This window comes from Dipteris shenzhenensis, chromosome 29 (genome assembly GCF_047967505.1).
Source record: "Dipteris shenzhenensis isolate YYH24624 ecotype China chromosome 29, Dip_SZ_1.0, whole genome shotgun sequence".
Taxonomy (NCBI): domain Eukaryota; kingdom Viridiplantae; phylum Streptophyta; class Polypodiopsida; order Gleicheniales; family Dipteridaceae; genus Dipteris; species Dipteris shenzhenensis.
The window spans coordinates 17111298-17183386 of NC_141624.1; the positions used below are offsets into that span (position 1 = coordinate 17111298).

General features: G+C 40.5%; 1 protein-coding gene and 1 non-coding gene across 2 annotated transcripts; both read right to left on the minus strand.

The window, feature by feature from the left end:
* Window positions 1–40161: 40161 nt before the first annotated feature.
* Window positions 40162–40233, minus strand: TRNAG-UCC (transfer RNA glycine (anticodon UCC)). The gene has a single exon. It is a non-coding gene; the product is annotated as a tRNA-Gly (tRNA).
* Window positions 40234–42961: 2728 nt separating this feature from the next.
* On the minus strand, window positions 42962–54371 carry LOC147882507 (chaperonin-like RBCX protein 1, chloroplastic). The gene is made up of 6 exons (XM_087400857.1): window positions 53943–54371; window positions 53720–53814; window positions 53378–53495; window positions 43809–43825; window positions 43548–43610; window positions 42962–43361 (listed from the first exon to the last, which is right to left on the minus strand). The coding sequence occupies exons 1-6, from the start codon at window positions 54151–54153 to the stop codon at window positions 43296–43298; spliced, it is 570 nt and encodes a 189-aa protein (XP_087256983.1). The 5' UTR covers window positions 54154–54371; the 3' UTR covers window positions 42962–43295.
* Window positions 54372–72089: the final 17718 nt, after the last annotated feature.

Sequence of the window (72089 nt, forward strand, 5' to 3'; positions counted from 1 at the left end):
CTTACATGATCAATCACCTCAATGCCAAGGAAATACCTCAACTCTCTAACGTCTTTCATATCAAACTCACTTCTTGAAATCACGACTCCTAATGATAATCAAATCATCCACATAAATGATCAAAATCACCTATTTGCCATCCTCGGGCTTCACATAAAGTGAGCTATCAACTTTTGATGGTTGCCAATTCATATTTAGCAGTGTCTTACTTATTCTTTCACACCAAGCTCTAGGTGCTTGTTAGCCCATGTAATGCCTTCTTCAGTTTACACACAAGCATTGAGTACTTGGGTGTACAAATCCCTATTGGCTGATGCATATAAACCTCCTCATGCAAGGTACCATTCAAAAATGAATTCTTAATGTCCATTTGCCAAATTTTCCATCCATGCTTGCTTTCCAATGCAATTACTATTCTTATAGTTGTCATCTTCAGACAACTAAGGCTGAATGTCTCATCATAATCAAGACCATATTTTTAGTCATATACTAGAGCCAATAGTCTTGCCTTGTACCTCTCCATGGTACCATGTAATTTGTATTTCACTTATATACCCATTTACAGCCTATGCCATTCTTACCCTTAGATAGCTTTATAAGCTCCAAGTGTCATCCTTGACTAATGCATCCATGTCTTTCATGGCTTTTTTGCCCTCGAGTCAAGCCAACATGGGAAGAGTTAAGGCTAAGTGTGGTTATCTAGTGTAGACTCACTCAAAAGTGGTGGATGAACATTTTGGACCAAGCACCATTTATAGTTGGAGATGCAAGTGATTGTGGTAGGTCAACCAGTAGCAAAAAGTGGTGTGGTGCATCGAGCGTGATGTATTGTGGAAGGTGGTTTGCATAGTTAGAGAAAATTTGTAAAAGGGAGGAGGAGAGAGAACAAGCTAGAGCAATGTGCGGTGTTCTCCCTAAGCTTGCTAGGTTAAGAAGCTTACACTAAGTGTCCATTGCAAAGCTGAGGCAGCTTAGCGTAAGAAGAAGATGAATATAATTTGATTTCCCTTATCTAAACATTATCTACTCATTTATGTTGTGCAGAAGTGACGTTTCCCTAAGTAATGTGAACTCGGTTCTCCTGTCACCATATGGTTCATCCTACAACTGACTCCAAAGTGTGAGTGTTTAATGTTGTCGTCTATTCCATTATTGGAGCATGTTGTACTAAGGATTGCAAGAGAGAGCATCTTCACCGACCACTGCACAAGGTCAAGATAGCACTAAGCACCTTAAGTTAGTCATCGGTGAGGGAATCGAAGCATCAACACTTTGGCGATCCTGCTGGGGAAGGTCAATTGAATTTTGAGTTGACAAGTTGTTAGTCCAGGAGATGTAGAGAACCAAGATAGTAATCTTAGAATTGAGAGGTCAGTGAGGTTCATGTTGACCAATGATGAAGTGAAACAGTTGCTGGGAAGTGTGGGCTATTATAAGAAATTTCTCCAAGTAACTCCAGATGAGTGGCGCAATCTGGTAGTGTGCTTGATCTTGATCAGTGTTGGGTACACAAATTATTTAGATAACTACTCATATAATTTCTACCTTAGTCAATGGCTAACACATGCCCAAAAAGAAGAAGAAGATACATGGCCAAGCACAAAGACTTCCTGAGCCAAAGGAATTGGTTATATCCTACCATGAGAAAACTAGAGTGGTCTTAAAACTAAAGTTCAATGCCTGAAGGAGACTGGAAGAAGCATCAACTATCCAATTGGAGTGGAGAGTGCAAGGAGAGAGACTCGGCCACACTACCCCAAGGGTGGAAGTTGATAACCATGCACAGTCAGAAGGGCAGAATGCTGGTCTTGTGTTGAGGCATCCAAGTAGATTGGTAGACGAAGGTCTATCATGGTAGGTGGAGTATGAGCATTCATCTACAGAAATCTTCAATTTGGAGGTGATTGGCCATTTCCTATGTGGAATAATAAAATCAATGTGACCACCCTAGGGAACAAAGAGAATGAATTTAACAATACTCGACTGGTATCCTAGAGGAATTACATCAAGAAAGATACAAAGGAAGAAGACAATCCACAATAGATGGCCAAAGAATCAATTGATAAGAAGGGCAACATACTTCTAATGGAGAGAGACACCACCAAAGAATTGAAGTGAACATGGAGTAGCTTAGGCAATGTGCATGAGTTCCTCTCACCATGGACATAAGTTCTACTCAAGCTGTGGACATACACCAACTTTCACTCCTAAGGCCTCCAGATAGTATAATGAACTAATTATAGGATAGTCGAGAACAAATTCATATGCATGAGGGCAGGTATGATAGGTGGAAAACCAATGACTCAGAGGTCCTTTCGAGTGGAAGACCTATCTAGCTAAGCTATGGAGCAAGGACGGTCGAAACTGCCTCTAGAATCAAGAGGCAAGCTTGTAGTTTTGACATCCTCACACCATCATACAATAGTGTTGATGCCAAATCTTGCATCATGGTCTCATGCTCAGACATCTCCCATGATGCCTCCGAAAAAAGAAACCATCATGTTTGCCATACCCTCGTCCTCCTCTAGAGAATCATCCTCAAGATCATCTTTGATCGAACTATGGTGGTGGTGCATGTGCTCCCTCATTGCTCCCTTCATCTTGTATAATATAATGATGCAAGGTTAATGTCTGCAACAAGGACAAACAATATAAATATCCATGAATCATTCATATATCATTGGTTTACTGATGATGCACTAGCATGTCAACCAATATCCTCTTTTGGTGGTGCCTTTCCATACATCTACAAGTGGCACATGACAATACGACAATGATGACAAACCCCTCATAACACTTATTTCATTAATTTTGGACTTGTCAATGTACAAATTCATTTTTACATATACTTTTGGACTAGTTTTTGAATAAAATCTAAGAAAAAACCCACTTTTCAAAGCACAAAGGAAAACATAAAAACAATCAATTTTTTAGATATTTTTAAAGGAGATGAATCCAAAATTATAGAATTTAACGTAACACAGATAACTTACACCAAAAGATAATATTCAACAATTGATCCATGAAGCTTTAAGCTACGAGAATATGGACCACTGGAGCAAGAGATAGTGAGGGAGTAACGTGAGATGGAAGGAGAGTTTAAGAGTAATGCTATGAGATGAGTGCAAGTATGATAATGGGAGTAGACTCAAGTTCCAAAGTAAGGCTATGGGCAAGATGGAAGGAGTAAGCTTGAGGAGATGTGGAAGGTAATGAGAGAAAAGTGGAAGAAGTGTTTGGCTATAAGGCTGTGAGCAAGATGGAAGGAGTAATCTTGAGAAGAGGAGGAAGGTAATGAGAGCAATGTGGAAGAAGTGTTTGGCTATAAGGCTGCAGGAAAGTGGAAGGAGTAAGCTTGAGGAGAGGAGGAAGGTAATGAGAGCAAAGTGGAAGAAGTATTTGGCTATAAGGCTGCGGGCGAGAGATGTAGAAGATGAATGACTAGAGAGGGATTTATAGAACTGCAGACTCATAATGTGAGATGAAAGATTTAGAATAAGAATTGGGAGAGGCTGAGATGTCACTAAGATGATGGTTGGAGAATGCTAGACAACTAGATTGTGTGAAGTAATAGACGCAAGACTGTAATGCGAGAAATGCGAGGTGATAGATTTTGACTACATTAAAATCTATAACATAAAGTGATGGAACACAAGAATGATATAATTATTAGATTCTCATCATGAGATATTTATTGTATATAATAAGTTAGACTTGTAGATGCAAGACCGTAATGCGAGACATGTGATTTTGAGTACATTGAAATCTATAAAATAAAGTGATGGAACACAAGAATGATATAATTATTAGATTCTCATCATGAGATATTTACCTAGGGTGCCAACTCCCTTTAGTAAGAAAATCTATCAAAATCTTGAGTATGAGATGAATTTAACAATATGTCATGAGTAGAAATTAGTCAAATTAGCATGGTTGTGTTCTACACTGAAAGAGCTTCAAATATATCTTTATAACACTAGATTAGAGAATTTGGGAATCTCCCAAGTCCCACTTTCAAGTAATCAATTAACTTTTGACCATATGGCTAAATCTTAACCTTTTATTTGAAAGTGGGGACATGGGAGGACTCCCTAATACAATGTTTAGGATAGATTCCATTTTCAAGTAAGGGCTTAAAATTTGACCGTATGGCTAAATCTTAACCATATTGGGAATTCCCAAAATACATGAAAATTCCCTAATATGATGTTTTATGCCTAGAAATTTAGGTAACACATGAAAAAGTTACATTAGCTTGAAAGGACATGGGTTTTCATATTTTAGTGTATTTTTTGTTTTATCCCCCCCTTGGGCCTTACATATTATGAAAAATATGTACAAATCTTAAAATATTGCATATTCTTCAAGGTATATGCCTTATATTTTGTGGGAGGGGGGACATGATATCTTCATATTTCTCCCTTGCATATTTGAATTTTTTAAAGAAAATCCATGGATATTCTATATGGACCTTGTCCCCCCATACCCGAGATTTTAGACGCGGGTAGTAACAGAATATATATTGAGTTTGCACCCCAGGGATATTTATTATATACAATAAGTTAGAATTTGAATAAAGTGAAACCGATTAAATAAATTTAGAGAGGTGAGTTGCCGATTGAGTGAAGTAAACGATGCAAGACCGTAATGTGAGAGACATACAAGAAGATAGATTTTAATACATTTAAAGCTATGAAATAAAGTGATTAAAGACAAGAATAATATAATTATCACATTCCTATCATGAGATATTTATTATATCATCAAAGATGCTTTTTTAAAATCATCAAACATTTAATATGTATCCATGAGAAATGTCCCTTATGCATACATGAGTAAATGCCCCTTATGTACTCACATATTTAAGAAAATCAAACAAAATAACGATGCAAGCCAAGGAAAACAAGTCATACATTTAATATGTGTCCATGATAAATGCCCATTATGTATTCACACATTTAATAAAATCAATCAAAATAACATTATGAGCAACAAAATCACAAATACAAAGTTTTGTGACTTTTCACTTTTACATGCATCACTTGCCATGGACTCTGTTTGTGATGCTTTGGAAGTGGACTCTAACTCTCGAGGCTTTTATGCTTTAGGCATATACGAACTCTTCCTTCGAGCATAGAATTTGTGTACTTCCAAGCATGGACTTGGTTGTGATGGTTTAGGTATAGAATCCAGTGGAGGTTGTCATTCTCTGGGCATATATCGAATCTCTACTTTTGAGTGTGGGGTAGATGGTGATTCCTTGGGCATAGACTCCTTGGGAGGCTGTGATGCCCACGGCATAGAATGAGTCTCTACTTTCACTCGTGGACTTTGCTGGGATACTTTGGGTATATACTCCCCAAAATGGTGTGATGATTTGGTAGTAGATTGAGTCTCTACTTCCGCAAGTGGACTCCCTTCTGATGCTTTGGGTTTATACTCCTCGGGGGTATGTTGAATCTCTACTTTTGTGGCAGTTGGACTCGATTGTGATGCTTCGGGAGTAGAATCCTTTAAAGTCTGTGATGGATTGGGAGTATGTTGAGTCTCTACTTCCTCAAGAGTCTTTGATGCAGACTTGGGTGTCTTAATTATTTTAATTGGAGATTGAGCAATTATGTATCGAATGGTATGAGCCACAAATGTATATAGTTCTACATCGGAATATGTAGACATTGAGGATTGTGAGCCCTTCACATCAAATATTTCATCGAGGAGCAACTTGCAGTTGTAGCACACTCTCCACCCATAGCTGTATGGATCATTTTGCTCTACAACCTCGCATCGTTGCAAGTCCATTGCTTCTTGCAAGTCACCATCATAGTTTGTGACTTGCTCAATTGCACTTATTAACCTTGATGTAGACCTATCCATCATAACATACAAGGGAATGAATAAGTGCATCGCAAAAGATACATACCACAAAAGTTACAATGCATTAAGAGTAAGTGTACCATGAAAGTTACAATGCATTAAGAGTATACTTACGCTAACACATTGCCATGATATCTTGCCATTGAATTGGCAAAATACATTTCTTGGCTTGTAGGTCCAAAGCTACCAAACTCCAATGTTTCCTACATGGTCAATTAAGAATCTTTATTATTTGACTTCATCTTACATCTCGCAAAAGTAAATATGAGGTTGTGGTGTCACTTATGTCTCATAATATGGAAAAACAATAACTTGTACGTTGTCCATATTGAGAGTTTGCAACCAGGTGTAGATATCTTCTATTGACTTTTTATTATTATTGAGCCATGTAGAAAGCAGGGAATCTACGACATATACACACTTTCCAAAATCTGGAGGAAACTAAGATATCACTATACTGCATCAAAAAATCACCAAACATTAGCTCATTAGATTTAATAAATATATAAATACTAAGCCAAGATAAAGTTTGTATCAAATCTAAGGGCGACTATTATAACTTTATCATCATTAGCCTCTTTCCCTTGATATCTTAGGATTTGAAACTCTTCTACACCAAATGATAGATATTGAGGTTGATGTCCAATCACAAAACCTGAACATCAAAGTTGCTTCCTATTTCTTGTAGCTTAGATAAATCTTCAAAATTCTTTAGCGTGAGCTGCACCATATGCTTTGAGTTCCCATATAAGCCATGTAGCTGACTCTCTATGTTAGGAAAGTCTTTTGGTGATCCTTTTATTGTCTTAAATATTTCACTTTCGGCTTTTCCAACAATCACCATATCGATTAAACTTGAAGGAAATATTGTCATCTTCCTAACTTCAAATCCACATGAATTCATTTCTTCTTCCTTCCTCTCTACCGTCTATAAAAAATACAAAAGCTTGTGAGATTGATAGGTTATAGTTAAATGCAATCTTTGTAAAAGAAAAGTATAGGATCATACCAGCATATATGTCCGTGATTTCTTTGCGTAATCTTGTGAGCCAAAAGTTCATCCATGTCATCGTCTGCAATCATCTGTGCATCACCTTCGTCTTTATCTTGGGAGCCATCAAGATCTTCCATGTCATCATCTCCAATCCTCTTATGTTCCACCTCTTTCTTGTAGTTGACAATTAGATCCGCTTGTAAGTGGAAGTGTGGCATGCAAGCCTTTCTTTCAATAATATTATTGGAATATCCTTTTTTAAGAAGATCTTTGAAAATATACCCCATCTGTAATAAGGTGACCTCCCAATTAGGCGGTTGCAAGTATTCCAGCATAGTAATCAAAAGACTTCTACTTTTTGGAGGACATTCAAAGATTTTGGAGTGCACTTAATGATGAGAGGACCTGTGGATTTCTTTCTCCTCTAGCGTGAGATGCAAACTCTTGGAAGTCCCCCTTATGCTATGTTGTAGGGACTGCTGGTTAGGATATGGACTCCGCATGCATAAGAGGAATGATTTGAGGCATTGGATTTGTAATCCACATTCTCACTGTTTGTCTTGGATGCATACACACCATTGTAGATCTTGAAATCACAGGCTGCTAAACTTTCTCTAAAGTGTTATGTATCTCTTCCTTGTTTTCTTTATTGACAAAAATGATGATATTGCGAATTCCATCTCTACTAATGGTGGTATATAGTATTCTATCGATGAATTGGTGAGTATCATTGGAAGAAAGCTCATCAATAAAGAATACTTGGGGCTTATCCCAACTTGGTTCATCAAGTAAAAAGTCCTCATCTGAAATGAAGCTGTACGTTACAAGCTTTCCAAATTTTAAAGTGATGTTCACATTGAATTAAAAATCATGGTTGACTGCACTTGTTATTCTCAGTTTAAGCTCATTCACAAGCTTCTCAACATATGCAATCACCTGTGGTGGGATTTGGGCTCTCATGAATGAGGTGACTACTTTGGCCCCATCTTCTTGATTCTTCTTCCACTTATGTGCCCATGCCTTTTCCTTAGTTGTGGATAAAGCGGCTATATACTTCACAATATTAGGGTCAAATTTACAATGCAGAAAGAAATTTCTCTTTGCCTCTTTCAAAAATTTCTTGGAATTTGCCTCTTCACCCTGTTCATGAATTTGTCGAAGCCTTTGCTGAAAGTCTCCTCAAAATGGATAGGTCCTTCAAACATAATTCCATTGTCACGGCTACCTATATTTGGGCAGAACATGATTGGATGTAAGACTACATTAGAGACCAAGGGTTTCTTGCCATCCACCAAAGCCTTGAATATTTGCATCACATAAGATATATCAAGATTCCTATTATTGGTAAAAATAGTTGCTGACTTCACATCTTGAGCATTCACATGGGGCTTTTGTCCCCATATATATATCTGACATTTGATTTGACTCTTCTTCCTCTATATTTTCTCTATCCTCCTCTTTCTCTTGTACTTGAAGTTTTTGAGCGAAGGAACATTGCCTTTTTTTCAAAGTAGCCTTTGGAATTGTGTCCTCTTTATCTTTTACCTCTAGTTTCTAAACAAAGGAATGTTTTTTTCTGAAAATTGCCTTTGGAATTGTGGCCCTTGTAGTATTAATCTTTTCTATTTTGTGTCTTTCTTTTCCTTTGATAGGTTGCACCAATGTGGTCGTGGCTCTCGTCCTTCCTATTTCTATATTTCTTTAGGCTGCAATGGTTGTGTTGCTTCTTCATTTTTCTATTCTTACGCAACATTTTCTTCTGTTTCTATCTCAAAGAGTTTGCGTGCAAACCCTTGATGCGGGGCTCCTTGTCTAGGCTACTTCTGAGCCAAACTAGGAGCTCTCTCATCCTGCTTGTGTCCTCTTTGTTTCTGAACCAAACTAGCACCCATCTGATCCTGCTTGTGCCCTCTTTGCTCTTGACTAAATTCATGGTCTATCTTGAGCGATGATTTCTTAAAGTACCCAACCATAACCTTTTGATGCAACCTACTTGCCTCTACATTCAGAAATGTACTCCATTCATCCATCAGAGCCTATAATGGAGTTTGTAATTTTGTAAAGTTTGATGGTGGAGGAGGTGGCATTGTGAACCTGTTTAGACCTCTTGATAAGATAAAATGATAGCCCCCAATATTAGGTTGTGAACACTTCACAAAAATATCCAAGTATGGGCTCTTTGGTTCCATCGTAATTCCCACAACCATGCTAGAAGTTATATCTTTCTTAGAGAAGCTTGCATTCCATGGCTCCTCATTTTGCTCCATATCTTTCCTCAACATCTTAAGATGCAACTCAATTTTTCTTTGAATGAGAAACCAAACTTTTCTTCCCATGTGCATGTCAGTCCACTTTCCTTCAAAGTTATCAGGGGCATACTCTTTCCCATTGAAATGTAAGGTGGTGCTAGAGACAAGAGCTCTAATCTCTTGAGAGTGCTCCATAATAATTGAAAACCCTACATGAAAAATAATTCACAAGACTTTAGATACAATGCTTCAATAAAATAGCCAATAAGGCATTAAAGTACAAACTGAAAGACAATATATTTTGCCCATCATATTGTAATGTGTCCAAGCTGAAAGACAATGCATTTTGCCCATCATACTATAATGTGCCCAAGCTAAAAGACAATGCATTTTGTCCATCATACTGTAATGTGCCCAAGCTGTAATGTGTACACTGATACAATCATGTGTGTGTCCATTTAACAAAATCTTTGAATGGATGATCAAAAATATCCTCAAAGGCTTTACAAGGCACAATATATATACATAAATTAAAAAATAATAGCCAATAAGGCTTTACAATGAGATGAGAAAAAATAAAGCTAGGATGTGTCCATCATTAACAATTACATTGTGCCCACTGAAACTCTGACTCTGATGTGTCATCTACCATCTATCATCTAAACCTTTGCTCATAGGGTTGTGTTATGAGTGTGAAACGGCATGTGAACATAGGACTGACGCCGATTAGAAATTAGTCGAGAATTTTTTAGCATGGCTTTGATTGGTTGTTTTGGAGTTCACTCCTCTATGGATAAAGTAATCTATGCTAATCTAAGCTATACCAACCGTCGAATCACAAAAAAGGCAAGAAATAATTTCTTTTTCATATTCATTTTAATAGGTTACCTGCAAGACAAGAGTTATAAACAAATTTTGATTCTTTTCATATATAATAAAAGTATATTTAATTTAGCAAAACATTTTAAACTAAATTAAATATACATTCAATCTAAAATGAATTAAAAATTAAAAATATAAATACATTATTTAAGACATTTAAACTTAAATTCAAAAATACAAAACAATTATATATTAAATTCGTTAATTTTGATTTAAATTAAAAAATATATACAAACTAATGAAATAAAGATTATATAAACACATAAATTATAAACTAAGGTAAAATAATTAAAAATAAAATGGTGAAATGGTAGACATCTAAAAAAATCCTTCTTTTCTTTCTCTTTTATATATATACATACATTTTAATAAGTTACCTTCAATACAAGAGTTATAAACAAATTTAATTCATTTCACATATATTTAAAGTATATTTAATTTAGAAAAATATTTTAAAATAAATTAAATATATTCAACTAATTTAAATATACTTTAAATATACATTTATATTAAAATGATTTAAAAATTAAAAATATAAATACATTATTTAAAAATATATAAATTAAATTTAATAATACATACAACCTAATAAAAAATAAAATTATAAACTTAAAAAATTAGTTTCAAATTAACTGACTAAATAATCGACTAATTAATTAACTAACTAATTAATTGACCCCTCCTTGTAAATCCCTTCTCCTTATTCCCTCATCCTGCTCCCTCCTTCCATCGTCTCTGCACCTCCTGCTTACGTTGTCTCTATGCCCCTCCTTCTGTCGTCTATGCACCCCTCCTTACATCATCTCTACACCTCCTCCTTCTATTGGCTAGGTGACAGAGATTCGGCTAACAAAAATTCGGGAGGTCGACATACATTCGTGCGGTGATGTGGAGCTAAAGGCAGTGCTGGCCGATTAAGGGAGGGGAGTAAGGGGAGGAGAGAGGAAAATCTTATTGACCCTTTTCCCCCTAGTGTTGTGCACAACTGTTAAAAAATGTGCTCCCAGGTGTGTTATGCGAACAAGCACTTATGGGATGGGTGTGCCACTTTGCATTCAGGTCAGTACCATGTGAATAGAGGTTTGTGCAAAGTATTATGCCCATCGGATATGATTTACATGGTCGACCAAGCATTAAACTCCGTTATTGCCTTAGTGTCATGCACAAGCATAAAAAAACATTGTCCTAGGTGTGTTATTCCAACAAGTACTTATCAGATTGGTGTGCCACATTGCATGCAACTCAATACCACCTATTTTGAGGTGCATGCAAAGTATTGTGCCCATCATATATGCTTTGCATGGTCGATCACACATTATGCATCCTTTTCCCCCTAGTGTTATGCACAACCGTAAAAAAATGTGCTCCCAGGTGTGTTATTATGCGAACAAATACTTATGGGGTGGGTGTGCCACTTTGCATTCAGTTCAATACCATGTGCATAGAGGCCTATGCAAACTATTGTGCACATCGGATATGATTTACATGGTCAACCAAGAATTAAACTCTGTTATTGCCTTAGTGTCACCCACAAGCATCAAAAAACATTGTCCTAGGTATGCGATTCCAACAAGTTCTTATCGGATTGGTGTGACACATTGCATGTAAGTCAATACCACCTAGGTTGAGGTGCATGCAAAGTATTGTGTCCATCGGATATGCTTTGCATGGTCGATCACGTATTATGCATTGTTTTCCCCCTAGTGTTATGCACAACCATTAAAAAATATGCTCTCATGTGTATGCAAAGTGTTGTGCACATCCGATATGCTTTGCATGGTCGATTCTCGCATTAAACACTATTTTTGCCTAAGTGTGATGCACATCCAAAAAAAAGCATGCTCCTAGGTATGTTATCCAAACAAGTACTTAACGGATGGGCGTGTCACTTTTCATACAAGTCAATACCATCTAGGTTGAGATGCGTGCAAAGTATTGTGTCCATCGGATATGATTTCCATGCTCGATCACACATTATACACCATTTTCCTCCTACTATTATGCACCATCGTCAAAAAACGCGCTCCCAGGTGTGTTATCTAAAGAAGTACTTATGGGATGGGTGTGCCACTTTTCATACACATCAATACTACCTAGATAGAGGCATGTGCAAATTATTTAACACATCGGATATGATTTGCATGGTCAACCAAGCATTAAACTCCATTTTTGCCTTAGTGTCATGCACAAGCATAAAAAAACACGGTCCTAGGTTTATTATTCCAACAAGTACTTATCAGATTGGCATGCCACATTGCATGCAAATTAATACCACTTATATTGAGGTGTGTGCAAAGTATTTTTCCCATTGGATATGCTTTGCATGGTCGATCACACATTATGCACCATTTTTCCCCTAGTGTTATGCACAACCGTAAAAAAATGCACTCCCAGGAATGTTTTGTGAACAAGTACTTATGGGATTGGCATGCCACTTTGCTTTCAAGTAAATACCACCTAGGGTCAGGTGCATGCAAAGTATTGTGCCCATGGGATAGGATTTACATTGTCGATCAAGCATTAAACATCATTTTTGCCTCAGTGTGGTGCACATCTGTAAAAAAACACGCTCCTAAGTGTGTTATCCAAACAAGTACTTATCGGATGGGTGTGGCACATTGCATGCAACTCAATACCACATAGGTTGAGGTGTGTGTAGAGTATTGTGCCCATCGGATATGCTATGCATGGTTGATCATGCATTATACACCGTTTTTTCCCTAGTGTTCTGCACAACCGTCAAAACTCCCAGGTGTGTTATCTGGACAAGTACTTATGGAATGGGTGTGCCACTTTGCATGCAAGTAAATACTACCTAGGTTGAGAAATGTTCAAAGTATTTTTCCCATCCAATATGCTTTGCATGGTCGATTTTCGCATTAAACATCGTTTTTGCCTCAGTGTGATGTACATCTGTCAAAAATACACTCCTAGGTGTGTTATCCAAACAAGTACTTATCGGATGGGCACACCACATTGCATGCAACTCAATACTTAATTCTTTATACTATCTTTTATAATTCTAAACCATATAATCACAAATTTAAACTAGAGATTCTATTAGGTAAACGCTAAACATTTATCCATCATTAAAAACCCATATCCTTGTATCACCATCAAAATTTAATAAAATAAAGTAAAGTAAAATAAAAGAGATTAATTTAATAAAAAGTTACAACTAATAGGAATAATATTCAAAAGAGACTAATATTTTTTATAATTGTTCCACAGGAAGATGGCAACAAATTTCATTCTTGGGATGGAGGTGATATTATGTTGCCAAAGAGAAGTAGTTGCATTTTCTACAATCCATGATAGTGATCCAAATTCTCTTTGTCACTTTCAAATACTTGGCAAAGATAAGGTTGCAATTATTGTATCAAAGATTCTTAGTGCACACGTTGAGCTAAAGCATAGTGTGGAGATATGGAAGTACTTGGAGAAGTTATGCTTTATAATATTTTCAATAAATCATTTATTGCATGGGATAGAGATGAGACTTATCCAACACATAGCATCGGGAATACAAAGTGCAATTCTTTAAATTTTAGTGTGGGAGATATTTTGCAAATAAGAACATAGCAGAAGGTCAAGTTTCGGGGTTTGAACATAGGGATCAGTGGTCATTTGTGAACATGAGGATTGTGAAAGTTACTAATGATGGTATGGATGATAACACAATGTCATTGGATGGTCCCTATTATGAGGAAGGAAAAGATTTGAGATGGAGCATGCAATTTTTGAAGATTAAAAAGGGACATGTGGTTTTCAATGACAAAGATAGAGTATACTATAATTTCAAAGGACTTAAAGAATATGTCTACAAGCCAAGCTTTGTCCCTTCAGATGTGGATAATTTCAATGGACTCAAGTATAGAAGTGACATCTTATCAGGAGTGGATGAGTTCATTAATACCGAGAAAGATAAAGAATTCAGAAGCAATGCCTACGTTGGAGTAGATGAATTCTTGCATATTGAGAAAGGCAAAGGTATCAAAAGTGGTGTCTCTTTAGAATTAGATGATTTCAATGCAATCCTCTATAGAAGGGACATCTTATCATTAGGAGTGGATGAGTTCAGTGGTACTATGAAGGAAAAAGATTTCAGAAGTGATGTCTTATCTGGAGTTGATGAATTCATGCACGTCGAGAAAGATAAAGATATCATTGGTAAGTTCAATGGTACTGTGAAGGCAAAAGACTTCAAAAGCGATGTCTTATCTGGAGTCGATGAATTCACACACATCGAGAAATATGAAGATATCATTTGTGTTGTCTCCTCAAACTTGAATGATTTCAATGCACTTAACTATAGAAGTGATATCTTGGTGGGAGTGGATGAGTTCATTAGTACTAATAAAGCAAAAGGTTTCACAAGTGATGTCTCATATGGAGTGGATGAATTCATACACATTGTCAAGGAGCACAAAGAGTTCGAAAGTGTTGGCTTATCAAACATGGATGACATGGATATTGACTCAAATAGTCCAAATATTACTTCAAAGACAAGAATGAAATCAACAAAGGACTATTCGGTATCTGACTTTGACAGTGATAAGATAAACGATGCAACATCCCATGAAAACACAGTGACAACAAATAAATTCGACAAGGAGAAGTATACAATTTCCAAAAGGATGTAAAGAAGAAACCAACAAAGGAATATTTGGTATTTGACTTTGATTGTAATAAGATGAAGGATGCACACTATTGTTGTGATTAAGAAGACCTATCAATTGATAAAGGACCTTCAGAAAATGCGAGCAGATGATGTTAAGGCAAGATGGCCTTTATTTTGGCCAAATGTTGGTAACAACTTGCGTCCATCATTTGATGTCTTTGAAAATTATTTTGATTCGCTACTCCCACGTCCATATTGTGGACCGAGGAAGAGAGAGTTTATGCCAGAAGTAGATATAGGCATCCACTATTTTGTTGCAATTCGATCATCAGACAATTTTACAAGAATTATTGCTCTCCATGAGTCTTTGTACAAAGGAGTCTTACATGCAGCCTTTTCAATAACTCAATTTTGCCTTTACAAATGTGTTAAGTACAAATGAGCAACTAGTTTGTTTAAATGTTTGATTCATCATCAATTGTTGCTTGGATGCCATCCTCATTCAATCTTGTCTCAAGACCGTCCTTTGGAGTCTTTATTGATGCTTGAATGGCATTGTCATGGGTATTCTTCATTTGCACTATCTCATTTTACATCCTCCTTAGCGAGAATCTTCAAAAACTCTATAATGTGTGAAATAATGGGTAGTGGTATTCTTATTTTTGCTTCTACATCATATCCCATGTGCTTCCTTGTTTTCTTTGTCCTTGATTTCCAAGATACTATGACTGTCTCTGTGGAAAGATCTAAAACTTCTTCATGGTTTGGAACCCATTCCTTTTTCAAACAACCAATATACAATGTATTGTTATCCTGGTTCTCCTTCCTACCCCTTGGCTCATACCATAGTGCTGTAAATGTTGCAACTTTTCCCTTGTTATCCATGCTCATGTCCACCGCTTTTGCAACCCAAAACTTAACATTCAAAGAAAATAAACAAACTTGAAATAGAAGGGGAAGAGAGGAATTCTAACCTTGAGATGGAGAGGGAGCTGCAGCAAGTCTTGTAGCTATACAGGGAAAATGTAAGAGAGGATGGAGAGGTGGGAGGGGGAGGTAGAAGGCTAGAGGGAGGAGGCAAGGGTTGCAGGCGATTGCGAGTTGAAAGAAAAAGCAAGGGAGGAGAATGCACAAACAAACAAATGGCATCGCAGGACAAACAGCACGGGTTTTTAGTTCCCAAAAATCATTGATACGAGCATCGGTATGATTGTGGGTATATAAAAGTAGAGCATCAATATGGACATTGGTATGGTTGTCACAATATATACTGATGCCCATACCGACAAAACAAGGGTTTTTTTTGGGTTTAGGGTTTAGGATTTTGGGGCGGGCTTGGGAGATTTTGGGGGGTGAGTGGGTGTTTGAAGGGATTTAGTCCTTGAGGTGTTTGGTGAAAGAGAGGGGATTAGGGGGTTTGAGGAAATTTGGAGGGTTTGGGGGATTTTGGTGTTTGGGTGTTTGACTTGGGGGAATGGTTGTGGATGTGTGCACATGGAGAGGATGAGTAGTGACAGCTCATCGGCGAACAGGGGGCCACCTCCTGGGAGTTTGGAGTGGCTTCGTGAGAGATTTCCTTGTCCTTGCACGCATTGTAGGTGGAACACTTATTTCATTAATTTTGGACTCATATGTCCTCTTGGACTAATCCCAAAAATCCTTCCCAAATGAAAAGTTTACTTTATGAAAATCTCATTTGAGAATCAAAAGTTCACTTTTTGGCACTATCATTTCCACATAATAAATTTCACAATTTGTCTCTATAATGGTGCACTACTATTGCAAAAACTTCGATTAAATCCTACTTCTATACTTCTTGTTTTTAACAATCCTATTCACGTTTTTTAAAAAATCACGAGTTATTAATTTAAATCCATTAAAAATCACCTTCAAAATAAATACTTATTAAAAAAATTAAATACAAAAGAATGCACTTAAAATTTGATGTAGAAAACAATAACACTCTTGAAGTCCCAAAAAATTTTAAGGTTAAAATAGACAAGAGGCATTGCAGACTCTTTAAATGTGCTCCAAAAATAGTAATAGCTATGCTTGCAATTTTACATTGTCATACTCTCTCTTAACTTCAATCCTAAGCAAAGAAATGCATCCAACATGGGCTCCTATAAAAGAATTCAATGAGAAATCCAAAGGTGAAATAGAAGGCTTAAAAGCTTTTATTACATACAAAGAGGAAATGCTCCAGAGATTTCCTGATTGGAAGCCCTCTTGGAAGGAACACACTACTGTTGTAATTAGCAAGACCTACCAATTGATAAAGGACCTTGCAAAAATGCGAGAAGATGATATTAAGGCAGAACGTTCTTTATTTTGGCCAAATGTTGGTAACGACTTCCCAGCATGTGGTCTCTTTGAAAATGAGTTTGAATCGTTGCTCCCACATCCATATTCTAGACCCAAGAAGAGAGAGTTTATGCTACAAATAGACATAGACGTCCATTGTTTTGTTGCAATTCGACCATCGGATGATGAACATGAGAACGTGAAATTTTGGGTTGCAAAAGTAGTTGACGTGAGCATGGATGACCAGGGGAGAGCTACAACATTTACAACGGTATGGTATGAGCCAAGGGGTAGGAAGGAGAACCAAGATAACAATACATTGTATAGTAGTTGTCTGAAAAAGGAATGGGTCCCAAACCATGATGCAATTTCAAGACTTTCCACAGAGATAATCATAGTATCTTGGAAATCAAGGTCAAAGAAAACAAATAATCACATGGGGTATGACGTAGAAGACAAAATAAATTACCGCAACCAATTATTTTGCATACTACAGAGTTCATAAAGATGCTCATCCAGGAGGAAGTAGAAGGAGATAGCGCAAATGAAGAATACCCATGATAACACCATTCAAATATCGAGAAAGAGTGAAGTGGTGGTGGTAGTCAGATGAGAGTGAATGAAGATGGCACCCAAGCCACAAATGACAATAGAAAGAACATTCTGAATAAGTGTTTGGATCGCTCATTTCTATGACGATAGAAAAGGACATTTAAACAAGAAAATGTTTGGATCGCCCATTTGTACTAAACTCACTGTAAAGGAAAAAATAAATTATTGAAAAGGCCATAGAAGATCCTTTGTACAAAGACTCATCCACAGCAATATTTCTTGTAAAACTTATGATAATGTAAAATTGCAAGCATAGCTATTGCTATTTTTTGGAGTACAAAAGAGGATTCCATCATGTCTCATGTCTATATAAACCTTTTAATTTCTTGAATATTCAAGAGATATATCAACACCCATATCCCAAGTCTAAGATACTTCCTTGGTCTCTTCCCAATTTTATAATACATTCAAACATCTAGGAGGACAAGTGGAGGGTTGGCACAAGGAATCTTGCCACCTCGTCCTACTTTCCCATTATTTAACTTGCATTCTTAGACTTTCTATACCCCCCCCACATGGGCCTATCCTACATGGAGGGAATAATCCAACATAATATCCATCTCCACCTATTTTATATTGCTTCTCCCATGGTCCTTGGGCCATATCTCACTAAACGCAGGTGTGGGACCGCCTAGGTGGAGGGGTGGTACATGGAGGACCCATGCCACCTTATCATTTTATATTATTACTACCATGGATTATGTACAACACACCTTATGGGTCCTCTCACGTGGAAGGGTGGCACATGGTCATGCCTTGCCACATCAACGTTGGGCCTTATGCACACCATATTTTATTATACTATTGCCACAGATACAAGCACACACACATATTTATGCCTTTTACTTTGGTCAAATTTATCCATAACAACACATGAGAAGATAAGAGTTCTCTCAAGGACATGGTTTACATATACATCTTATTGCAGGTTAATATATAATCACCTTGAAAACATTTAAGAAATTTCAATACTTTCCACATCCACTTGCATAGAGTGGTCATTAGACACATGGGAAGATAATAGTTCTCTTGAAGAACTGTTGTACATATACAATGTCTCGCACGTTCATATTCACCATTACAATATTAAACTAACTATTTAACATAGACACCATCAATTTTGTGCTAATGTTTACCATTAAAATTTCAAAACAAACAATTCAAATTATCTTTAAGCCTTATTTTTGTATTTATTTCCTTATTGTTTTTACTTTAATTTGTCCTTTTTTCTCCCTTTTAATTTACCTTATTTTTTCCCTTGTTATTAAGGCTCTTTTTCCTTAAACTCTTCCTTCTTCCTTATGTTTTAGTTCTTCTCTAGTGGCCAATGCACTTTTGAAAATTGGGGCCTTCTACTGCCCCTTTACCCTAGTTTATAGACATCCCCACCGGCTAGTAATCCTTGGACTTTGTTAAGTGCTTTAGACAAGGATTAAGTTTTTTCTTAAACCAAACCTGGATAGATATGATAAGCCACTGCAATATATAATTTTGATGGAAATTATTATGATATCCATGACTTCCCAAGGTGTGATAGGGGGAATATGACATATTGAAAGTTTCATCCATTACAGAGTGCAATACGAGGAAAAGTGATTTCCTTAGAAACTTACCTCTAAGTATAGAAACCCATGAGACCTAGCCTAAACCATCACTTTCCAAATATTGGGATTCGGGAGCAAGATGGGCTTGCAACTGCATATGAGGCTCATGCTAATAGACAATTTCTTCCCCTCTTGGGACAAGCACACTGACAAGGTTACCAGGTACTTCATGAGAGTGCTCTCAACAGAAGCAAGAACGGAAGAGGGAGAGAGAAAGACAGAGAGCCACAAGATTTGGTGGGTGCAGAACCACCCTAATCTTCTTTTTTATTCATTTATATATGTGTTTGAGTATTGTACATAACCGGGGTAAAGGCACAGTGACCTTTAACCCCCACAACCTCCCACTTAAAGGACAATGTGCCTTTAAGGGAGAACAACTAGTGAGCATACTATCCAATGCCCATCAATACATGACAATACTCAAACCGCTGACTAGGTAGACTCTTCGTCAACATATCTATAGGGTTATCATCTGTATGAACCTTGACAAGCTCTATGCGCTTGTCCTCAAGTACCTCCCTGATGAAATGGTACCTGACCTCAATGTGTTTGGTCTTTGCATGAAAGATCGGATTCCGTGCTAGCTGAATAGCACTCATGGAATCACTATGCAATGTTGGTACACCTGTATGAATCCCCAAATCTCCCACTAGCTGATCAAGCCATATAGCCTCCTTGCAACCCTCTATGGCTGCAACATACTCAGCCTCTGTGGTAGACAAAGCCACACACTTCTGTGCATGAGACATCCACGACACTGCACCACCTGCAAAGGTGAACACATAACCAAAAGTGGATCTCCTACTATCCACATGCCCTGCATAGTCTGAATCTATGTACCCAAGTACACGCATGTCTTCTTTACCAAAGCAGATGCACATCTCCTTGGTACCCTTCATGTACCTCATGATGCACTTAACTGCCTCCCAATGCCTCTTTCCTGGATTAGCCATATACCGGCTAACAACTCCCACTGCAAATGCAATGTTTGGTCTAGTAGCTATCATAGCATACATAAGACTCCCAACTACTGATGCATAAGGAACCTTGGCCATCATGGCCCTCTCCTCATCTGATTTGGGACTATCTGTATGACTCAGTTTCACATATGGAGGCAATGGAGTACTCACTGCCTTCCCCCCCTCCATATTGAAACACTGCAATACTTTTGTAACATACTCTTTTTGTGAAAGCCAAAGGAGCTTCCTACTCTGATCATGCGTGATGCGCATACCAAGAATATGACCTGCAAATCTCAAATCCTTCATATCAAAGGCCTCATGCAAGTTGGCCTTTAATGCATCTAGCTCATAAGTATTCTTGCTAGCCAATAGCATATCATCCACATATAGTGCCAAGATTATCAGGCTATTATCCTTAGCCCTTTTAGTGTAGAGGCAGTGATCAATTTCACTCCTTCTAAAACCCTGGGACCAAATGAAAGCATCAAACTTCTCTTCAAAGCCTTCCGGCTGCACCATGTAAATTTCCTCATGCAAATCCCCATGCAAGAAAGCTGTCTTGACATCCATCTGCATAAGCTCCATATCCTCTGATGCCACTAGTCCAAGCATGCATCTAAGTGTGGTCATCTTCACAACCGGAGAGAATATCTCATCAAAGTCCACACCCTTCTCTTGCTTGAACCCTTTAGTGACCAGATGGGCCTTGTACCTAGGCACATCATCACCTGTGACCTTCATTTTGTAGACCCATTTACATGGCAATGCTTTCTTTCCATGTGGCAAAGAAACCAAGTCCCAAGTCTTATTCTTCATAAGTGAACTCATCTCTGATTGCATAGCATACTCCCACTTGCGTTGATCCTCGCGCATCATAGCCTCTTTGTAGCAAGAAGGCTCCTCGCAATCAGTAAGCATCACATAGTCTACCCCTGGAATAAACTTATCAGGTGGTCTAGACACTCTAGAAGATCTTCTTAAGGGCATTTCAGCTTGCTGTCCCACCTGCATATCAGCCACATTTGGCTCATCATTTTCACCAATAGATGATCCATCATCTACCCTTGATTGCATACTTGTGGGAGTACTTGGTGGTACCATTCCTTGCACATTTGGTTCATGGATAGCTTGCTATCTATCAACATATGCAGGTGGATTCACATCCTGGAAAGTGATTCTCCTCATTTCCACATCCCTCATGGGTGTCTTATGCATCTTTTTCTTATTGAAGACTACATCATGGCTGCGTATGATCTTCTTTGCTTTTGGATCCCAGAGATGATAGCCCATCTCTCCACTTTCACCATAACCCAGAAAGATGCATTTCCTAGACTTAGGATCTAACTTCTTTCGAAGCTCTTTTGGCACATGTGCATATATGCCTCACACCCAAATATACGCAAATGAGAGTAAGAGGGCTTCTTGCCACTCCATGCCTCTTCAGGAATACCACCATCCAAACTCTTACTAGGTGATCTGTTGATCACATGCACTGCAGTCTTCATTGCCTCAGCCCAAAAACCACCAAAAAGACTTGCATTAGAAAGCATGCATTGCAACCTTTCTTGAATGGTACGGTTCATCTTTTATGCAACTGGATTTTGCTCTGGAGTACGAGGGGATGTGAGCTCCCTCTTAATCCCACGTGTATCACAGAAATGCTGAAAGTCATGAGAGAGATACTCTCCACCATTGTCAGTCCGTAGGCATTTAAGCATTCTACCTGACTCATTCTCAACCAAGGCCAGCCATTTTTGAAATACCTGGAACACATCACTCTTTTGAGCTATAGCATAAGCCCACACTTTCCTAGTTGCATCATCAATGAATGTCACATAGTATTCAGCCCCGCCTAATGATCGTGTAGGCATGGGACCACATACATCTGAATGCACCAAATCAAGCATTTCAAACTCTTTATTTCCCCTTCTTTTATGGGCTGATTTAGTCTGCTTCCCATAGAGACAATGCTCACAAAATTCAAAATCAGAGAAACTCAAATGCGGTACATAACCCAAATGGCATAAGAGTTTCATTCCATTCTGGCTCATGTGCCCCAACCTGCAATGCCACAAAGAAGTGCTTGGCTGCTCGGTTATTGCAACAACATGATCAAATACCCCTGATACATGTAAGGGGTACAAAGTCCCACACTTGGCACCCCTGGCCAAAAGCATAGAGCCCTTCTAAAATTTCCAACTCTGAAAGCCAAAAGTGGTGTGAAAACCAACATCATCTAGCTGACCCACTAAAATAAGACTCTTGGTCAGCTTAGGCACATGTCTCACATGTTTCAAAACAAATGCAGACCCATTTGCAAAAGAAAACTTTATGTCACCTGCTCCCACTATGTCACATGCATAGTCATTTCCAAGATGCACACAACCTGTCTTTCCACTGTCATAAGTGGAGAACCATTCCCTATGGGGAGTAACATGGAATGAAGCACCATAATCCAAAATCCAATCCTAGGAATATGCATCATCTAAAGTGGTAAGCAACTCTGCAGATAAACTAGACATGAAGAGAACGTCATTGTCACTATCATGTGTGACTGCATTGATCTCCTCGATCTTCACTTTTCCTTTGTCCTCACTTGGACTCTCTTTTTTTGATTTCCACCCCGATTTGCATTCTTTTTCTTATCCTTTTGCTCTCTTTTTAGCTTGTAGCAATCCTTTTTCATATGGCCCTTCTTGCCACAGTGGTAACACTCAATGTTCCGTGCCCTAGATTTGCTACGTGACTTCCCTCTTTCTTGGGACTTCCCCTGAACTGTGATCTACCCCTTTGCACATTTAAGGCTGCATCCTGCTTGTTGCCATCCATAGACTTCCATCTGATCTCCTCAACCAACAAGCTACCCACAACATCATCAAATTTCAGTACTCCACTAGGTGCAGAGTTACTGATAGATGTACGAAAGGTATCCCATGAGGATGGCAATGAACATAAGAGAAATATTGCCTTAGTCTCCACATCAAAATTCATCTTCTGAGCCTGAAGCTGGCTGAAAATAATATTGAATTCATTCAAGTGAGAAGCAATGGAGACCCCTTCCTTCATCTACAGCTCAAACAACCTCTTCATGAGGTAAACTTTATTAGAGGCAGTTTCCTTCTCATAAGTGGCACACAATTTCTTCCACAAATCTTCTGTAGTCTGCTCATTTAGTCTGCTCATTTACTACTGTGAAATAAACTGACTCTGCAAGATGAAGTCTAATAGTAGACTTTGCTAATGCATCCAACTCATTCCAATCATCCTCAGACATATTTGCAGGCTTAGATTCAATCCCTACCAAGGGTTTAATCTACTTCTTTTGAATAAGCACATCCCTTATTTGTTCTTTCCACAAAGAAAAGTTTGTCCCATCAAACTTTTTAATGCTGAAAAACTCCTTTTCAGCCATGGAAGAGGATGCCATGATGCAAATGAAACAAAATCCCAAATGCTAGTGCCTGCAAGAGAGAATCACACCAAATACCAGGTGCACCCAAATGTGTATGCCACAATAGAGTGAAATATCACCAAAACTCAAAGCTCAAAGCATCAAAAGATGCATCTAACTCATGTGCATATACTGTGCATCCATATGAGCAAATCTAGCCCAAAAGAAAATGCCAATAAGTGCCAAATGACTCAAGCATAAACATCATCCACTAGCATATGCATCAATAATATCTCATCCAAGAGAGTATAGCACTATCAGTGCATCACTTGCAATGTGTCAAAGCTGTCCCTCAGCATAAAATAGCATCCATGTGCAAAGCGTCCATAAAAAATAGCATCCCACAAGGTAATTTGGGCCTATTAGCGCATCTATTAAGGACCGTAATGCATCCAAATGGCCTATAAATCATCCACTGCAACCCAATGCATACCACGAATGAGCGCACACTACTCAAACTACAACGAGAGTGATCTGCCTAAGGTATGCTCAAGAAATCATAGTCCCACGGTAATGACCGCTACTGAAAATAGAACCTGAGATACCTCAAAACATGGGTGACATTGCATAATCGGAATAAACAAGAAAATCTGCAAATATCTCTCTTCTGCTAGAACTCCAAAATCCCAACCGATGAGTGAGAAATGGGAGTCAACACTTATCCACTGCCATGTGGCATAAATCTAAGGTTTCAAAACCTTAGAATGAAAAATGCATAATAGAGAGACGAAATCGAATACACAGAGATCTATAACTCTGAAAATCCTCCACCGAATTACACAAGAACTGATAGGTAGGGGTTTTTGGGTGTCCAGAACGCAATGGGACAGACAGTTTTAGAAACTGTGGTCTCAATCACTGGGTCCAACACACGGACTGAAAAACGTTTTTGGAAACAGAGCTATTTGTTAACTCCACCGGAGTGCGAATGATGAGAAACATAGAAGTTCTAGGACCTCCTAAGTCCACCAGAACTGACAGATGTGCAAATGGTTGCTCCAAACTTGAGTTCCAACACCCGGGCAAAAAACGTAGAAACTGACACAGTGAGTCAGAATTCCAATGAAATGATCCCTGATTCAAGAATGAAGGTGTTTCCAAGCTCCTGAAGTGAAGTGGACACTAAAAGCAAGCAATAGTTGCCTTTATAAGTTAATACAGAGTCTCTGTCATCGAACGGAACAAGGAAAAGCTCCAAAAACGACTTTTTCTTTGAAAACTATTAACAGGCTCTCAAAACCACTTTGCAAAACCAAAGTGACTTTTCCAAAGGTTCCTCCAAGGTCTCTGCACACTTGGATGCAAGTAAAGTCACCCACAAAGCTTCCCACAGAGCTTCTCCTTCCTCCCACAGAGCTGCTGAGCTTCAAGCACTCACGCACGCTCAGCTAGATCACCCGGGCTCTGATACCAGTTGACAGTGCTCTCAACGGAAGCAAGAACAGAAGAGGGAGAGAGAGAGACAGAGAGCCACAAGTTTTAGTGGGTGCAGAACCACCTTAATCTTCTTTTTTATTCATTTATATATGTGTTCGAGTATTGTACATAACCGAGGTAAAGGCACAATGACCTTTAACCTCCACACTTCATTGTGCTCAACAATCAAAAAAATATTTCTTGTTTTGATGTTTGGATTGAGGGAATGTGTTAGTTCCTACTAGTGCAAGTATGCAACAGGATTCTTTTACACCTTAGCATAAGTATGCAACCGGATTCTTTTCCACTTTAACATTTAATAAATTTAAACCGTTGTGTAGGTGCTCAAAACAGTGATGTTGTTTGTGCAAAGGGACCACAAGGGCTAACCTCCTGGCAAGGCGCTATCTTGAAGGTTAGTACCACCGTTTTCTTTCTTCACTTTCTTGCACTATGCATTGAGAGCCCATCTAAATTGACTTGGGGCATGTTTCAATATTCATGTTATGTGATAAAGTTAAGATAGTTTAGGTGTGCATTTCAATATGTGCATATACATACATACATACATATAGATAGATAGATAGATAGGGAGGGTGGGTGGGAGTGAGGGGGACAGAGAGAGAGAGAGAGAGAGAGATCACACACACACACACACACACACACACACAACCACTCTAGCTATGTCTCCTAGTCGTCCCTTAGCTCTCTCAATATCCCATAGCTCGTCCCCACATCTCGTACTCCATAGCTCCCTCCACAACTTGTCTGCCACAATTTTTGCCACTATGATCAATCTCTCGACTCACAGCTCATCCTCAATGTTGCAAGTATCAATTGTCCTCCAAAGTCCAATGTAGGTTATTGTCACTTTGTTTAGTTCACTTTCCTTTAACTTAGTCTAAGTTTAGTCTCTAAGTTCATTTCAATCCCCATCACTTTAGCTCACACATAGTTGGGGTTAGGTCACTATAGGTTTGGGATGAATCCTTGGCCCAACTTGGAGGTTAGGTCAAGCAAAGGGGCATTAAAGTCTATGCAGGCCACTATGGATTTTCCCAGTGAAGTCATTTGCTTTTTTGACACCCGTATGCAAGCCCTCGTACTCATCCACAATAGCCCTATCGATACCCACATCCTATACAAAGGCACACAGAACAAATATCACCTCTAAAGCATATGAGAAAATCTATTATTTGCATGAAGAAATTAGAGAGCTAAAACTTCAACTTGCAGCCCTCGATAGGAAAGCGCAGGATATGGAGAGTAGTGGAAAGTAGGAAATTATCGCAGAGGTCATACACAAATGTAATACATACCTCTCGGAACTAACACTCATCTCCACTGTTAAGGATATGATCACCATTTGATTGAGCTCAATCAAGCAAGAAATGGCGGCTGATGCTAGCAACAAAGTCAGTAGAGCGGATCTCTACACGAAAGTAAAGGAGCAAGAATCCATAGCACAAAATAAGACAATCCTATGCATTGTGGGTTTGAAACATGGGTGCCTCCATCATGATGAGGAGATTCAAGACATTGATGATATAATCATGTCTTAAGAAATACCGCAAGTTGAATGGGATGAGAATGATATTTGCAATATCTGTCAAACTGGCACATGAGCACGGGTCTACTTCCAAGGAAAGGAAACAAGAGTTAAGATTCTCAAACAAACATATAAGCTTAAGAGTATAAAGATTTGGATATATGAGGAGCTCACTTGGACCCACCAAATCAAACAAACAAACACTGAACTTGCCAAAGTAAAGGAAGCGCACAAGGCAGCATGCAAATGGGTTGTTTATTGAGAGGGGCAAGCACTAAGTAGGGATATCCCAAAGACTCTCACTCTTAAACTAATGTTATAAATGCCACTTTATGATAGTATTAGAATGTAGACATGTCCTATAATAACTTAGGAGGAGCTAGTCTTGCGCGCTCACCTAGTTCTCTAGCTATCTAGATGCAGTAACTCACTCTTTGGTAATGCACTTTGTCTCATACACTCGTGAGGTCTTCCAAAGACATTAATAGATCTCTCTCTCTCTCTCTCTCTCTCTCTCTCTCTCTCTCTCTCTCTCTAGCTCACAGGCAAGCTATGCAAGGAGGGGCACCTATTTCCCCCCCCTCTTAGCATAGGTCATTTAAATCCATCTATTCGAGAAGTTGTATCTATTGAAAAAACTATATCTATTGGAAAAGCTATATCTACTAAAAAAGAGAATTCTCATTTGAAAGAGGATAATTCTCATTCGAAAAAAGTAAATTCTCATACAAATATATATTGCACAAGCTATCCCATAGATATATATACTATCACAAAAGCTACATTGTAAATCTATTTATTATTAAGAAAGCTATTTTGCAAATCTTGATACTATTCAAAAATTTATCTTGCAAATCTTTGTACGATCAAAAGGGCTATTATTTGGATAAGTGAGAAAGCTATTCCACAAATCTATATATTGACAAAAAAATCTACTTTGCAAATCTATTTATGATCAAAATAGCTATTTTGCAAATCTATATGCGATCCATATCTTGTTGATTTTGATGTTAACACTCTTTGACTAGTTTGCTTCCAGTGAGCCTCCTTCTGAACTTGGATATGGAAACTTTTAAAACTACTACTAGCAATTGGCTCCATCAATGACCTATGCTAGCTCCTCCTAGCTGCTCTATGTCACACCACTTGGCTCATCAGCTCCTCATCAGTGGTAGAACTTGGGTTACTAGTGCCTGGTTTACGAGGACTTGAATTAGGTTGGCCAAGTAGCTAGAGGAAAACATGTTTCCTTGGGTTTATTTTAACTTTGTCCTCATCATTCGCTCTATTCTAGCTCAAAGTAACCACCACTGCTTGAATTTGGGTGGCTAGGTAGTGGGTTTGTGGCAACGGGGCAGCTGAGAAAGGGTCTTGCATTGCTTTGGGGATGGTTGCATGGACAATGGAGGTGGATGAGTCCATGGAGTTGTGGAGCTTTACAGAACCTTTATCAAGCTTGATAGGACCAATCGTCAAAGAAAATTATCAAAGGCTACAAGGCCTCTCAGACTTTGGCATAGTCATAGGAGTTATGATGTTTGTAGTAGGTGTGCCATCATGTGTATCTTGTGCTTGTCAGTTTGCCAAACAAGCATGTAAACCATTTTTGTAGGAGGGAAAGAGAGCTTGCAGGGTATTAGAGCTCGTGCACACATATGTAAGGATAGTCTTGGAGCCCAGCATGATTGGGCTAAAGTATTATGTCTTTTATTGATGACTACTCATACAAAACTTGCTTAATAGGTGTGGTAAGTGGTGTTCATCCTAGCACCCAAGATTCCTAGATTCATCGACATCATTATTTGGATCTTCTGCTGGCATCTCCATATCCACATTCCTACTTCAAAATATGTTTCCTTTGAGAAGCAACTTGGACCACATACCACCATCTTGGATCCAAACTATTTGGATGAAAAGACCACCTACATTGAAGATCCAAATTAGGTGCTAGTAATTATATTCATTTGTGCTCAAGTATATATATATATATATATGAAAATCTACCAACATTTTTTTAAAAACTAAGATATTAGCTTTTAATTAATTGACCTTCCTTGAATCGATGCATTCCACATGAAAATGCAATCGATGTGACCACAATGCATTGTACTTTTTGTACTACAAAAGATGATTAAAACAATGAGGATGAATTTTGTAGCGATTGTGATCATAAATACCCAAATTAAGTAGAAAGGTTAAAACTTACATGTGGCATACATCTGACTGCAAGCTCTCGCTCTCGATCAGTTACATCCTCTCCATCATGTTTGGCTTCACGAAGAGCTTCTTGTAGCCAATCATGAGACATGTGCCTAGGGAGAAGAGCAAGGTCCGGTGGATATTGCACCCTCTGCCTATGCATGACTCTAAATCTCGCCATCTCATTTATTCTTTTTGCTTTGGCCTCTTCATATCTCTCCACCCATCTTTGCATCTCTGGACTATCGAGGACACAAAAATTATTGAATTTATATCTTTGCTCATCTAGGAGGAGGCTCCTCCATATTAGCTCTCCAATCTTGAATCTAGTCACTTGCCTCCCTACGGGCCAGTGGTGGAACAAGTTGACCTTCACATGAAAGATGATCAAGGGGAAGATATTGAGCATGAACTTCGTAAACCATCTTCCTCATATGTTTGGAGTGTTAGGCATTCAAACTAGGGTCACAAATAGGACAAGCATGGTACCCTTGTGTTTTAAGTCCTACATATATGCACGGACACATAGGCCATTAGACATGCATAGATCACACCACAATAGAATCATAAAGGTATCAATAGGCATGCAAAAGCAAGTACCTATGCACTCCCCAAATATTGGATAGTCATGCATAGTCCACGTCAAAATCCCCCTGATGCACATGTTTGTGGTCGTCTCGGGACTCTAGAAATATTAAAGACACATACTACCCCGGCACAGATAGGGCAAGCATGAGGTCATCCCGACTTACACTTCCATGGTTACACAGATGCTAATTGGGCAGAAAGTATAAATGACAGAAGATCCACCAGTGGATACTGCTTTAGTCTTGGCTCTCCAGCTTTGTCATGGCAAAGCAAGAAGCAACCAATAGTGGCTTTATCTTCCACTGAAGTAGAGTATAGAGGGTCATCAATGCTTTTAGAAGGCTTCTTTTAGAGATTGAGATACTTTTTGGAGACCCTACTTTGTTCTATTCAGGTAATATGAGCAGCATTCAGCTGGCAAAGAACCGAGTGTTCGTGCCAGAACAAAACACATTGAAGTGCATTATCACTTAGTTCATGAGAAAGTTCTTAGTGAAGAGATCGACTAGATAGATTGTTCGACACAAGAACAAATTGGAAATATTTTGTACATACTTTTTTGATGTGCTCTTTTTGAACTCTTATGCATCTTTTCTGATCTTTATTTCTGTTGCCATCGTTATGCAACATTCAAAAAATTTCAAATTTTGTTTTTTGTAAAGCACCCTCTTCTTATGCAGTGCAATTTAAGAGGGGGTGTTGAGAATGGTGTGTGTAAATTACACCATAAGGGTTATGGGACAAGCCCTAACCCTAAGGGGTCCTGTTTGATAGCAATCACGTATGCAACCATGGCCCAACGTCACTCATCATGAAACCCCATAGCTCTATGGGAGATTGGTCCTCCATCCTTGGGACTATCACATACATGCCAAGGGGATTCTCACTTCACTCATATGTAGAGTCATCCACAGACAAGGTGTTGGTGCTATTGAACTACAAGTACAACTTCCAAAAATGTCTGAGATGCTTTAAAAATATGAGTTTCCTTGGTGGAGATTTGAAATCAATAGCCAGACAACTTTCCTATGCCATCCACCCATCCAACAAACCTGTTGTTATTGTTGCAAAGCAGTTTATGTTCTACATTCACAAGCTTTGTAGTGCTCCAAATAAACACATTTGCATATGTACTTGCTACTATAGCCAAGAATTGCTATGCATCTTTTCATAGATAGTGCTTTACCAAACCGTCACTGATACACTCTATAGCATCTAAGCCAAAATCAAGGGGATGGTTGGCCCTTTTAGAGTTAAATGTGTTCATTAATACATTGTTAAGGTCAAGGGTTGGTTTTCCCTACCAGTCTTATGAACATAGGTGGCACCCTGTCAATCTTTATGACTTTTGTTACAATGTTTGGCATCTTGACTTTTTTTGGGTGTCGTGGTCCTATATAAGTGAACTATATTAGCAAATAAGCATGCTTAATAGTGTACTTTATCACAATAAGAACTATACTTTCATTACAAAAAGAGAGGGCACAAGTAGATGCACAAAGATAAAAGTTTGTCATTCCAAAGTGGAGATTATAGAATTGGAACTTCGCCTCATGCAAGCGCATTGGAGGATCTTCTACATTTCTAGAGTTTTTTACATGCTCTAAGAAAGTGTTATATGTGGTGTGATGCTTTTCACATCCTCCCTTCAAATCATGGAAGGTGAATTCAAGGATCTTTCTACTCCAAAGTTTTTGTAGGCTCTAGGCTCGGTAGACGGTATGGGAGTGCAGTACTTTTAGGAAGGAAGCGGCAACCATTTTCTCCCTTCTCTGCATGTCTAAAACTCCTTTTATTTTCCATAGGGTCGTGTCCTTGCTCCATTGCGTCTACTTTTTCTCTCTTTTGTTGCCCACCTACATTTAGAAAAAGATCATTAAGCCTTGTCTTACACATATATGTCCACAAAGTTTCAAGACAAGACAATGTTTTAAGATAGGACAAGACAACACTTACACATATATGTCCACAAAGCCTAAATACAAGACAACATGACATACCAGATTCACTGTCATTTTATTTTTCCCTTCCTCCTCTCCTTTGAAAGTTTGTCTGCCAATTGCTAAAGGTTTTCCACCTCTACCTCAGGGCTATAACTAGCATCACTAAGTATTCTCAAAGCAGCATCCACACCGACTTCTGCTATGTCACTCAAATGGGTAGTCTCCTCCTTAGCAGCCTTCTGCTCAACCTTCTTGGAAGAACTCTTTGATGCATTATCTTTTCCCTTGTGTATGCCCTAGCATGCAAACAGCAGCGTCTGACCTTTTACCGGAGGCTAACATAGTGTCTTCTGAATGTAGATTCATGGATTGTTGGAGGGGACTTCAACAACTTGGAGTTTGGGGAGGACAAGGAAGGCGGTGCCTCCTTCTTTGAGATGCCAACAGTAGAGCGGAGCACTTGGGAGCAATTCATTTGCATGATCAGTGGGCAGAGACCCGTGGTGAGAGCCAAAGTTCAGTAGGATACCTAGCATCCTCCTCTTCTCTTTTGGATAGAGGAGACATGATGGATTGCTTGAGAGGCTAGACCGCTTCTATGTTGGGGACTGCGCATTGCACCGAGGCAGCTCTATTGAGTTTTTGGTAGAAACCACGATGTCAAACCACTGTCCAGTAGTACACTTAGAGCAGCCCCACCAAGGTCTTCCCCAAAAGGGGGTCCGCATCCCAAAGGACCTTCTGCAGGATGAGGAGATTCAACAAATCATGGCAGAGATTTTGCAGCAGTTAGAGATGGAACCTTGCGAGGCTGGGCTTGATGGGTGGCCAATGCGATCCAAAGGAGTAGTGAGGAATTGTAGGCTCATGCCCTTAGGCAGAGAAGGGCTCTTCAGGAGCACGAGCAGGCACTGCAGAGAGAACTTGCCTCCATAGAGAGGCTCAAGGAGCAAGACCTAGGATCCCAATGGCTTAGTAGTAGGTTTGAGAGTGGACGCCTTGAGCTCTAGGACACGAAGAGTCGACATGCTAAGTTCTATCTCTCCTCTCAGGCCTAGTTGGTACAGCAGGGCAATAGGAGTAGTTCTTTCAGACCACTGGGCCCCGATCACGCAATTACAATGTCTTTGTGATCCGCAAGGCATCATGCACACTGATCTGCAAGAGATTTTAAACATGACCATAGGATTTTACAGCCAACTCTTCCAGATAGAGAGGATGATTCCATCTTGTCTCGTGGCCCACGAGATAGTTTGGGATCACGTTCTAACAGTATTCTTCCAAGATTTGAGCACCAGTCTGGGGAGCCCTTTATGGATGAGGAGATTTGAGCAGCCCTCAAGGATCTCATGACCCAGAAGTGTCCCAACAAGGATGGCTTGACTCCGGCCTTCTTACTCGAGGAGGTCTATTCCAAGTTTTGGACGTGGTTATGGTCCAATTTGTAGCCAAGGAAGATCTCCTACTTCTTTTAGCTGGCCACCCATGGAGGCTTTCCCACTGGCCCATAGTTGGAGCAGATGCGAGTGGAGGGGAGGGACGGTGTCATTGCTGCTCTGCTAGTTTTTTGGAGATGATCCTCACTGCCTTTGGATCTATCACAACATTGCGAGGATTTGGATGGGAGCCCTCAGGATTATGACCCATACATAGAGCCTTCAGAGGGATTACACATGGGGGATGGTGACCTGGTTGACTGAGGGAGGACACGTGTTCCAAATTGATGAGATCTCCCCAGCTTACCGAATGCAAGGTCATAGCATTCAAAGAATAGAGCTCCATGAGGCAGTCCCTCCTAATAGCCTCATTCCTCCTCCTCTAGAGGACAACATATGGGAGTTAGTAGCCAGTATTACTATGTGGAACATTTCGATTGCTCTCACTACAATCTGGTGATGGGTGAGCATCCGGTTCCACCCTCAGCTATCTTGGTCGCCATCTGGTAGGATATCATCTACACCCTCTGCTCCACTTGGGAATGTGGGACCCCAGGCTCTGAGGGAGCTATCGTCGCAAGGCATGCTGGATTCTGCAAGGCTTAGCCTGCATGAGTTTTTTACACTTTCACTCCACGAGGGATTCGTTGGTTCTATAGTCCCCCCACCTAGCTCTGGTAGCCCTAGTACCTGAGATCCCCTAGGCAGTGAGTTGGGTTTCTCTAGAACATGCCAGTTTTTCTTTCAGCCTTTTTTGGTTTTTTTTCATATTCAGCATCTTCGGGGCTGCTGTTTTGTATGAAGTCTTTCAAGCATTAATAGAAGGTTCTTTTCTTTGGAGAAGTTGTTGTGAGTTGACCTATCATGTTAGCTCTAAGATATTTTGATACAAATATTTCTACTTTGGGAAAAGATGATATGATATGGCGGGATTTAGAGCAATCTTTACTTGGCATGATAGGATGACACCCTCTAGTGCAACTAGATAGAAAACATTACATTCTTATTTGAGAAATCATTGGCAAGGGGTGTATACTCTGTACATAGTGCATGCTTGCTATTAGGTCCTGAATGGTTGAAAGTGCAAATTTTGTCAATATTGAATGTAATGGAAAACTTTCATGACATAGTGTGTGCATATTATGTGGACCTCCACGATATCAATAGGTGCATGTAGGACTTTCATACGTATCTCATTAAATAAGGGTCATTTTAGTATGTGAGGATGATGGCAAAGGAACATGCTACATATAAGTGGTGGTATATAAATGGGCCATCCAATTGTAAGAAGTGCAACCTCTTGCAATAAAAATTCGTGCTCAAACACATATGAGTTCAACTAGTGAGCATAAGTGGAACATGTATAGATATATTCATAGCACCACTCATGCCAACTTTGTGTCAACATGGACTCAAGTAACACAGGAAATATGTGTGTGGAGTAGTGGCAAAGCTCCACTTGTACTTGCATAAGGCTAGGAATAATCTCCTCGAGGAATCCTACATGTAAGTCCTACATGCAACTTCTCCTACATGCAACTTCTACATGCAAGTTCTACATCCAATTCCTACATGCAACTTCTACATGCAATTTCTACATGCAAATCTTACATGCAACTCCTACATGAAACTCCTACATGCAACTTCTACATGCGTGTCCTAGATGCAATTTCTACATGTAGAGAGAGAAAGTCTTACAATTACTACATCTAGAGAGAGAATCTCTCCACCTTGTTTAAATACCTCATGATGGAATGAAGCCCACACTCTTTGGGGCATTGTGTTGAGTTCTTTGGGACATGATGGAATGAATCCCACACTCTTTGGAGCATTGTATTGAGTTCTTTGGGGCATGATGGAATGAATCCCACACTCTTTGGGGCATTGTGTTGAGTTCTATTTTGGTATTCTAAGCAATTGTCTCCAAGTGTCCATGCTCCCTTAAACTCCACATCCAAAAGCATGTCCTAACCTTGTCTCCTACTCCCCTCTACTCCAACCTTGCAACTCCTCCTCGCCCTCTCTTCCTCCCTTCTCCTATCTAACTCCCACCCCCATGCTCTTACACCTTCTTTCTTTCCCACTCCTATGCTTCCCCTAAACCCTTACCCATTGAGAGTAGTTTCTCAACCCTTAACCTCCAAGACCTATGAGGGAGATGAGTTCTCCACCATGTACTCTACTCTGAACCCTAGATCCCCCTTCTAACCTTAAACCTCCTTCTAAACCCTGAAACCCCTTTTGAGCCCTGGAATCTCCTTCTAAACCCTGGAACTTCCTTCTAACCTTGAACTCCTTCTGAACCCTCAAACTTCTTCTCAACCTGAAACCTCGTTTTGAGCCCTAAAACTCTTTATAAACCTTAAAGCCTCCAATTGAGGCAAAAGCCTTCATTACCCCAACCGTGTTAATGAATGTTCTGCGCAATGTTTACTTTCCACACTAGAGCCTATGTCTCTCACTAGAATACGACCCGAGGTCCTAAGCTGCACTTATACTCTACAACAACAAAAACACCATCATATCTATAGGTGGCAAAAATTCTCGAAACCCTGCACATCTTGCTCATCCTATAGAAGCTATGGGATAGAGACAACAACTCATAATTGACTTTTGTCATCATTTATAAATACATGAATGGGTTGTCCAATTGTAAGAAGTTGCAACCTCTTGCAATTAGAATTCTTGCTCAAACTGATACGAGTCTAAATAGTGAGCATAAGTGTAGCATGTATAAATATATTCATAGTACCACTCATAATTGACTTTTGGCAGATAAAGTAGAGAAATTGGTGTATTTTCATACAAACAACAAGTTATTGAACAATCTTGAGGATGAGGATTTTGAGGAGTCAGTGCAAGAATGGAACAAGCCAAAAGAGAATCGAGACACATGAGCCACAATTTTGGGGTGAAATTTTATATGGTGGTCCTTATCCCATGCCTACAAGCTAATAAGAGGTTGTCAATGATGAGGACTAAGTGCTAGCCTACTTGCCACCCCCGTGATCTTGACTAAAATGATTTTGAGGAGAAACTTGACAGTATTGTAGATATGTTATAATTTGATAGCTCTTGTATCTTGAGATCTCGAATTACCTATGTATAATTTATAAGTATTATTCTAATTAAATATGATTTATAGGGAAATTATTTCATATTTTTTCTTGCAAGTGCAGTCAGGCTAGTGAAGATTCTTGTCAACTACAAGCATGAGCTAAAACAAGTGAGAAAGGGAGACCCCTTAAGTATACTAGGGCCATTTCACACTAACAAAGATGAAATATGCATTAATGGAAATGAAACATGTATTAATAGAATTGAAACATGCCTTAATAGAAATAAAACATAATTCTTAGAAATAAAACTAAGTTTAAAGACTTGATACATACAAATTACTTTTATGTACAAATTCATACTTAAAATATTGAAGAAATAAATGCTCATACAACAAGTAGATATGTTACTCGAAGCTGCATATTATTGCAAAATTTCTTATGCTACATCAATATATACAATTTGAAAGAGATAGTAGCATGTTTAAAGGGGGATCATTATCTAGAAAAGAATCCCCTCCAAGAGTGTCACTAGCTCCAAGCATTCCATCAATATTTACATCAAGAGTTATATTCCCTAGGCTTGAAGTGCCAAGTCACAGAGCTTTGGTTCTTTCTTTTTTCAAAAATTATAATTTTGGCTTATAATGTCCAAATGGATTGTAACCAAATGGGTTATACTCCTAATTTCATTAAAAAACTTCACCGCCACATCCCCCCTCTTTTCTAACATAGCAAACATAACTCAAACCACAAAGCCAATAAAAAAATCCCCGACTCTCTCTCTCTCTCTCTCTCTCTCTCTCTCTCTCTCTCGCTCTCTCTTCCCCACTCACCTCTCTCTCCTCCCCTCCCCCTCACACCTCGCCCCCTCCCCCCACCCCCCCCCCCCCCTCTCTCTCTCTCTCTCTCTCTCTCTCTCTCTCTCTCTCAACCTGACCTGATTTAGGCTAGCCTAACCTAGTAGCTTAATTTAACATAGCCTAACCTAGCCTAGCCTAGCCTATCCAATCATAAGCTAATCAATCACACTACGGCTTGTTACCCACACAACAACCATAAGCTTAAGTGAAAAATACGGCAACCAATGCTCACATGTACACACACATGTCACACAAACATGGAGTGATATGAGGTGCCAATGGGAAGCTGAGCAAGAAGGGGGCCATAGGGTTTTTGCTTCACCTCCCTCCAAAATTGGAATTTTTTATTATTTTGATCAATGGGGAGGCATAATAGTCCAATCAATAAAGATTTGTATGTGATTTTAATAATTGATTTAAGCATTACTTAATTTTAAGAGCTGTGAGATGGATTCAGAAATGGATGGTTGTTCTTGTAGCTGGCAACCAGCTCTTTTCTTTGTTTTCATCGACAGCTCCTATTGGAAGCTAGTTGTATCATTTTTTCAAGCATTAGTAGAATTTACTTCTTCTTGAAAAAAAAAAGCCATTCGAAAGTAACCAAAATTTTTAGGCAAGGTCTTTCTTGGCTTTATCAAGTTGGATCTCCTCTAAATATCTACTAATTTAAAAACTTAGACCATGCATCATGCTCGGGGGGGGGGGGGGGCACATAGAAAAAACATGACCATCACGTGTGTTCACAAGAATGATATTTTGGAATGTGTTTTTAACAAAAATGTTTACAAAGAAGTATCATAAAAAACATTTGGACAAAAGTTATAGATTTATATAGGAAAAGAGTGTCTTTTAACCATACAAAGGGATTTTAAATTAGTCCGCGAATGCATATGATTTTGGATTTATATATAGTGACTCCATGTTGGCATCTTGGTGGTGAGGAGTGGCTCATATAGCAAAGCATGCTCATAAAAAAGACTCGCACAAGGGCTCAATCAAGCATTAGTTAAGAAGGAAGCCCAAATCACCTACTATCAATGGAATGAGGAGCTTCTAAAAAGAGCTGTGTAAGGACTCAATCAAGCATTGGTTGAGAAGGAAGCCCAAATCATCTACTATCAGTGGAATGAGGACTTTGTAACAAGGGAAGATTTGTACTAGACGAGAGGGGTCCTTAATCTAAGAGAATATCTGGCATGCTTAAGAAGATCTAAGAAGAGCTTGAAAGGGCTCTACAAACAATGCTAGCTTTCAAGGAGAGTCATGGGCTACATATGAGATCAAATACATGTAGCAAAAAGGCAATCAAATGCTTTGACAATGTCCAAATGAGGGACTTCAATACACGCGGCTTAGCTTGGTAGCCATTTATGACTCATAAGCTCTAGAAAGACAAATCTAACTAGTGAAGGGTATAAGGAGCCAATAAGAACTCTTGGAGCTCTTCACAAAAGCATGCTTCCAAATTGTAGTGAGGACTCAAAAAGGAAACTTGAATTCAAAGCTCGTATAGCGCTCACAGTGAGAGCCTATGAAAGCTATGCCAGCAAGTAGGCAAGGCCATTTCAAGCCCGTCAATGAGAGTCCAAAGGAAACACAATCCATAAACACAATAAAATTGCCATTCCAAGCACTAAAAATCTCAAAGAAGAAAATGAAGGGCTTGGCAATCTTGTAGCACTTGCATAGACTTTCAAAGAGACACACCATTTGAAAGGCCACAATTGCTACGGTATATTAAGTTGCAAGCAAGCAATCTAAGTATGTTGCCATTATACAAGAGGTTCATAGGAGGCCTCGAGCCTTCAACAAGCTTCAATACCTCAATCAATAGGTCCTAAGCTCGCAATCTACAATCATGGAAAACGCACACACTTGGTGATACAAATGGATCAAAGCAAGGGGGTAAAGGAGGAACAAAAGCACATGATTTCTAGGATTAGGGTGAACTTTTATGAAATGTAACTCATGTGCATTGGTTCATCAAGAGGGAAATCATTAAGGGAAATTATCTAGGAACGAATGTGTCCGAGATAAAGAGAAATGGAAAGAAAAGAAAACCATGAGGGGAATATCTTGAGAAATTGTGCTAGATGGAGAAATGGAAAAACAAGGGGAAAATGTTTGATAAATTGTAAGGAGTAGGTGGTGAAAGAAAAAATGCAAATGATCGTGAAGATGAATTAATGATTACTTTGTAGCACTTGCGATGGGAGCTTGTGTGTAGAACCATTGGAAAGTTTGAGAGTGCTATAATGCAACCGCTTGCAAATGCAAAGTGATGTGCAAACTCTATGTGTGTGTGTGTGTGTGTGTGTGTGACTGTCTTTATTATTTTGAATTTTTAAGCTTGTATGGAGCATTGGAGTATCTCGATAGAGGAGGATAATGTTGATGAGTTGATTGGAGAGAGAGAGAGAGAGAGAGAGAGAGAGAGAGAGAGAGAGAGAAGTGGAGACAGCGAGAAGAGAGAGAGAGACTAGAATAGAAAGTAGTTAACCAAGGCATGAGTTCTCCAAAAACTATTGGGAGGATACTTGCAAAGCTCTCAATAGAGCACTGCCCTTGCAAGGTAGTGAGAAATGGCATAAAGCCTTTCCACGATTGTAGAAAACCAAGAATACACTTGATGAAAGGGGTAATAGGGTTTATAAATTCATGGCAATTCAAGCATATTTGTAAATTTGCAAAAACAAGAGTGGCATGGAGTAAATTCACAACGAGGGGGGGCAATGAAGAAAAAGGGTGAAACGTGAACGGTTATGTAAAATGAAAAATGCCCTTGCAAGGTAGTGCTAAAAATACTAGAAATGGCATAAAGCCTTTCCATGATTGTAGAAAACCAAGAATACACTTGATGAAAGGGGTAATAGGGTTTATAAATTCATGGCAATTCAAGCATATTTGTAAATTTGGAAAAACAAGAGTGGCATGGAGTAAATTCACAACGAGGGGGGCAATGAAGAAAAAGGGTGATACGTGAACGGTTATGTAAAATGAAGAATGCCCTTGCAAGGTAGTGCTAAAAATACTAGAAATGGCATAAAGCCTTTCCAAAAAATACTAGAAATGGCATAAAGCCTTTCCATGATTGTAGAAAACCAAGAATACACTTGATGAAAGGGGTAATAGGGTTTATAAATTCATGGCAATTCAAGCATATTTGTAAATTTGGAAAAACAAGAGTGGCATGGAGTAAATTCACAACGAGGGGGGGCAATAAAGAAAAAGGGTGAAACGTGAACGGTTATGTAAAATGAAGAATGCCCTTGCAAGGTAGTGCTAAAAATACTAGAAATGGCATAAAGCCTTTCCATGATTGTAGAAAACCAAGAATACACTTGATGAAAGGGGTAATAGGGTTTATAAATTCATGGCAATTCAAGCATATTTGTAAATTTGGAAAAACAAGAGTGACATGGAGTAAATTCATAAAGAGGGGGGCAATGAAGAAAAAAGGTGAAACGTGAACGTTTATGTAAAATGAAATATTCACAAAGAGGGAGCAATGAAGAAAAAAGGTGAAACGTGAACGTTTGTGTAAAATGAAGTACATGCGTCTGCCGGGAGTCGAACCCGGGTCTATTGCTTGGAAGGCAATTATCCTAACCGTTGGACTACAAACGCTTTGATGATGTTAAATGGATAAATGTATAATTCTCAATTGATTATGGAAAACTCTGAGACACCGTAGCGACAGTTTTCAGAAATGGAGATCGTGTGCACTTCTCCTTTCGTGCCAAATCGTTGCGACGTCCTTTACAGTCCTCTATATGCGTTAATGGAACGGGGCACGTGAACTCCAAGCGTATAGACCATATGGGTACTTTCAATGCTTTCATTCGGGCTTGCGGATGGAAAACTGTATAAATCAGTCATGTAGTTGGTTATGCCAAATGCATATGTGCATTAATCTTCGCAAATGACCTCGGGTGGTCTTGGACTTCAAAGAAAAATTGGATTGGGTCAAACATATTTTCGTTCTTCATTTCTTCTACATCGTCATTCATGGACCACGTAATGAATGTTTGTTTTGCATATACTTAGCATGCACATCACGGAAATGGGATTCTCTCATTTTGTACGTTTTTACCACACAAAAAGGTCATACATTAACGAATCGTCTTGTAGAAATAACGTAGGTTTTTTTCCCTCAAAGCTATCCACATGACGATTCCGTTAAAGATGTGGATTCTTATCCCAACCTTTGTATTCATTCCATGTTGTTTGTTGCAATAAAATTGACCATTTGCAAGTGCAAATGAAACATGTTGGCAAAAAATTACTCCCCTGAGGCAAGATTATTATACAATTCCATTTTGCCATAAGCAATGTAAAGAGGTAGAGATCCTAGCGTCCAACACCAATAATAATCGAGACCTCATAAACTTTGTTGTCTTCTCCTTGAGACGAAGCTTTGCTTGTCCACATTTTTCTTTGGTCCTCCCACTATCCTCTACGCTACACTAGACTCACTAGGCAACTTTGTGAAACCCTTGCTTGGTGTTTCATCTACCCTTTTAGATAATTCAGTTAAGTAACCAAAGATAAAGTCAATCCTAATATCTTGTGGGGTCCCTATTGATAACCTGAAATTCCCCTTGAATGCCAAAGCCTATTTTCTACCTCATTTCCCTTCTTGTGCTGGAGGTGACCCTAGTTTTGAAGACCTTCTTGTTGAATTTAAGGGTAATGGGGAGAACCTCATCCTCCAAACGATCTTGGGGAAGTAAGATAGAAAATCAATGGAATAATGAGTGGTTCAATTCCCATTTTGTGTCCAAGATAGATTATATGTGAGTTCTTCTTGAGCTATTCTCGAAGCTTTCCACAAGGGGCTCCCTTTGTTGGAGAAAGGGCTTGGGAAGGCAAAGTGCTAGTAGGTAGGAATCTCTCTTTCAATTGTGGACGATGTGTTGATTTAATCTTATACATATAAAAATTATTAGCTGTCCTCGATCAACTTGAGTGCTTCTACAATCCACTTGGTTGCCAATCTATGTGCTAGCTATTTTTGCATATTATAGATGCTAAGGGCCCAAGTTCCTAGTTCTAATACAAAAGTCCCCTTGGACAAATAGTTCTTTATGGTATTGATGTCAATGCCGCACAAAAAGCATATGCACAATGAGATACTCCCTAAAAATTTGTTCTATATATATTGAATTACATCCAAAATGCTAGGCTTTATTAAATAAATATGCTACAACTCGTTTTAGCCTCCAATTCTTTTTCCACATGAAAGCTCAAACGAGTATGAATTACCTACATATTACAAATAGTTGTACGTGAGAACTAACGTTTTATCAATATTGGTCATCAACCACCACATTACTTAAATACACAACAGTCCATTGGCAATTCGAGATGTATGAAGTACAATCTCATCAATGAGTACAAGCTACTAGAAGTCTCCAACAAGCAAGGTTATCATTTGAATGGACCATCTATCCTAGCAATTGTCAGCAGCTCAACCTACAAATTTACACATACTTTGGCACAGTCTACAACTTATTGTTCCATTTTATGATAGCGAATCTTGGCATGTATCTTGAAGACCAGCTGGAACGGCAATATGTTTATAAAAAATGACAAGCTAAATGTGCCATATATGGTTCTTGGAGATTGCAACTTACCGAAGTTCATTGACAACGAGATCTTTTGGTGTGATCAAGAGTCTTGAATCCACAAAGACAATTCTACTGGCAATTATCCGACATGATGTAGCTTTGTCAAGATGTGTGAATAAATAGAATAAATAATATTAAAAACATTCGGATTATTGTATATTACCTTCTCTTTCGCTCGAGACCAAGGAAGTCCATCTGAATGGAATTTCTCTCCTAGGCACCTACCACAGACTTTCAACTTAATAAAACTCAGTGCAAACAAGAACACTACAAACCTTGCAGAACGTAAAGAAAGGACTTCCCTAATGAATGTACATAAACTCAAAGGTAATTGCCAAAAGGGTAGTGGCAGACACAGCCTTGTTTGTATTCTTCAAGGGAAACTTAGAAGAGGTTCTCTTATATTACAAGCTGGACATTCAGGCAAGATTGAGCATTCTAGATCACTGTATCATGAAAGAGATCATGCTACAAAGTTTCTTTAGGGGGAAGGATATGCTAAAAGAATCTTGTTCCCAGTATTGGACAACATGGATATAGGCAAATACAGGTTCAAATTGGAATCTTGTACTGTTTTTAGGTGGACTTCCTTGTTGAAGGTCTCCTCTCTTCTTAGCCAAAAAAACCGCTAAGAAACGGCCATATAAATCATTTTTTAGAATAATTCCAGTATACAAAGGGGGAACAAAAGTATGCGGAGAGAATTGCATGATTACATCTGGATATAAAACAATGCTATGGTTTCCATGGCATTACTTAGACAATGTTTCAATTTTAAAAACTGTACTTGACCTTGTGTAGCAAAACATACAAGCTGCTCTTCTTAAGGAAAAAGCCCTAGGATACATTTCTGCATACCAATATATGGATTCCACAGCCCCTTTGATCATTGTTTGAAAGCCACCTATGAATCACCAGTATGCCTCACATGCCTATCTATGGCTATTGGGTATGACTACCAGTTACCGTGTAACCTGACATCTCATTGCTTCCACAGAAAATTCTGGATGATATACTTAGTACTGCTGTAATCACATCCGTTTCTACTACGAGTTCCCTCTACTCCATATTGCTCGTCTCGACGAGGAACTGACGCATGAGAGCAGTATTCGACTTCTCTGTATGCTGCCAAATAACCAAGTGGAGACATAAGATAGATCTCTTTTGTGCTAGAAGTATGAATGCTCTGGTCTCCACAATTCTCTCTTAATGTTACTATCAAACTGAACTTGATTTTTCTTCTTTCCCTCTCCAGGACTTCAATACAGCAACACACTGAATGAAATGGAAACATAGTGCACACGCCCATACCTTGATGGCTAGCTTTCTCATGTTTTCCCATTCAAAATCTTGGGAGGCATATGCAGACCGAACCTGAGACAAGAAAATGCCAGCCAAAACTTTAATAACTGAGTAGCAAAACTTGCAGCTTTCAAGTATTCTGCAAAAAACTTAAATAATTGGAAATCGCTCATAACACAAAACTAAATACTCATAATGTTTTTGTGAAAATGTAAAAAGAAGCCTCGTAATACTACCAATTTACATGGTTTATGAGAATAGAAAGCTTACTTCTAAAATACGTAGGGCTGCAGATTTTGATGGATGAGCATAGAACAATGACAAGAAAACAAGCCAAGTTAGCAGCTGTATGACGGTTTAATGCTATAATCCAACATTAGCAAACGAAATAATTATGAACACTTATTAATATCATGGTTGCCCCCCTTCCATATGGGACTTGTCTAGGTGTCATCTTAATGGCATGCCTTCGCGAGAGTGTACATGGAAAGCTATTGGCAAGGATCTCAGTGCTCCAAGTGAGCACTTGAGTTTGAGCATGATATGTGAGTATGTGTTCATGGGTGGATTACAAGTCTATCTACAAATGTCAGGTCGAGAGAGAAATGAGGGAAAGAGGGAGACTAAAATACCACACATTAGTAGAACGGGAAGAAATTGCTAAGAAAAATAGATCAGGCATTAGAAAACAAGTTCCATTGCATTTGGGGATCGAAGGAAAAGAATACTGCACTTACTCTCTGCCAATGAGCAGGATTAGCTCGAAATACTCACATAAAGATTTCTGCACCTTTTTTACTTGTGAAATTTTCATACTTGCACATGTATTTCCACACTGTGTTGTGACCTATGTTCAATAATGTTTTCTTCGTCTATCCCTTTACTGGATTTCTTGCGAGACAAGTAATCATTGCCACAGTGAGATGAGCTGGATTTGTGCATGATTTTGAAGTTGAACTCTTACAATAGTAGCATCCATCTGATCAATCATGTTTCATGATGGATTTGTTGATCAGGTAGAGCAACCAACGTTTACTAGTCCACAAGGAAAATGAATGGAGTGCATTAAAGATAGTACCAAAATTTTTTAATACTGAAAACCATTCCAATGGCTTCCCTTTTGGTGGTTGGATAGTTCATCTCCGCTGTTGAGAACATTTGGCTCGTACGATAGATGGGCAAATGCAATTTCATGTGTGCCTGAGCCAAAACAGGTCCAACTGCCATCTTGGATGTGTCCACAAGCAAAATTGCTAGGACTTTTTGTAGAAAAGATGTTGCAGACACACTAGAGCCCACAGAGAGGCCTACCAAGCACATGTGTACACATGATGTCTAGAAACAAGACAAAGACCCACAGAAATGGGGGTGTACAAGGACAAGGGAGTGGGAGTGGGAGTGGCAATTTTATTTCATTCACATCTATAGCCTTATGTCACAAGAGACCCTTAAGTACATATATGTACATCGCAACGTGCTACTTCAACCAACAGAAATCCGACTACACCAAGACTTCCAAGAAAGACAACAAATATACTATTCAATGAGGGTGTCCACAGGTTCTTGCTACTCATGGATTCCAATACTAAGACGAGGTATTGGAGATCACTGCCTCACATGTGAACACCCATATGAGGAGGACAAGGAGGCAAGTGATGGAGCATCCAACCCAATCAACGAACATGTCCTTGATGACGTTTGTTCCTGTCCCCTTGCTAGTTCCAGTTTGGCCTTCTTGGGGGCGTTTTGGCACAGACCCATCTTCTTGCTCCTGTATTCCCTTGCAAAGTTTTCCGGTTTGTCACAGTTGAAGCTTGTCTTGTGCTTTCGATCAGATCCGGTCTTTTCAAATCTCAAAACCTCATCCGATTTGTTCTTTCCAGGTCTCCCTTTGCTATTTATCTTTAACCAGGAAGGCCCTTTGGATCTGCCACTTTCTTCTCCCATGCCTCTTCCTGTAGAAGCAAATGGCATACATGGCTGGTGTCGACCTCTATCCTCGAAACTAGCTGTTGAGCAGGTACTCAAGGAGGTACCGTACGCCTCGAATTTGTGCAAAAATATTATCTCAATCAACTTGCAAGAGCGGAATGAGCGTGGTTGCCGATGAACTGTATAGTCCAAGGCCACAGGCACAATGATTGCATGAGGGGTAGAGAAATAAGGCTGGGTTCACACCACCCGGCAGCCATCCTCCAAAAGGTGGTGTGAAGGGCTATCGTCCTAGTTGGCCCAATAGGAGGGATAGTCCCGGACACTGACATCGAAGATTTGTGTCCGGCCCATGAATATCGCCCACTCCATGGCCAACTCCTTTAACCACTAAATGATTGGCCCATTCCATGTCCTCCAACCGTTGCTACACCAATCACACTTGGCCGCCATCCTCCAACTCTATTTCCTCCTCCATGGGGGGACAAGTACCCTAAGTCCTCTACAAGATTCATAGTCCAAAATGAGAGAGATGGATCAAGCTTGTAGTATGAGAGATTTGGCCAAGCCGGATATCCAGTCCTAGATGTGATGCACAGATTCAGAATTGTGGATGGGATCCCACCAAATCGTGGCAGCCATGAAATCTATAACCTCTTGTACCTCCAAAAGTAGCAATCACTATTTTTGCGATAACTTTTGATTTGGAAGTCGGATTTAGGAGCTGTTTTTTGTTGCATAGCTGAAATTGATATCTACAACTTTCTGGAAGAGGTTGGGGTCTAAATTGGTAGGGAAGAGGGTAGAAAACAGAGAATATGACAAGTGACTGACTCTGTGTTGGCAAGCTGCTTGTATCTTGCAACTAAGATTGAAATTTGTGAGAGAAGCACTCCCTAACATCAGTGCACATCCTCTTGTTAGTCGTTATGTATGATTATCTTTATGGAAAATCAACTTGAAGGATTGCCTATATTATGTTTGTGAATATTATGTTCCCAGCATAGCGCAGTCCAAAGAGCATGGGATGTTCCAAGCGATTTGAGAGGTTGATGGGTTCATCTACAATACTCTTATTGTGTTTGTGAGTTGAAGAGCTGTTGTAGTGATCACTCACGGTTCTCTAGTTTCTGTCATCACTATTTTGGAGCCCCTCGCAACGAGTTTCCTCAGAAACATCCTGTGACTGAGGAGAACTACTCACGTCACGTGTGTAGCTATCATTGCAAGGGCAAGATGACCCAAGATTTTTCCGAGTTAAAACTTTAGACATTGACCTGTCTTTAGAGATTTTGAAGATTCAGGTACCTTGAGGTAGACTTTCTCATTTGCTTCAAACTCCAACCTTCAATGGTGGGGGTTTGCGTGACTTCGTGCTCTATCTGAACTTAAGCATTTAATTCATATCTTCAAGAAAGTCTTTGGCCACTTGAACCTTCTCTTTTTCGAGTCCCACTGCCATTGGAGCTCTTTGTTAAAATCCATGCATCATCATGAATGGACTAAAATATGTAGCGGAATGTTTGGCACTGTTATATGGAAATTATAATATGGGTAAATATTGTTCCCAATTAGTTTGCCGTTTACTTACATATGCTCGAAGCATATCCTCAATGATCTCATTGACTCCTTTCAATTTGACCATCACTCTGTGGATGATCCGTGGTGCTCATATTCAACGAAGTTTCCAACCTCATAAACATAGCCTTCCAAAAATGGCTATTAAATTTGCTATCCCGGTCACTAACGATATTGGTTGGTAACCCATACAATTTATAAATATGCTCCATAAATAGCCTAGCTAATTCTGGAGTTTTAACCTCTTCACAGACAGGAATGAAATGAGCCATGTTGGTCAACCGATCAACAATTACTCACACAGAGTTGTGTTCCCTCTGTGTTCTAGGTAATCCCTTTTGCAAAGAATTCACATTTGGATTCTTTAGCTAAAAAAAAGGTTGTCTCTAAGCAGTTGGAACACGTTTCGCAAATGTTCCAAGTGCTTTTTCCTGGTCTTACTGTAAATAAGGATATCATACTATAACAAATTTTCCTAAATATGACCTTAAGACACTATTCATAAGTGTCATGAAAGTTGCTGGAGCATCTGTTAACCAAAATGGCATTACTTTAAACTGATAATGCCGATACCTATCGAAATGTTGTCTTAGGGACATCCTCTTCTCTAATTCGTACTTGGTGATATCCTGACCTTAAATTAATTTTTGTAAAATATTTTGCCCCTTGCAATTGATCAAAGAGCTCATCAATGCGAGACATAGGATACTTATTTTTTATGGTGATTTTATTTAATGCTCAGTAATCTAGGCATAAAACTGGTGCAGACCAAGGTGAGCTACTTGGTTGAATTTGGCCCTTCCTAAGGCATTCAATTAATTGCCTTTCGACCTCAAATTCCTCCATTTGACTAAGCCTATATGGGGGTTTATAACAAGGGTAGATCCAGGAATTAAGTCTATTTTATGATTTACTTCTCTCTCATGGAGTAAACCATCAGGCAAATCAGACGGAAAAACATCTTTAAATTCAACCATTAAATCATTGAAAGAAGATTTATACTTTTTAACAATCAAAATAACTTTTCGATGCAGAAGATATAAAATCACCAATAAAGATAAGTTCACATAGATATACCTCGCATTCTTCTTGGTGTAGCAGTCGTTCCAATTCCATCGAACAAATAAGAGGAGAGTTGGGCACATCATATTCTCCCTGAATCTAGAAGACTCTACCATCTTTTTCAAACATAATGGAGTTATTAAGATAACTCCGTTGTAGGCTATGCCCAAGACTATACAACCACTCTCAACCAAGCACAACATCTATTCGAACGATATGCATAATTTAGAAATCCAAGGCATCTTGATAGCCTTGAATATCCACCCATGTATCATGGTGTCCCAAACCTTTTTATCACTGCCCTTTGCCAGAGAGACCACAATATTTATGAGCACTTGGACTCTCAGGCAACTTTGCTCTCCTCTCCTATGCACGTATTGCCCACAACAGACTGTCAGTCTATGTTGCGCTCTTGGTCATATCGATTTCCATTTCCACGGCTTTGCCAATGAAGAGCTTTATGAACAGTGACGCTTGTTGATGCTTGAGCATCAGCATGGAAACGATTTACGTGCTGGAGATCAAATTGGGCAGCCTGTTGTTTGTTTTGCAAGGATCAGAATGCCTTCAAGCTTCTCTTTTTACAGCCATGAATCGCGCGCATGCGTATAATAGCCTTGAAAACTTTCGACAAAATTTTCTTAAGTTCTATATGCTTGCTCGTTAAAGTGACGCCAACTGGTCCATGAACTAGTCCATGAACCAAGGAAGCCAGATCGTTGTATTACCACGCTCTGATACCAATGTCAAACCACAAGGAAGGGCTCTTCTCAATTAACCACCTAGCCTCGGATTCCTCTCTTGAGCTCAATGTAATTCTTCTCCTATGTGGTTCCTCTCTCTAAACCTCCTTTCTTGAGCTCCCTCTAGAATCCTCCATCCAAGCCCAACAGTTGCCAATTATAACCTTTTTGAGTGCCATGTGTCCATAATGCACCTTAGTAATTCTATGCCCCCCTTTGGGCCTTCACGTTGCACTCCATTCTATTGCAAGTGTTGTCGAGCCCTCTGGTTTCCCACTACTCCATAACCAAGCATACGCTTTTGTAATTATGGCTGACGTAACACTTGTTAAGCCAGGCAATCTCCAAACGCAAAAGCCAAGGCCAAACAATTGGCCAGAAAGGCCAAAAATGGCCAACCATTACTGGCCAACAAGAATTGGCCGACCAGAACTGGCTGAACTAGCCGACCAGCTAGCCGACCTCCTGGGTCAGGCCTATAAAAGGCAGTAGCCCCTTGGCTACCACATCACTTTTGGAACAGGCTGCTGCACACCTGCGCTCCAGCATCTCTGCCTCTGCTCCTGCATCCTCTCCAGCATCTCTGCCTCCTCTGCCTCCGCTTCAGCATCTCCTCTGCCTCTGCTCCTGCATCATCTCCAGCATTTCTGCCTCCTCTACCTCCACTTCAGCATCTCCTTTGCCTCTGCTCCAGCAACTTCTCTGCCTCCTCTGCTTCCGCTCCATCATCCTCTCCTGCAGCTGCTCCAGATCAGCATCGACTTACTCCTCTATTGTTGCTGCCCTTCTTTGCAGATCTGCAGCAAACCTTTGTTCTTCTAGCAATAGGTTGCTGACCCAGATCTGGTTCAGTTCCAACTTGTGGAGCTAGTGCAGAGCCCACTTCAGTTGACTGCTTTGGAGGACTGGTGTTCGCTCCCTCCACAGTTTCTTTCGCAGATATCTCTTCTCTTGTATTGAGTTCCTTTGGTGATATATATTTCTTCTTCAGCTATCCTTCGTCTTCAGTGTTGTCTTATTTATCTCCAAGAACTTTCTTTATATGGTATCAAAGCAAGGTGTGCTTGCCGACACCTGGGCCTTGACCTGGAAAGCTTGGAAGATAGATCATCAACTGAAGATGTCTTCTCCTTCTTCCCTAAAGCGATCTCAGCTCGAATCAACCTCTATTCAACCACCACCCTCGTCATATGTCAAGAGAGAGTCTGCAAGGATCGAAGGTGATGAATACCTCTCCAAACTCTTTAAAGAATTTGCTGAAATTCAGAAATGGAAGGAACTTGAAGCAGGTACCCGCACACCCCAAGCTTCTTCTTCTCCACGGCTTTCTCCGATACGTCAACAAGGACCTCTATTCAACTCGGAAGAAGCGGAGCAACATTTCAAGTTCGGTTGCAACGAAGAACAAGTATACCCTGACGAAAGAGGACAGGCCGGCATGAGGACAATGGGTTATTTGACAATGCCTATCCCACAAGAATCAGTGCAAGGTATGTTGTCCTATCCCTTTGGTGCAAATCCGTCTGTTATGCAAGGCATAGGAACGAGTGATCACGAGGACACAGATCCATACATGCATGTGAACACTCGTAGACGAGAAAGGAGAAATTCATCAGGCAATGAGTTTGCTTTCGGTTCTCATTCTTCCTTCCCTCCCATCCCTCTCATATCTTTCGCTGCCATCTTCCCTCCAGTGGCTTCTCATCCTCCATCTTCTCCCATGCCACTGGGCTCCTATAGCCTTTTTCCCTCTATCTCTCCCGCTGCCCCTTTTTCCCCTCTCATGTCGTATCCCGCCTCCCATGTTTATCCCTCCCCCTCAGGGCCTTCTCCGAATCCTTTTGTTCCTCCAGTGGTGTCGCCTCTCCCACCTTCTCACTCCGCTCCTGTCTTGAGTCCTCTCGTGCATCCACCGGTTGCAGGTCTGGCTAGTTTGGTTAGGTTTAGTTAGTGGATTGGGTTAGGTTAGGTGTAGTTAGTTTGGCTCTAGGTTAGGTTAGTACTAACTAAGGTTAAACGCTGGGTTAGATTGGTCTAGGACACTGTCTCAACAGTCCTAAAGGTCCTAGGTTAGAGCTGTCCTAGGTGACTTAGGACCGCTTTCCTCAGAATTCCAGTCTCTTTTAGGGGCTTTCCACAGCCCTATTTGGGCTCATTTTACCCCATTTTCGAAGCTTCTTTGATGACCCTTCTTTCGAGCCTCTCCATCAACATTTTCGTGTTTCCACGCATTATCTCAGGTGCTCATTACACAAGGTTTTGTTATCCATTTCCCCTTGCCTACATTCGAGCTCCTCTCTCTAGGGCCAGTGACCATGGCACCGAAGCGTGTCCCTTGAGATATATCGCATGACACTGATGAGGCTGCTCAGTATGAGCAAGTGCATGCCACAGTGGCTGCATCCACTGGTGGTGCAAAGGTTCCTTCCACTCAGCCCCTCTCTCCTGCATCTCGGGAAGTACAGGCAGCACAGACGCAGTTTCTGGGTGCCCTTTCCTCTATGCTCCAAGGTGCTTTCCGCCAGATAGGACAGGAGTTCAGCCAACAGCTTACCACAGCCATGGCTATGCAGGATACCGCTCTTGTCCAGATGGGACATAAGATTGGTCAGCAGATCACATCTGCCATTGCTATGCAGGATAAGGGTAAGCAGCCTACACCCCAGCAAGGGGACCATTCAGACAGTCAGGATGTTTTGTCTGCTCCACGCAGAGGCTCTGCATTATGGCAGATGCCCGTCGTGGCTATGAGCATCAGTCTTCTGGACCATTGCATGTACCCCAGCTTGGGGATTATTTGGACATAGATGATGCATTTTATGTGCCACAGAGCACCTTCTTGCAGGTTGTTAGGTCATCTTTTGGCTCTCAGCTTTCTGCATCTATGCAGGCTGAGCCGTCTCTTTTGGGCCGACCCGTTGGTGTGCATCTGGCTAGTGCTCCCTTCACCGCACCAGCACGTATGCCAGGGGTTGGCTTGGGTTTATATGGCAGCCCACACCCCTGGGAGAGAGGTCAATCCTCTTCTCAGCCCTTTGGTATGCCATCATTTTGGAGAGATGCATTTGGCAGAGAGACCCAGCCCAGGGTTCATGCACCTATCGCTCTGCCAGTGAGCACCTATAGCCCAATGCATCAAATGGCAGCGGCTTCCACGCAACAGGGGGTTGGTGGTAGGCAGCAAGCCACTTTTGATGACATGTTGGCAGATTCTTTGCGTTCATACAGGGGCCTACCTAAGGCCATCAAACTTGAGATGCCCTTCTCCGATTATGTGAACCTCAAGCGTGATGATGCCCGCACTTCTGGAGGTCACACAAGAATTATGCAGCCAAGGATATCAAGGACAAACTCACAGTGCATAAGTTTAAAGGGGACACTCGCACTCCCAATGAGTTGGAGAAGTGGCTCACGAAGCTGGAAGACTATTTCCACTTCTACCCCAAGTCTGAGGAGGAGCACATCATTTTTGCAAGTATACATATGCAGGACTATGCCCACACATGGTGGCGATACATGAGGGATTCACATACTGTGATAGAAGAGAGGATCTAGCTTTTTGAGAACGTAAACCCTAAACGGAAGACTTGGCAGATTCAAGTAACATTTAGGTCTACTCATACAAGATCTGCACACAAGTATAACTCAAAATAAACACCCAAATCTGAAGAACACACAGCAAATAGGACAGCAAATATAGCATACGAATATTGCACCAAAATGGGCCAATCTATGTACGAAACATGCACCCTGAAGAAGGCATACACCACACTGCTGCAGTGTCTTGCTCCAAATTGGCACTCAAGAGCTGCTCAATTCTGTCTCTCTTGTGTCTGCTGCATACAGTGGTTTCCATTGGATGTCAAACACCTTATGTGGTCGAATCGGATTGGTCGACATGTGAGCTTCGGGCCACATCCATGAGTGTGTCCAATCCTCAGCCACTCCGGTGTAGGGGTTGGACATGATCGGGCCTTACGCCCACAATCCACTGTTAGAAGAATAAAAATCGTTCAACAGACAATCGAAGCCCTTATGGTACATCAAACCACATTGGAGAGCCTTTAAAATTCTACATTTTTTTGTATAATTGTTTTCTGCTCTTCCGTAGTACGTAGTCATGTTGTAGTTTCGAATTTAAAAATCTGTTCTATACAATTACCTACCAAAATTATATTAGATAAGTGAACACCATTCATGTCTCATGCACCTTAAGTATGGTGCGCCTTCTAACATTCAGTTGGTCGAGGTGATAAGGGTTTGATCATTTCCTCATCTGTCAGACATCTCATTCAGGTTCTTCATCTGAAGTATGGTGCTACTGGGCTGGTCATGCTGAAACAGGTATGATCATTTCCCCAATTGCCTCTACCAGGTTTTTTTTTCTGAGTTTCACACAAACCAAGCAGGGCTCTCTCTCTCGTGTACTTCTGCTTTGGCATTGACAAATGCCCACAGAAAAGGTTATCTGTGTGTGCATATTCAATTGACAATCCAACTTTATTAAGGAAAGCGAGGAGACACCTAGCCCTTTGTGCCGAGGGGATTCACGCATCAATGCCGCGCAAAATTTATCTCCATCTTTCAAAGGTGTTTTGTCTACAAATGCCGTTAGCTCTATATAGGCCTCTGGATTATACTCCTGCAAAAAGACAGTCGTGGGTCTGAGATTCCATGTTGAGCGTTCCGACATTGAGCAAATATCGAGGAAACTTACTTCACCCCCCATTGGTCTGAGCCTACTTTAAGTGGCGAATATATTTTCATAATCTTAAAATGACCAATTCTTTGGTTCGGATACCCGTAGTATGAAAGCTAGCGTAGCTTAGCTGATGCTAAAGTACACGTAGATAGTTCTAGATATACCTCAAGTTGTGCGAGAACAATCTTCACAGCCAAGTACGTGAAGTAATTATGAAGAGTTTCAGCTGCCCTGGCCTCGGGAGATTGGACTCCAAACCCTGCATTGCGACATGGATTAGAGGCAAAACGCTAAAGTTCAATAAGGTGGACGGTACTCGGTAAATTGACTGAGAGCGATATTGGGCTCGTTTTGAAATTCCGACGTTCCCAAACAATAAGTGCATACCTGGAACAAACATTTTGCACCGCGCTGAGAGGAAACGCCGTGTTCGAGCATGCGAAACAGTGGCAATATTGGCGCAAAATCTCCGAAGCAAGTTCGGCTCAAGGCTGGGAAAGACGGACTCGGTGGGACAGCGGCTACGCTTCCGAGAGGAAGCTCGATTTGGGGGGCAAGAATGCAAGGCATGAAGAGGGCGATGGAGGGCGATCTCCATTGCTGCTCAGCGCGAGGTATACGAAGCAAGTACCTCGATCGGAAGCTCTTGTTGTGATCAAATGCAATCGCTGGTCTGAAGTAACTAATTGTATTGATCTTTGACTGTCAATCGCGTTTGCGTTGCCAATTCTGTATGATTGTGTACGCTACCATAGCCCAAAATTCTGGGAATGTATAAGGAAAGCTTTATAGATCACAGAGCTGTCGTGCTTCGTGTCCACGACTCACAGGGAAGAACAAAAATCTCGCCGCAGTTTGCGGGGCCAGTGTCCGACCCAAAAAATCGTGGGTTGACGTCGTGGCTCACACATACATGCGACGTCATGTGTGCACCACGACGACAAGTGGGACCGCCACATCGTCATGTGCACGCGCCATGACATCAACCCAAATCTCCCATGTCGATAGACGAGCATATGAGCTTAGAGCGCATTCCCGCGATGCATCGGAGATGCAGGATGGCACTATGAAGCTGCTCGTGGGAAATGCCTTCGCCTCTTTGGATTTGCAGCTCAGTTTCCAAAGTTCCAGGTGGCTTGCAAAAAATCAAAGCGGCTCGAATACTCAAAGATAGCCGTGGAAATAGATAACTGGATCTGTTGGAGGTTTCGTATTCTTTGCCTCAGCGGAGAAATAGGATTACAGAATGGTCAATGCGGGAACATCCTCTTAGAGTAGCTCCCTGCGCGTACTAGTGGAGCTCTCCCATCCCCTCTAGCAAGCCATTGTCACTGCTCCATGCAACTCTAGGCCAGCCTTGTGGCTCCAACCCATCAGCACAGCTCCAACCCAACATCCACAAATTGCAAGATTCTAGCCCAGCATTGGAATGCTAGACTGAGAGATCCGGTGATTATTTTAGCTATCAAGCTCCATGAATGCTGCACTCTTTCACATGAAGACGGTGGGAGCCGATGAAGCCTATTCAAAGCTTCCTAGTGGAGCGACTTCGAGACACACAAGGACACACTTTTAGCATGGCCCATTCATCACGGAGGTGGCAAACTCCCCATGCACTAGCACAGGGCGCGGGGAGTTGCTCTTATCATCTAAGCAGCAGCTCAAGCAGTTTGGGCACCTGAGCTGGTTGCTCACGTTCAATCCCCTCGAACACCAATTTCAATCCCCTAGAATGCCAAATGTCACTCAAGCGATTTGGGCATTTGCCCACCCGAGCTAGCTACCCATGTTCAACTAATCATTTCACATTGAAAATTTTCAAGGTTTTATTGAAATTTTGTAGGCTTTCAACAACAACATAACTAAAATGCGCTGAGATTTTTTATTTTCAAATATGAATTGGAGACCATGTCTTCGACAATGATTTAGCCATTCTACATGCCCTCGTGGCTGTTGAGTTGCCTAGAGTCGAACCTCCAAAGCTACATAATAGCAAGAGATCTCAAAAGAAAGCCGAAGGTGGGAAACGACACAGAGCCAATGTTGAGTAGTACAATGAGTTTAAAAGAATCCAACAAGAGTGCATGTATGCACAAAAGCACTGGCTTCTGCTTATGAGGCTCAATCAATTAAGGCTCTATTGAAAAATGCAAGGTTACTTCAAAGTAGATAGCCTCTACTTAACCTTGAGAGACCCGCTTATTGTCACTGGTAGCTCTCTATATTTCAAAGTTTCTTTTTTTGTCATGGAGCACATAACTACAATCTTAAACGAAAACTTGGACCCTGCCATTTGATGAAAATATCATAAAGAGAAAAAAAAGAACGAAAAAATATAAACATGAGACATGACACAGGGTCCATCAAGACCCGATCCTCCCTGCAATCCTACTCTTAGATGCACTTTATAGCTGCATTGTCTATTTCCCCAAAGTTTTGAATGATCATTGAACTCTCTCTTGTACCAATCACTATTGGGTTGTTTTGAGCTCTATATTTGCATGTTTTTGAAACTTGAACTGGGGTTTCTTATTGAATAAAGCTCGGTTGCAGGAAGACTACGTTGCTTGGGTATGTGATTAGGGTGCATATGCCAGTAGTGGCCAGAAGTATTCTGCACAGTCTATACTATTCATGCATCAGGTACTGTTAGTCTTCCCTCTGTCAACCAAGCTAACTATTTTCCACTAATTGAAATCATTGTGGCGGCAGGATCATATACTACAAATTTCATTATTGCAGGTGTACTAGGCTCCATCACAAACTCTCCTTTTCTCGAGCCAATGTTTGTGGTTATGCTTACCTAAAGCCATGTTGCATCACATAGTAGTTGAATATCAACAGAATAGCAAGCTTATGCATATGGGACTTTTCGTAAGAATTTTAGAGCACATCTCAAGGTTTAGGAGCACGTTTTAAAGATGTAAAGTTCCACTATTGTACTATATAGTTCTAGCACTGTAATGTATACAAATGTCTTAATGAAATAACTCTATGCAGAATTGTAATTTGAACAACTTTGTGAACAAGTTGAGCAGCCTTGCAAAGTGCAGGAAGCTTGAATATCTTACAGTTGGTCTAGTTCTAACGGTGAGTTGTATGCATGCCATTTTTAGTTTTATTTGCAAAAAAACTATCAAATCTAGGTGCATCTAGCTAGAGAGCTCTGTTTTCTTTGATGGAAACCTGGTATGCAACTTCCACATCGTCAATGAAAACCACCATGCAAGAAGCATATCAGGTAGGAAAATAGGTACATGCGAAAAAGATCTAGATTTCAAAGCAGCTAGTCCTGAACTCTATCACAAATAGAGCTTTATTTTCTTGTGCTCAAAGTGCGCAACAAATGATCACATGACAGATGTGTACATATGAGAGCTTTTATGATGTAAAGCTATCTGTTATCCTGAAAATGATTATGAAATATTATTATACAAATTCCCAATCTGATCAAAAGTCAAACAAGAAACTATGATGAATGTTGAGTACAACTTTGATGTATAGGGGAGACAACTCTTTCTAATGGCATAGCTTGTCCAATGGCCAAATAATTAACATGTTGTATGATTCTCCATGCCTTGCCAATTTCTAAGGAAGGACACATGTTAGAGAATGTCTTGTCTAGAATAGACATAACATCACATGTCACTGCCATTTATATATATTTATTTTTAAATGTTTATCACTTATCTAGTGGATATTACCTTTAAGAACTATATGAAAACCAAGAAGCAAATAAGAAACCATACTTGCTAAACCTTATAAAGTGCAAGCCCAGTGTGGCTATATTCACCAAGCCTTATAAGTAACCCATAGACCTCCCATTAGATGCATGCCATTCGGGTTATGAAAGCTAGACCTTCTCGTGGACACCTACTTGGATGCACGTCCTAACCCAAGCTAAGATGCCCACACTATGCTATATTTCACCCAAGTTAGGTACAATCCAACCATGGTTAGCTTAGGACATCATGGTTGACTTTCGATAGCTTTATCCTTTTGATTTATGATATGCATGACATTATGATACACATGATGCCATGGCTACATATGTGCCAAGTTTCTTAGTCTTCACTCTTCTCTTTTGCTATGAATTATGCATGATTTTAATGAGTCTTCCTGTGACAATGTCAATGTTTGATGTTTATGACATTTTATGTGACGTTTATGGCTAGCTTTAACTTTCAATGATTTGGGTTCCATAGATATGGTATGAAAGGCATGGAAAACGAGAAGGGATTGACCATCTTCCCTTGGGAACTTCTATACGTTGAGATGGCCTTGAGGGCCTCCAAAAGCTCCAAGGGGGTCTCTACCTCCTCATCACATGTGAGGGACCATTGAAGCGATGTGTGTCTACATCTCCCTCATGGCTCGTATCTATGCGATCTCCTCGTTTACTTGGAAAAGTTGCCTATAGAAAATAATGGACAACTCTACAACCTTCTAGCTATCCAAGTGAAGCCCAACATCCCTGCTTTTGGTAAAGGCATTTCTGCTTCAGATGCTTGGGCTTTAGCTGTTAAGGACACTCAAAAAATTCTGAAGATAGCTAGAAAAAATAGAGCCAAGGTAAGGGCTCAGAGAATGGACCTAATTCAAAGCAACATTAAAGAATTAGAACAGAAGGCCAAAGTAGGGGATACAACTGCACTCCTCTCTCACCCTCTCAGAACACAATCCTATCTCTCTTCTATGTGATTTTGTTCTAGGGAAGAAATCCCCTTCCTAGTTCAAAGTAGACCCAAAGCTCCAAGAATGTGCAAGCTTAGATTTCAATAGCTTGGGTGTACATTTTTAAAAACTCTAGGCTAGCAGCACACTCCTAGAAAATGGCAGTTGACAGCACTCACAGAATTCCCAAAAATTCTAGGAAAGTGAGAGCTAAATTAGAGCCAAGATAATGGACCAAAATCAAAACAATAGTAAATTTGGAAATTCTGGATAGGCAAGGAGACAATGGAGCCCAAGAGGATCTTATCAAAAGGAAGGAAGGGACCTCAGGTGTCAAGAGCTAATTAGGCTTGATGGGACCTAAGATTAGGCTTAATGAGACCAAGGTATAATTTTAGATACTAGTTGGCAGGGAATATCGATAGGCTCAAAGGAAACCTTCAACCTTATTAGAAGGAAGAGAACTAATGAGGAAATTTTTTTCATAAAAAAGAGAGATACTACCCTTGCCTCTAATCTCCTCTAGTGCTAAGGAGAACATGCAGATAATCTAGTAGCATTTTCATGACTTGCTCTCTACATCTATTGTCCCAAATGAGGTAGTGCAAAGGGCAAGAAGCTGGGGAAATAACAATCCATAACTTTGATGGTTTCTTTAAGGAAAATCCATTTACCCTTGATAAACTTAAAGGGGTAGTACATGTTACGGTTGAGGGCAAGCTGAGGGCATGTTGAGGGCAAGACATGAAGGGAACATGGCCTCCCAATTTAATTTTACAAGACCTTTGGGATCTGGGAGGCCCCTTCCTTGTGTTGGTGTGGAAAGAAAGCTTAACAAATGAGTATCTTCCCCTTCATGTTCATGGAGGAATTATCACGCTTGTTCCTAAGGAAGGATGAAAGGAGAAACTCAAGAATTACAGAGCCCTCACTATGCTAATCCATGATTTCAAGGATTTTGCAAAGTCTTTCTCTCTCTAAATATAGAAAAGGATGGACATTGTCTCCTCCAAGAATATATAAAGGGCAAACACCTCTTGGAAGGAATTGTCAATATCTAGGAGGGATGTGACTCGGTATGCAAAGAGAACAAAGCAAGTCATCTGCTTTTTGAAAGTGGACTTTGACAAAGGATTTAATAGGCTAGAGTGGGACTTTCTCATCCAATCTCTGTAGAATTAATAGGCGTTTAATAGGCTAGAGTGGGACTTTCTCATCCAATCTCTGTAGAACATGGGACTAGCCCCTCTTTTGTTTCTTATGTCAAGTTGTAGCTTGCCAATGCTACGACTGCAAAGATTTGTGTGAATGGTGAGATGAGCACAAAAGGTCTATAAGATAGGGTTTCCCCTTATCCCCTCTTCTCTATGCTATAGCTTGATTCCCTGGGCCGCGGCTCCTATACAATTAGGTGAAGGAAGGCACAATCAAGGGAATAGAGCTACCCTCTCAAAAGGAATTGTGGTGTTAGCAATTTGCAAATGATGCAATTTGTGCTGGCTCCTATACAATTAGGTGGAGGAAGGCACTATCAAGGGAATAGAGCTACCATCTCAAAAGGAATTGTGGTGTTAGCAATTTGCAAATGATGCAAAACATACTCCTACATTATTCGAGTAGGGTGATAAACTACTTGGACACTTTTTGCATGGCTAAATCTGAGTCCATCATAAACCATTCCAAAATAGGTTATGCCACCCTAAGGGGCAAAGAGCAGGGAGTTATATAACTTGGAATGCCACAAAATCCACAAGGGCTCTTCTAGGCATACTAATGGGCTTTGACATCACCATCAAACAAAGGTGGGACTGGTTTCTTAATAGGTTAAAAAGCTAGACAAATGGAGGGGATACTAGGCGTTTGGCAAGAAGAAGGCTGATCCTAAATTATTGCATAGATCCCATAGACATATTTTATCTCTCTAGATGGGCTCCTTCCAATACTAGACTAGACAAGTTTATTACACTTTGTAGATCCTTGCAGTGGGGAGGAGACACTAGAGTTCAAAAGTGATATGGGCCTTCTGCATAAAACCAAAGGAGGAAGGAGGCTTAGGGGTTGTAGATATAGAAACTTTCAGCCTTCTCAATTATTAAAGAAATCCTCAACCCTGAGTGTGATTATGCACACCTGCTGCTAAGAAATCTAGATTGATTTAGTCCCATCAGAGCTCCTAAATGGATGAGGTTCCTATCCTCTCAGCCTTGTGCAACCTAAGCCATGTAGGTCCAAAGGCAGTCCATTGTGGTAGTCCCTATGGAAGTCTTTGAGGAGATAAAATTGTCTTCTCAGGCAAGGGTGCTTTTATTGCCCTTGACTCCATGTGGGTTTAGGAAATGTTCAAAGACAAAGCTCTCAGTGACAATGATTTTGTTGAAACCAATCTACTATTCAAGAAAGGACTCCAAAGTTGGGGGCAAGTGTGGAGCAAAGTGAACTTGAGGTGGAAAACTTGGCCAGAGATTAGGAGGAGTTTGCATTATCAAATTAGTTTCAAGGCCTTATCATGGCTAGGATGGACCTATGGAATGGGGATACCCAATGGAAAGGAGGCACCTCTGTTGTATACAAGATGGAAGCTTAGCCAGGTAGGTAGCCCCCATTTTTCCCCATACTCATACCTTCATTTACCATTGAGGAGGTCTTCAAAATCCTTAATTCTAGATGGAAACTCTTGGATAGCAAAGCTTGTTGGAAAGCCAAATTTTGCAAAATATGGACTAAGTCCATTACAGAAAAGATGTCCACTTTTCTTTGGCTAATTCTTCACATGGATGTTTGGACTAATGCTAGAGGGTTTGCCATTGGGAAAGGAGATGTCAATTGCAAGAAATGCCTAGGGGTAGATGGAACTTACAAGAAATGCCTAGGGGTTAAAGATGATATATTTCACCTGTTGTTTTCTTTTTGGGCAAAAGATTGTTTGGTATTTATATTAATAGAAGATTTATACGATAAAGTTCCATACATCTTGTAGAGTCTAGAGGAGTCTCAACAAGTGAGATCTTGTAGCAAAAATATACAAAACCCTATAGCAAACATAAGTGATATGCCACAACCAACAGGGAGATTGGGAACCAAAAAGGCTTCATGGGCTTTCTTCTTTGATTGGAAACAGAGGGAAGATGGCTTGATTCTTAAGGCTCTCAATAATATCTCCAAGATAAGATGGTCTTTTTGTACAAGACCAAAAATTGAGGGAGGACTGGGGTAGTAGACATCCAACGAGCAACTTACAAACTTGGGTAATTGACTTCCAACAAGCAACTTACAAACTTGGGTGATCAAAGAAATTTTGTAACTTGATTGGGAAATGGAAAAATTATCCAAGACTCTCTACTATTTGTATTCTCCAAAAATTGAGCATGGTGTTCAAACTTTCAAACCAGGATCAAGGGTCGATTATGATTAAAATTCACCTCAAAAGGAGTGTTGCGTGTTCTCATCTCCTTCCTATCCCAACTCTACATAGTGACATAGAGGATATTGTTAGAACCCTTAAGCTCAGGTGGAAAATAGCAAACAATAAATTCAATTGAGAAGAAAATTCCAAAAAAATTCCACCCTACTTTGGCTTATCCTTCTCAAGAAGGCAGTTTGGACTAATTGTGGAAGTAAAAGACTTGTTTGTCACTTGACTTGGTGCTAGAAAGGAAATTGGATTTTTTTTTTTGGCTAGGTGACTCTCTCTCAATGCCTTTATTTGGATTAATCCTTTTCAATTAAAATGATGCTTTATGCAAAAGAACTGGAACATTACAGATCCTTCAATAGCTACAGTTTTTCACCTATTTATTACATGCTCTTAGGCAAAAAAAGTATGGAAATCGATGCAGATGGTTGCATGGGAGTGTCTAAATTGGAAAGCCATTTTTCTAGGAGATTCCTTAAAAGTCAAGTAGGATATTGGGGTTCAAATGCTATTTGGTACATATAAATTGCTAGGAATAGCTTTGAATCCAACCAGAAGGATACAAATCTAAAATGGTTTTCTTGTCTTGGTGGGATAAGAACAAAAACAATTCGACAAGGCCACAAAGAATTATAGTGAGGCTCATGACTAGTTGAATGGAAAGCTTGATGCCCATGCCTACAAGTGCCAAAGTGGACTCCATCCTGTTGTTCCTGATGTACCTTATGCTAGTCATGTACCTAATGCTACTCGTGTACTATCTGCTTCCCATGTACCTGCTCTGCTACTAATGTGCTTGCTACTTCCCATTTACCTATTACTTCTCTTGTGCCTATAGCTACTCAAGTTAAAGAGGAACCAATGTGAAGGAACTCATTTCTCTCAAAAGGTCAAATGTGCTGAGTAGAGATGCTATATTGTCTATTGGCTACTGAAGGATGTTTTTTTCTTAATAGCCACCTTGGGCATTTTTTCCATAGAAAGATGTATTTGGCACATAGGCTACCTTGACTACTATTTTGTTGTTTTTCCTCTTCTTGAGGTGGAAAACATAATTGTATAATGTTTTTATATCAATACAATACAATATTTTTTTGCTTAAAAAGAAACAAGTGTCTATGGAAAGTTGTGGTCATTGCCAGAATCTCCTATGGATCAGAATGAAACTAACTTCTCTTATCCCAAAGATGCTAAAGCTAAGTTCCCACGGTCCAAGGGGTAGAGGTCTAGAAAAATTATGCAGTCATCCTATCACCACGTTGGACCCACTATGGCATAAAAGAGTAGTTGGAGAACTTTGCTCTACTGATCTCCATGACTTGAAGGTCAAGGCACATGCTTGTACCTATCTGCAAGCCATTGCAAGCTTGGGGTGCTACAATGACTATACCTCCTCTCACTACTCCTCTAAATTGTTTGTTGCTGCCTAGTTGGCCCATCTATCCTAAGGAGGCAGAGTAGAATGCTACTAAGCCTCTGCTATGGCCAGTTGTAGCTCCTCCTCTTGCAAAAAGGCATCTTGAATCCACACCCCTTTCATGATGGGTGCTCCAAGCAAAGTATAGTTGGCGAGTGACCTAACATCATTGGCTATGACTCCTCTACTATGCATCACCCAATACCCAACATAGAGTTTGTTAAGATTATACATTGGCTAAGATGCTTGTCACTCCTCCTCTGCACATTACCCAATCCCCAGCATAGTATCTATCAAGATTAAGCCATCATGATGCCTATAGCCAAATGAGTACTGGAGGTTTCCAAGGAGTACTGGAGGTTCCCAAAGACAATTAGAGGTTTCCAGGGAGTACTAGAGGCTGCGAAGGAGCTAGATAGCTTTTCCTGCCACCATGGATCCCACCACTTATGACAAAGATGAGTTGATCCTTGGCGCTACTCTCAAAAGGGGGCATTTTCAAGAAAGAGTCTCCTCCAACAATCCATGAGTCAATATCTAGGAGGCACTTAGTGAGCCACATCCAAAAGGCTGGCCTTTGGTGCCTATAGGCTATTGTATAGACATTCAAGTGCCCTATTCTAGACTCACCCATCCTCACATCAATCCACACAAATGAGCTCCCCTTGGGTTCAAAACATTCATGCCTAGGAATTGGGAAACTAAGATGCATACTATTATGAATAAATTTGTCTAAGGGAAAAAGGTATAAATATGAGTGTGTGTTTGTATGTGTGGCAATAGTATAATAAAATATGGTGTGCATAGGGCCCAGGGTTGAGGAGGTAGGGCATGACCATGTGCCACCCTTCCACGTAGGAGGACCCATAAGGTGTGATGTACATAATCCATGGTAGTAATATTATAAAATGTAAGGTGGCATGGCTCCTCCATGTGCCACCCCTCCACCTACACTGCATTTAGTGAGATATGGCTCAAAGTCCGTGGGAGAAGTAATATAAAATAGGTGGAGATGGATATTATATTGGGTTATTCCCTCCATATGGGATAGGCCCATGTGGGGGAGGTATAGAAGGTCCAAGAGAGCAAGTCAAATACTGGGGAAAGTAGGATGAGGTGGCGAGATTCCATGTGCCAACCCTCCACTTGTCCTCCTAGAGGTTTGAACATATTATAAAATTGGGAAGAGACCAAGGGAGTATCACAGACTTGAGATATGGGGCTTGATTTGTGTGGAAAATTGAGGCAAAGTGTTGTCGCACACGATTGAGAGTGCGTAACTACCCAGCCCACATGGGAGACTTTTCCACACACATCATGCATGTGGGAGGATGCATTTATTGGGAGAGACCCCCTCTTTTGGCTATAAAAGGGGGGGGCTATTCCTTAATGAGACATGCTCATTCTTGTAAAGCCACCTAGCTAGTACTTTGATTTCCCCTTTCTCTTCCTTTCAAATAAAGTGTGGTCCTCTTTCCTTGATGTCTCCATCTTTACATTCCTCCTCAATCATGTACATGCTTCTCTTCCCCCTCTCCCTTTCCCCTTGTGCCATAGCCTCCCTCTTTATTCCCTCCCCTTCTAATCCCTTTTTGCCCTCACGTTCTCCTTTTCTCTATGGCCCTTGAGCGTTGCCATGCTTAGTGTCTAGCCACTTGTCCTGATTTCTTTTCTGGCTAATAAAATTGGTGTGGCTTCTGGGATCGAAATCTCCATGGCTAGTGGTGTAAAACCTGTTACTCCTACGATTGGGTGCGGCTCTGCAGCCTCTTTCGTGCACAGTTCTCTACTTTTGCACCTCCAAACTGTGTACCTTCCCTGTCCCTACGGCTGCAAAACCTCTCTGCTTCTGCACTTTCAGACTGCCTGCTTTCTGCTCACGGTTTCTACGTGTATTCTGGCCGACAAATCTTCTGCTCGTACCGATCGCATCTGCAGAACTGTAACATCTGGGCTCCTTCTGAGTTCCTATGTGCGCATTCGATCTACACATCTAAACCTCCGTGCTTCTGCACTTTTAGACTGCCTGCTTTCTGCTCACGGTTTCTACGTGTATTCTGGCCGAAAAATATTTTGCTCGTACCGGTCGCATCTGCAGAACTATAACATATGTGCTCCTTTTGAGTTCCTGCGCATGCATTTGATCCACATGTCTACTGTGTTCACCCGCACAACAGTTTTCTGGGCTACTATGTCTCTTGGTCACGGACAGTTCTCCTGAGTTTCTGCAAAATTGTAATAGTAGATCCCGCCCCCCCCTCTCTCTTCTTTTCTTCTCCTTCTCCTCTCCTCTCCTCTCTTTTTATTAAAGAGTAGGATTTGAACCCAAGACCTCCCCCTTCACAAAAGGGAGACTTATCATTGGGCCAACAAGTTGGAAGTGATGAAAATGCTATGATTTTTGTTTATACATTGAAATCTCGAGAACTGTAACTCTCTAACCGTGGGGAGTTTACTCTTGCTGTAAAAAGCAAAAGTACTTCATTTCATGTGCTCTATTCACATCTCCTGCTTGATCGCCAATTCGGAACTTTTCCAAGTCCACTTCACAGACGCACGCCACATGAGGAGGGTGGATATTTATATCACTTCTCGACGCATTTAAGGATTTGGTGCCTGGTCCTTCGCACCTTACGGCTACCAATGCGTGAGATCTCTTCCTTGATATTCATGTCGGCCTTCAATGGCTGATTGTCCAGTGCATTGTTCAAGGAGACGACAGGTGGGATGATACATGGTGGTTGATTCAAGGTGAAGAACTATTGATATGCTGAGAGAACTTTGATTTTAATTCTACTCATTATGCGGTGATCGAGCTACTTGCTACTTCGGAGGTAATTAAAAGGGTGTCCATTGAAGGGTGGGATGCTCCCCAAGCTTGGGGGGAGATTTGGTGCATTTGCTTATTAATTCCTATGGATAAGCTCATCTTGAATGGTTTATTCTCAATCTCACTACAAAGGTTTCTAGGCCTCGGCTATGGTTGGTGATGTTTCGACCAAGGAATCCATTTGTACCTAATCAACCTTTTGTGCCGCATTTCGAGCTTCAAGTTGTAATTCTTTTTGGTTTAAAGATAAACTATCAACAAAGGATTGTAAATTTATTTGGTGCTGAACGTTTGGCTCAAGTGTTGAATTCTCCCCACCCTCTCCTTCTACCTATCCTGGACTACCGAGAAACTTGGGATGTCCAAATTTTAGTCTTGGTGTGATGACATCTTGGATCCTTCAATTTGATGGAGCTTACAAACCTTCGACCAAGGCTGCTGGTGTGGGTGTGAAGCTCACTTCACCGGGTGGTGAGGAGTATTGTTATAGCAAGTCTGCACCTGCAAGTACTTGCAATCAAGCTGAGTACTCGACGCTCATTTTTGGGCTACAAAAGGCACAAGAACATCACGTCAAGTAACTAGAGGTGCAAGGAGATTCTCAACTAGTGTGTGAACAAGTTAGTGGAAGGTGGAATGTGCGGAGCAAAGGCTTGGTTCCATGACATCAACAAGCATTGGAACTTTGCAACCAATTTGAAGAGGTAAAAATTCATCATATCCCTTGAGCTCGAAATCTAGTTACTGATTTCTTGGCACGTGAAGCTTGTAATTCAATCACGCATGACGCGAGTGGAAGCACCATCCCAACAAAGCCACAAGCTATGAAGGAGGGTGATCATTTGTAAGGAATGCAAAGGTTGTGGTCATCATGAAACTAAGTGTTGGGCATATTTGATACGAGTTTACCGACTTTGGAAGATCATCAGAAAGGTCCTCAAGGACATTGCTCAAAAGAAGGATGCTAGACCGCACACCCCTTGAAGAAATAGCATGGCGACTACAAGAACTAGAAGAAGCTGAAGGTGATCTGCAAGCTCTCCAGCTGTTGACATTTGTCATGGCATTCTTGTTTGCCCCAATGAACAACCTCATGTAGCGCCATGTCTCTAATCCTCGCTTGTAAAGATGGACGTGATATCATGAGGGTTGGTCCTTTTAAGATTGTCTATGTGCTATTCTATGCTGAAGATTCTTCTCGTGTAGTATTTCACAATACACCAGTCACACCCCACCCTGCCTATGTGTGCTTTGTGGATGTATCTTCACCCGATTTTCAGTTCAAGCTTCCTCTTTCTATTGTTTATCCATAGATAAGCCTCGTCTTGCCTCTCTCTTTTCCATCTTCCAAGCATGGCTGACATTCCCGTGTTTTGTGGATGGGTGGAAGAAAATCCAAATGAGTATCTCGTGGCCTTCAAGCGCCGTTGTGTTTCTCTCAACTTTCTTACTGAAGATAGATGGCTGTTGGTTCTTCCCACATTTCTAGAGGGTTTGGCTCAAGTGTGGTATGAGAAGCAGGCTGAAGACGTTCGCCAAAGCTGGCCAAGGTTGACAGCAGTGATGATTGAGTATTTCGGCAAAGAAGAGGAGCTGGAGAATGTGTACCTACAAGTGGCAAACTTGAAGCAGTCAGAAGGTGAGATGGCACGTCAATATGTGGATCGAGCGGCCATGCTCCTGGACCGTTTAATTGCCACGCAAGAGGACAATGCCAGATTTTGAGCTAGAAAGACTCAGCATGTGTTGGGCCACCTTGTAGCAGGAGCAAGTGACGAATTCCACCTCAAGCTTAAATGGGGGAATCCAGAAACTATGGTACTAGCACATGAGATTGCTCAAAAGTTTGATAAAGTTCAGTCTGACCCCGCTGACCCCAAAGAAGACGATTGTCCCTGCGCAACCCCCTCAATTCTTGCATCAACAACCTAGGGGGTCTAACTCAGGGGCATACCCCCACCCCTCATCAGGGATGTATCCACTGCCTCCACCTCAAATGTATGGTCCCCCCTTAGATGCTTACCCTCAACAAGGTGTATATTCTCACCCTCCACCTCGAAGATTTCCCCAGCCTTGCCCATGAGCCCCCCTCCTTTCTACTTCCTCGGCCCCTCCAGCTAAAGAGGCCCCCCCTGCAATAGAACCTGGAGTCAATGACCTAGCCAAGGCTCTGAATGATCTTCGGCTTGAGATGGTGGGCATTAGAAATCAAGCCAACCGCCCTCCAAGAGACCGTGCTAATGTTGTATGCTACGAGTGCCATCAAAAGGGTCATTATCGCATGGAATGTCCCAATATTCCCAGGGTGAATCTTCTAAGTGAATCATGCACTGAGGATTCTGATGTAGAGATCCTTGACCTTGGGAAAAGAAGTCGTACCACCTTGGACTCCTCTCCAAACCATGGACCGGGCTGCCCCAGGAAGAAGGTGTCCTTCTCAGAGCCCTCAGATGCTAAGATGGCAGACTCACCAATAGAGAAGACTAAAAGATCCTACAAGAGAAAGTGGTCACCCTCAGATTTTCCCATCGGTGTGGGGCAAGAAGACTATTCAGTCGTTCAGGACCTTGCCCATCAGTATTTGAGCATCATGCTCCCTCAACTAATAGCATTAAGCCCTAAGGTAAGACGTGAGCTGTAGCAAGGGCTCTCAATAAGGAGGAGCAAGAAAAAGGGAAAGTACGAGAGGTATCTTCTATCTCTGAAGAAATTGATCGGCACCCACATACAGTAGATGTCATCATAGACAATTGCCGTGTCAAAAATTTGTGTGTTGATGGGGGAGCTGCATGTAATATCATGGTGCCCCGAATCATGAAGAAATTGAATTTGAACTGCACAAGGCATTCCTCCACTCAAATCAAGGTAGCAGATGGTCGACGACTTGCCACCCTGGGAGTCATTGAGGATTTGCCCATCACTGTCAATGGGTTAACCACTACCATCAATTTCTATGTAGTGGACATCGAAGATACAGGTAGGAGTTACCCAACCATACTCAGGAGACCATGGTTGAGAAAGAGTGATGCAGTCAGCTATTGGAAGACAAGACACATGTCTTTTGGTGCCTCTAAGGAGAAGATCCCGGTGCAACCAGGTGCCATGGAACCAGAAGAAGAAGAGGAGCAAGACAGTGATACTCTCTCATCCTCAGTGTCTGAATCAATGGAAGGATCAGACGGCGGGGAGGAGTTCTCAGATGAGGAAGTTTACATGATGGGGGTGTCTCCAATCCCGCCACTTGCAGAAAAGGTAACAGCTAGTTCTCAACAGCTTGAATCTGTGCTTTCCCCAGACCTCACTCCAAGTGAGCAAGATGAGTTCTTAGAAATGTTTAAAGATTTCCCTAACCTTTTTGCAACTAGCTACTGCCACCTTCACCATGTGACTGCCATAGAACACAAGATAGAGTTGAATCCTGATGCGAAGCCTATGGCTCAGAAGTATCAGAGATTAGGGACCCTACAGACCGATGCTTTACACTCAGAGTTGCAGAAACTTGTAGAAGCTAGGTTTATTGTTCCAGTTCACAATACTGAATGGGTTTCACCAGTGGTAGTCACCCCAAAGAAAAACAACAAGTGGCGGGTCTACATCGACTATAAGAAACTCAATGCAGCCACCAAGAGGGACCATCATCCTCTTCCCTTTCAAGACCTCATTCTTGAGAAGGTAAGTGGTCATGAGATGTATACTTTCTGTGATGGTTACTCCGGGTTTTATCAAATCAGAATTGCCGAAGAAGATGTGCTCAAAACCACATTTGCCACACCCTGGGGGACATTTGCATTCAAGGTAATGCCATTTGGCCTCACCAATGCTCCTGCTACCTTTCAAAGATTTATGCAGATGGTGTTTGCTCCTTATTTGGGGGATTTCTTAGAGGTGTTTTTAGATGATTTCTGTATATTCTCGTCATGTAAGGAGCACGTCATGAAGGTTAGGTTGGCCTTCCAAAGGGTCAATGATGCGAATGGCAGTCTCAACCCTGAAAAATGCACTATTGGAGCCACTCAAGGGAGGTTACTAGGACATATTGTCTCATCTGAGGGCATCAAGCCTGACCCCGAGAAGGTAGAAGCTATCCTCAAGCTCTCCCCGCCAACAACCAAATGTCAGGTATGCTCGATACTATCACCGCTTCATTGATCAATATGCTACTTTCATTGAGTCCATCATGTTGTTTCCCAATGGTAGCAGTTCGGTAGTGAACAGTCTTAGCCATAAAATCTTGTAGCTCGAGCTTTGTATATGCTTCTATTGAGACATGTTCAAAAATTTCATTGAGGAACAACATGAAGTTGTAGGCTCCACCCACTACTAAACTTGTCTTTCTACTCCACTGTGAGGCGTCTGGAAATTTGGTTGGTCTTGATGCTCCCTGATTTTCATAATTGTAGAAACTAACTTGTTTGCAGACCTGTCCATCATGACATATGACAAAGTGAATTTGTGTAGTAAATAGTAAGATGCATGTTCATAATGATATGATAAAAGAACACTTACTTGAACACCCCGTGAAAGCCTGTAAATGAGTTGACAAACCAACAATAGTTGTCATCAAGATCCCATACTATCAGGCTCCAATGTGAGCTACATCACCAATAAAGAACGATAAGATTTATCACAATATTAAGTATTAATTGACACAATATTACAAATAAAAGAGTAAAAGAAAGATTGAGACCATACTTACTTCTCATAATATGGCATAAAGACAACTAGCATGCCATCCAAGTCTAAAGGTTGTAGCATTGAACAAACATCATCTATTGTCTTCTTGGTATCACTAAGTACAACTGAAAGGAGAGAATCGAGCATATAGACACGATTCTGTACTGATCTAGGAAAGTGAGATATAACCGTACTACTGCAGCAATAAATAAACAAATGTTAGAAGTAGATTGAATCAAATGATTGAAGTATTAAGCCAAGAGATGTTCATATCAAACCTGAGGATGGCCATCATGACTTTGTCATTAGCCTCTTTTAAAGGGTCGGAGAGGATTGTAACTTCCTCGCTACCAAAATTCAAAACACGAGGTTGCTTGCTAATGATAACCCTAACCTCAAAAGAGCTCCCCATTTCGTCCAATACAGCGGTTACATTAGGACAACTTATGGGCGTAGCAACCAATGTTTCCTCTGGATGCTCCACCACATTATCAATAAATGCCTTAATGATAGATGACATACATGCATATAGATGCAAGTCTGTATATGTCGACAATGAGGTTTCACCGCCGCTCAAATTAAAAATTTGAGCAAGGAGCAAAAAGCAGTTATATCCGTCTCTCCACCCACAACTGTGTCATCATTCTGCTTCGCTGCAGGGCATGTTACATACTCTATTTGATCTTCTAAGTCACCTTCCATTTGCATAAGTGCATCTATAGCACCTACCAAATTTCGAGCTGATCTACACATCAAAATAGAAAACATAAATGAATGTGCGCATTGCATAGGATGCATCTCATTGACGTAATTATGACACAAGTAGGTTATACTTACTCTGACACACTGCCATGGATAGATGCTATTGAATTGACAAAGAAACATTGCTTGGCTAAGATGTCCACAATTACCAAGCTCCAATGCAAGCTGCATTATCAATTAAGAATAATTATTATTTGATATAATCCTCCACAATGTAAGAGATAAGCTAGGTAGGGATTGATACTCACTCCTCGTGATATGCAGTAAAGATAACTCGCACCACAGTCAAATCAACAGGTTGCAACCACTTAAAAACATCATCTATGGTCTTCTACTTATTGCTAAGTACACTAGAAACAAGAGGATCGACCATATATGCACATCTCTGTATAAATAGGGGAAGCTGTTGTAAAACCATACTGCAATAAAAAGAAAAGAATATTAGTTCATTTGATCCAATGGAAATACAAAAGCATAAAGTCAATAAAAAGTTTGTGTCAAACCTGAGGATGGCTATTATGACCTTGTCATTAACCTCTTTCTTGAAGTTTATAAGGATTGAAATGTCCTCTTCATCGAATAGAAAAGTAAGAGGTTGTTCTCGAACTTGAAACCTAACTTGAAATGACTTCTCCATTTGTTGCAAGGTATAATTATTTTCTAGAGTCATCTGATGGATAGCCAGAGGCTTTGCTTTCTTGAGATGAGCTTTCTATATTCTCTACTCCAACTATGTCCTCCTCATCCTCCTCCTTTTCCTTCTCC

What these genes read in the sequence shown, in the direction of transcription:
- LOC147882507 (XM_087400857.1), bottom strand. Translation starts at nt 54,153, where the DNA reads ATGGAGATCGCCCTCCATCGCCCTCTTCATGCCTTGCATTCTTGCCCC. An exon ending in GTGCAAAATGTTTGTTCCAG is followed by an intron (nt 53,815 to 53,942) that starts GTATGCACTTAT and finishes GTCGCAATGCAG; the next exon opens with GGTTTGGAGTCCAATCTCCC. An exon ending in TGAGAAAGCTAGCCATCAAG is followed by an intron (nt 43,362 to 43,547) that starts GTATGGGCGTGT and finishes GTTATTTGGCAG; the next exon opens with CATACAGAGAAGTCGAATAC.